This window comes from Manis pentadactyla, chromosome 13 (assembly GCF_030020395.1).
Source record: "Manis pentadactyla isolate mManPen7 chromosome 13, mManPen7.hap1, whole genome shotgun sequence".
NCBI classification, from domain to species: domain Eukaryota; kingdom Metazoa; phylum Chordata; class Mammalia; order Pholidota; family Manidae; genus Manis; species Manis pentadactyla.
Genome location: NC_080031.1, coordinates 31,637,640 through 31,700,276, shown reverse-complemented (window position 1 = coordinate 31,700,276; position 62,637 = coordinate 31,637,640). Strand labels below are relative to the sequence as shown.

At 36.3% G+C, this 62,637-nt stretch overlaps 1 protein-coding gene across 6 annotated transcripts; it reads left to right on the top strand.

Moving 5' to 3' along the window:
• The first annotated feature begins 6,115 nt into the window (after positions 1-6,115).
• Positions 6,116-44,858, top strand: LOC118921137 (caspase-12-like). 6 transcript variants are annotated; one of them, XR_005028214.2, is made up of 14 exons: positions 6,116-6,271; positions 7,214-7,465; positions 8,781-8,843; positions 9,009-9,086; positions 9,244-9,321; positions 12,404-12,498; positions 12,926-13,099; positions 13,992-14,226; positions 14,645-14,791; positions 17,606-17,715; positions 18,093-18,210; positions 32,009-32,100; positions 34,293-34,377; positions 43,416-44,858. XR_005028214.2 is itself a non-coding variant. In XM_036902753.2 (12 exons), the coding sequence occupies exons 1-11, from the start codon at positions 6,244-6,246 to the stop codon at positions 18,189-18,191; spliced, it is 1,359 nt and encodes a 452-aa protein (XP_036758648.2). In that variant the 5' UTR covers positions 6,116-6,243; the 3' UTR covers positions 18,192-18,210; positions 19,288-21,370. The 6 variants fall into 6 exon arrangements, 3 of the variants coding, with proteins under 3 accessions (XP_036758648.2, XP_036758647.2, XP_036758651.2); XR_005028215.2 differs by lacking the exon at positions 32,009-32,100 and adding an exon at positions 30,191-30,225 and having other exon boundaries at positions 43,416-44,857; XR_005028213.2 differs by lacking the exon at positions 32,009-32,100 and having other exon boundaries at positions 43,416-44,856.
• Positions 44,859-62,637: the final 17,779 nt, after the last annotated feature.

Below are 62,637 nucleotides of genomic sequence, written 5' to 3'. Positions count from 1 at the left end.
GTCGGAGTCATTAACCACAGCTCTGCATTGCCTCTCCAAAGCAAGGAGAGACTGGACTGAAAAGCATTCTAAATTATGAGAATTAACTGAATTTTGAATTGCAGGGGTAGCTAATACTACACATATTCATGATATTTATATTTCTGGACTTAGCCTGTCCAGGTGGAAACATGAGACATATCACAAAGATCCCTAAATACATAGTACAGAGATCTCAGTTGCTGACTATTGAGTGACAATAGTAGAAACCCAATAATGTCAACGTTGCCTCACATATTCACATAATCTGAGATGTCAGAAAAATACTAAATCAAGAAGAAAATAGGAGAAAACAAATAAAGAGTAAAAGGAAAAAATGAAGGAGATGTTAATGAAACTAAGGATGGAGGAGATTGCCAAATACAAAAACTGGTCCTTTAAAAACATTAATCAAATAGCCGACTTTCAGTTAGATTGACTAAGAAAAAAATATAATTAGTACAAAATCAATATTAGAGATAAAAAGATATAATAAATACAGATAAATGTACATACAGAAAAAACAAAGGAGAATACCATTCATAATACAGATGAAATATGGACAATTTTTTAAAAACAAAGTAAATTAACAAAATTAATACATGACAAAACAAAAAGCCAAATGTATCTGTAAACATTAAGCAAATTAATTTTTGTCATGTCTACCTGAAAAAAAGGTAACAGATCAAAATGATTGTAAAGAAATGTCTTTCAAAACTTCTAAGAAATCGATGAGCTGCATTTTTATATAAACACTTTATGATAATAAAAAAAGAAGTAAACTCCTTAAATTATTTTACAGGACTTGTACAAAACTGATAAAGAATTAGAGAAACAGAGAAAAAGCTGGAAAAAGACAGGCTGATTTCTCAGGAACACCGATGTAAAGATTCTAAATAAGATGTTAGCAAAGTAAAACAAGCCATATATGAAAAAATAATAATATTTTTATCCAGCTTGTATTTACTCTGGGAATATAATTATAGTATAACAATAAAAATATTTATGATAGCATTCCTTAAAACAAAAGATTAAAGGGGAAATGTGATAATTTTAAGAGGTTTAGAAAGGCATTCAGTAATATTCAAAATTCATTCATAAAAAATAAAAATAAAAACCTTAGAGAAACAGGAAAAAAAGCAATTCCTTAATCTAAAAGCACGTGTCTAATAAAAGCCTAGCCTACCAGTACTATAGGAATAGAGGAAAAATACTTAATATGAGAAAATCTATAGCCTTATTATGCAGAAATATTAAAGTATTACCTTTAAATAAAATACAAGTCAAAAAAGTTTCTGTTCAATTTTACACTAAACCACCAAGTTGGTAAAGCCAATTGTAAAAATGTTTGGAACACAAGAAAAAAAAATCACTATTCCTAGAAAATATGATTTTATCCATTAAAAGTCTCTTGAAATTTATAATAAATTTCCAAGATTTGCAAGAATTCAGACCAATATACAAAATTTAATAGCATTCTTATATTCAAAAGATAATCAGGAAATGTTTGCTTTTTTTAAGGCTTTTTTTTGCAATAGCAATAAACATCATAAAATAATTAAAGATAATTCTAAACAGATAGTTGCATGGTATATATGGAAAAAAGTTTTTTTTAATTGAGTGATATTAATGAAATTTTACACCTTATTTTGGAGGGATAGAGGGATATACTGCCATTACTGATGAGAAGATGAATAAATTTAAAGGATATAATTTTCGACCCAAATTAATCCCAAATCCCAAAGAAAACCCAACAGAGTTGTTTTTTTCACAGGTTATTTGTAATCTTTGTTTGGAAGGTAATGTCATAAGAATAGTTAAGGAAACATTTTTTTAAGGGGTGGAAATTGCATAAACACAAGTGATAACATAAAAAGCTGTGTTAAGTGGCACATGAAAAGACAAATGTATACATAGACAAGAATACAAAGGCTAGAAATGAATAACTTAGAATATGGCATGCTGCAGAGATAAAATAAAAAATGATTCAAGAAATTATTTTGAGTTATGAGGTTCTAAATGTATTTTAACAACTTTTTTTTGTTAAGGAAAAATCCAAGACTGATTTACTTCTGTTATATTGAAGAATAGAATAAAGATGTTACAGTTCTTAAAAAAAAAAAAAGAAATTATTTTGTAGAAAAACACGAGCTCACAATTTTCCTACCTCAAGGCACATACAGAAGAATGTATCAGATGGAGTAAAGACCAAAATGTGAGAAATAAGATGTTTAAGTCATTAGGAGGAGAATATAGGAAAACGACTTTATGAAATGCAGTTGGGAGGAAATTCCCAACAAGATTCAGAAAGCACACTGCATAAAGGAAAAGATTAATAAATTTAATACAACACATTTTAAGAGCACTGTATACAGTGTTAGACCTTGATTGTGGCGACGGCATGACTGGGGAATGCTGCCCAAATTTGTGAAAATGTATACATTAAATAAGTTCAATTTTTTTGTATATAATTATATCTCAATAAAGCTTAAAAATAAAAATGAATGTGAATTCATAGTTGGTGGGGGAAAAAAGACAAGCTGCAAAATCAGGGGAAGGGCTTTTTAAAATGCACAAAATCAACAAAAGAACCATTCCTTCAGTAAAACTACAGATATTGGACACAGACTGTGTGTCAGGCATTGGTCATTATACAGAAAACAAAGCCAAGTTGCTGTCCTCATGGAGCTTGTGGTCTAATGGAGAAGGGAGAGAGAATAATCAGGAACTAACTAGCTAATCTACCAGCAGAAGGGACCTGGAGAAAGAGAGCCAGCCTTGCGATGTGAAGAATGAGCATTCCAGACAAAGGGAAAAGTAAGCAGGAATGACCTGAGATGGGAATATGCTTGGTGTATTTAAGGAGCAGCCAGGAGATTAGTGTGGCTAGAATCCAGGGACAAAGGGGGAAGTTTAGGACACGTGGTTAGAGAGAGGGGCAAGCTCTAGATCATATAAGGTGCTTTGTTATAAAAAAAAACCTTCACTTTTACTCTAAGATAGAAAGCAGTTGGAGAATTTTGAGCAGAAGGATGAACTAAATTAGCAGAGTTGCACTTTATCAGGATCTCTCCAACTACTGGGTTAAGATGAGAATGAGAAGGATGGGACCAAGATAGTCACAGAAAGAGGACTTAGAAGATTATTGGAAAAAACTCAGAGTTGACTGTAGTCCAGATCTGGATGGCAGAAATAAGGGTGGTGAGCAATCTTCATGTTTTGAAGATAAAGCCAACAGAACTGGATAAAGAAAGAAAAAGAGAATGAAATGTTCTACTCTGAATAACAGGAAGGATGAAATTGGCTTGAATAACTGGCAGAATAAAATGGAAAACATTCTCAGAGGTGGTAGGTTTGAGGGGATTGAGATATCTACCAACCATTGAAATAGATGTCCAGTTGACACTGGCTGTGAGGCCTTGGTATTTAGGGGACAGGCATAGGCTGAAGGTTAAAATTTTGAGTTGCCTTTCTATAAATAAATGGTATTTTAAAGCAAGATACTGGATGGGGCTGCTAAATAAGTGAGGATAGATAGAGCAGAGACCTTGAGATATGAATTAACTGACAAAGGTTACTAGAAGAAGCAGCCAGAGAAGTAGCAGGAGAACAAAAGATTGTAATTTGAAAGGCAAATGAATGAAGGGTTTCAGGAAGAGATGCACATATTACTGTGAAATGCTTCTAATAGGTCAAAAAAGTGACGAGGATTAAAAATTTAATTTAGCAATGTGGAATATTGACAAGGGTTGTTTTGATAGAGAGAGACAAAAGAGTGATTGGAGTAGGTTTGAGAAAGAATACAGAATATTTGGAGACAGTAAGGATAGACTATGCTTTTGAGGAGTTGTGGGGAAGAGGGATGAAGAGAGGTTATTGTTTTATAATCACGTCTTTATATTGTGTTTTATGGGTATAGTATTGACATAATTAAGTGAGAAAAAAATACTATAGGAGATAGGAGAGCAAGGGAACTATTGTTGAGCAATGTCCTTGCATGGGTAAGAGTGAGTGAATCAAATGAAAAAGAGACGACTTAGTCTTAGGTAGAGTTATGGGAGAGAAGGCTAAGTGTATGAGGTCAGGTAATGGAAAGTTGGTAGATCTTTAAGCTACATATATTCTTCTCTGAGTGGAAAATTAATGGGGAAATCAGGATCAAAGAGAAGAAAATGTAGTCACAACATATGATTTGTCCAGACAGACAATATATACATAACCAAAAATAATTTAAATGCTTTTCACTGTATTTTAACATTAGAGTTATTGGATGGACAAAGCATAGAAAATGGTTGTGGATAGAGAAGTCAATGAAATCTTAGGAAATCTGACAACATAAGATAAAGTTATAGGTTAAAAATCATGGTCTAATTGAGGGTGAGAAAAGATGGAGGACACTTATGAGGGAAACTTAATAAATTTTGTAACTGAGAAGTTACTGAGCAACATGGAAAGGAAAAGATATGAGGGTTAAAAATATTATTTAATGTTTAAATATTAAGAAAAGAATTGAAAATCATGAAATCAAATATTAGGAATAGGACAGAAGTGAGGCGTGTAAGTGAACCAGATCTCATTTTTTTCATGTGTTAGCGGTACTGCTTGTATTTTATATAACAGAAAGGAGAGGGATAAAATGGGCATGTATTGAGAGTTCTGAAGATTACCACTAGAAAATAAAAACAGAGACAATTCAGGGAAATTTTTGTAGGATGTGGGATTGATGAGGGAGTTGTATTGAATAATATGGTTTTTATTATACACTTTTTCATACCACTGAATTAGTTGACTTATGTATGCATTAATGTGACAAAATATCTAAAAATTTTAATCTATCAACACTTTTAATACTATACAGTCATCAAAACATGAGATAATTCTGAATGTGTTGGCTTTTAGAAATGTTTGCCATACACTGCCAAACTTTAAAGAAGCAAATTATTGATAATATGGGGAAAAAGTTGTAGGTGAAAATGTATTTGTCAGTTATCTATTACTGAGCAATAAACTATTTCAAAACACAGTGGCTTAAAACAATAAGCATTTGCTATTGTTCACAAGTTCCTCAGTCAGCTGGGTGGCTCTTCTTGTCTCTGGGACTATCCATTTGTCTGAGATCATCTGCTCTAGGGTTGCCATCTCTAAAACACGGCTGGGATTTCTAAAATACCTTGCAAATCATCTGGCTTTGAATAGCTTGAAGTTGGTCTAAATGACCTGAGTTGAGAAAACTGGCCTCCCTTCCATATGCCATCTCTTGTCCTCTAGCAATCTAGCCCACGTTCATTCGTATGGGGGTTCAGAGGTCCAAGATGAAGAATTGTCCAATGCTTCTGAAGACCTGGGCTCAGAACTTAACAATGTCCCTTTACTGTATCGTGCTGGCCAAAACTAAGTGACAAGGCTCATCTGTAGTCAGAGCAAAGGGTGTGGACACAGGAAGCCAATGACTGAGGACATCAATAAAATCAGTACTGTGTTATTTTTAAAGACCATAGGAAAAAATTCACAAAGATGTTAAGCTAAACATGTAATTGTCATTCCTTTATAGCGTGAAATTAAAGAAGCTGGATAACCTCACTCCATTTGACAAAATTTTCTATTGTTTAATTTTAACACAAATATCTATTATTTTTAAATCAAATAAGTGTCCACAAATAAAAATATATACATTATCCCAGAACTGACAAACAAGCAGATCAAGAGTAAGAGAAGAAAAGAGATCCTATGGTTGTTTCAAAACAGTGATAGGAGAATCACTGCCTGGCAGGCCTCAGACAGGTTCTCACTTCCTTCAAGGCTCCCAAACTCACACTTCACTTAGAGGGATGAACAATCATTGTTCAAGTGAGACCACCCTGCCATTTAAGTGGCTAAGTGGGGGCACAGAGACAAGAGTCAATTTAAGCATATTAGCTGTGTTAAAAATAGACTGAAAATTAGAACACAGAAATTTGTGTGTGTGTGTGTGTGTGTGTGTGTGTGTGTGTGTATGTATGGTGTATACTTCATCCTAGTGCTTTTATTATAGCAAAGAAAAAGACAGGTTTTGCTTCCTGTTTTCCAAAGGAAAGAAACCGCATGTTAGAGGAGGAATCAGGTTCTGTCCTAGCAAAGAACAAGAGAACTTGAAAAGCTGGTGTTTCCCAACTGGGTAATAACGGCCCAACACCCTCCTTCAGTGAGAGAAAGAAAGAAGGCTGCTTTCAATTTCACTTTTATTGCATGCAGGCAACTGAAGCAGCAATGTCTGGTGAGTGACTCGAGGTTTTCTGTCGTTTGTGGCTGTGTTCTGGGAGAATCTCAGCTCGGGAGGCGCGGGTAGGAGAAGGAGCTGTAAGGGGCAGTCCCTAGACCTGGCTAGTGTACTCTGGGCATTTAGGAGCTGGGAGCTTGAGGCACAATGATGAGTCTGCTGATAGAAAAAGTATTTTAGTTAATATGTAAACAGCTTCTTAGGAAAATGTAAAAAACCTGGACCTATGTTCTAAAAACTTTCCTGTGATTTTAGTCTTTTATTTGGACTTATACTGATCTAGAATTCTCACCCATTTTATAAGTGCTTTTTTTCCGGATGAGAGGCCATGCGGTTGAGCAGAGTAACTCATTTCCTCCGTGTTTCTGCTTTCTGTATGACCTTTCAGTTTACGGCAGCCAGTAAACCAGCAAGTTTGTGCTCTCAATCTATGCGCATAGGGCTGCCCTGCCTGAGGAAACAAAATCCATTCTTTTACAGGTGTAATGCACTTATATTTTACTGCTATACATATTGACTATATATAATGTGTTTTAAAATTAAATTAGATCTTGATAAAAGTGACAAGAAGTAAAGGCATCATGGACGGTAGAAAGACTGAACTGAGTCAGATATCACTAAGCTCCTTAGTGAAGTTGCTTCACTTTTCTGAACCTCAGTTTCTCCATATGTAAAAAAGCAGAGCATTGAGCAAGATGGGTGTTACTCTTAGTGTGAACCTCACACAGCAGCTTTGATATCACCTGAGAAATTGTTAAAAATGAGAATTCATGGGCTCCACCCTAATCTATCAAATCAGAATTTCCAGGAATGGGATTGAGGAAGCTCTGATAACCAAGCTTTCAGGAGACTGTTTTGCCTGTTAATATTTGAAAATTGCTGGCCCAGAATCAGATTTCTAAGGTCCTGTACCTACCGAAGACCCTGTCATTCCCACAGGCAAGAGATCCCCGGATGAAGATCCGTTCAGCACTATGAAGTCAATCGCCATGAACACGATTGGTGGCTTCATTGATGACTTGAGGGAAAGCAATGTGTTAAATAGGGATGAGTTACTAAAATTAGGGGAAGGAATGAAGTTTATTGTGAACACGACTGAAAACCTGGTTAATGATCTCAGTGAAAAAACTCAAACGGTAGGCAAAGTATTTGCGGACCATTTCTTCAACTCCAAGAAACAGCTGAGTTTAAGTAAGTATCCCCAGCCAAAGGGCTAGTAACTTGTTCTTTATGTACGGTCTTTATGCAATTTCTGTCTTCTTATTTCTGTTTGCAAAGAGAGAGTAAATTATTCACATTTCTAGTGCTTGTCTGCTTATCAAACTTAATACCATAAAATATCCTGCTCAACCCCAGCCCGTTTCAGCATCCTCAATCAATTTTCACAGCTGCATATTTTCTTTTCCTTAGTGGTTGTCAAAGTAAGTAATTTTGTAACATTTATTTATTTGTTATATTGTATATCTCTCCCTGCTAAAGGGAAAGCTCATGAAACATGGATCTTTGCCTGCTTTGTTCATGAATATATCCCAAACTCATGGAAATGGCACCTGACACGTAATAGGTGCAGAATAAATATTTGTCAAGTGAATAAATAATCCTGGAGCTGTATTAAATTCAATAATAGTCTTTAGCTAATACATTGTGGCCATACATTATGGACTCTAGAGTCATTCTCTGATATAGAATGTTTAATAGAAAAAAAAATCCACCATCTTCTGCTAAGCTGGGGCTTAGTTCAAGGGCTAAATCCCTGGGAACCTAGATTTCTCCATGTTTAAAGAGGACATAGGGAATTTGAGAGTTAGTGGAGTACAAATGTGTCTTTCTCTGTAGAGCCTGGGTCAGAACACTTTATTTCAAGGGCCAAGAGAGTAAATATTTTAAGCTTTTTGTCTTAAAATATCTTTTTATGTCTCTAGCACATATGTCTCTAGCACAATGACTCAAATTTGCTGTTGTAGCATAAAATCAGTGATAAATAATAAAGACAAAATGAGTTTGGATGTGTTCCAATAAAACTTTATTTACAAAAATAGTTCTTAGGCTGAGTTCAGCCTGCAGGTCTTGGTCTGCTGACCCCTAATCCAGAATAAAATATACATGAGTATACAGCCAATTCTTGGAACACCTTGTGAGATTATTTTGTTGTTGAAAGACCATCTAACTTCTGTGCAGTAATGTAATTTCCTTCATCAGAATGAAAAATGCTATTGCAAAAAAGCCTTGATTAAAGAGTTTGATTGTTCCTTAAATTATAGAAACAGAATCTAATGAGCTCTTTTTTGCTTCATGGAAACTCTGCCTCCTCTTTCACTGGGCAGAGAGCTACAACCCTCTAAAACAAACCTGAAGCTTAGAGAATGAGCCACATCTCCCTGTTTCACAGGGTAGCTCCAGGTTGAACACAGTCATTTTCTTGTCAGTGCAAGGGAAAGAGTTTGACGTGTGTAGATCCTACAAACATAGTTCTGCTGACAAATCTCTTATTTTCATATTATTTCAGAATCTCATCCTGAAAATAAGGATGATGAATCTGAGAGCACAGAGTCATCTTCTTCTTCGACAGGTAACTGCCTCCAAATCTCACAGACCCCTAGACTCTTATTAGACCCCTAATATTGTCAGAAGTGTATCTGTAAAGACCCAGGATGCTTGTATTCTCAGTCAGTTTTCATCTTTGAAAATAACCTTCAAGGTAGAGCACTGATTCTTTTTGTTCATTCCACCTCAGAATCTGAAGATGCAAGTGAAGGAAGTGGAGACGAGGAAAGGCCTGGATCAGTCCAGGCACTGTCGCCCCAGCCAGCAGGTAACCACCAGACCCAGGCAGTTGTAACAGGTGCCCTTTGTGTCAGTGGGGAGACATTTGAATTGAGGATCATGAAATCTGGGTCATTTCTCCCTCTGCCCTGAGAAAAATCCCTCGGCAGTTGTCACTTACATCCCTGTTCTTCAATTCTCTTAAGAATCTACAAGTGAAAGTGAAGATGATGAAACTGAAAAGAATTCTGTATTGTCCCAGACATCAGTTCTACCTATGATAGGTAATGTCATGGACATTTAATGACAATTTTTGAGCTAAGAAAGACAAGTAAAGAAAGGCCCTATGGTGTAGTGGAAATGCAGTGCAACCCAAGAAACCTGTACATTGAGCCCATCACTGCCCCTGACTGTGTTCTCTAGTATAAATATCCCAACCTTTCAAAGACTCATATTTTTGAATGGATTAATAACATCTTTAGAAAGATCCATAAAACATTAAAGACATAAGCAACTAATTGTACAACATAGAATAAAGATATGGTTAAGAAAAGCACTTAAAAAAGTATGAGTCAAACATACTGTTTAGGCAACAAAGAAGCAGATGAATTTTGGGGCTACATTAAAAAATCAGTGTTTAGAAAAGGGTTAGTGATAGTGTTGTTTTCTGAGTACTATAGTTTCAGAAGTTCTGGACAAACTTACAAAGGAATAAAAGCTTTGTAATCTTTATTTACTATTATATCCATTCATAATATAACTATATATATTCATAAATTAACTGCAGACCTACTACATACCTATATACTATTCTAAGTAACATGTTTGTAGCAGTAAACAGAATAAATAAAGATCCTGCTTTCATGGAGTTTACAGTATAGTGAAGATAAATGTATGGTGAGTATGCAATAAATAAATCAATAGCATAATTTCAGGGAGTATAGCAGAATCAAGAGGATTAGGCTATAGAGGAGATGTTGTAGGGGTGGGGAGGAGTGGTAAGGCACAACTGGCCAAGCTGAACAGTTACGAGAGCTCTCGGAGAGATGTTTCAGTGCATACCTAACAACAGAGAGGAGCTGTGACAGAGTCTAAGACAAAAGCATTCTATGGAAAAGGGGAGCAGGAGCGAGGTGCTGGGTCAGGAATGGTCTTGTCCTGTAACAGAGCCATAGGGAAGACCAGTCTGGCTGGAGACGATGAAATTAAGGGGGCCTGGTAGGAGGAGCTGGTCAAAGAGACTGGGCCTACCGTGATGGACCTCTTAAAAGTGGGGAAGAGTTAGGATTTTGTTTGCAGTATAAAGCCTTCAGAAGTTTTCAGGTAAAAGAGTGATTGATAAACAAGTATAAAATTAGAAAGGGTAGTTGTAAGATGTTTCAATTAAAACATAGTTAAGTCAGGGTTATACTAATACAGATGATGGCAAGAAGTTACATTTGGAATCCATTTTGGGGATAGAGTCAACGGAAACTATGAATGCAGAGGATATGGACTGATGAAAGAGATGAAGGAACCAAGGATGGCTTGGCTTGGCACTGGGTGAAGGGTACCAGTGACTGAGATACAGAAAACCTGTGGTTGAGTGAAGACTCAGAAGAAACAGATTTGTAGGAGTGGACAAATATCAGGAGTCCTTCTTTGTATGTGTTTAGTTTGAAACATGTATGACACCCAAGGGTGGATGTTGAGTAAACAGATGTTCAGTTTCTTAGTTCACAGAGAAAACAGGGAAGGGAATGAATCCTGGGAGTTGTCAGCAGGCAGGTAGTATTTAAGATGACAGAACTTTGCAAGGCCACTTGGGAAGAAATGTTGATAGAGAGTACTGGAGGGTGCGATACAGAATGACCCAACTTTTGGTGGTTTGTCAGAAAAGGAAGAGTCAGCAGTGAAGACAAACAGATCTAGAAAGACTGGCTGGAAAATGCAGCATCACTGAAGCCGAGAGAACATTTCCCAAGAAAGAAGGTGTGTTCAGCCCTGCTAAATGCTAAGAAAGCAACAAACTGTCAGTGATGACCTTGACAACAAGTATTTTATTTAAGTGGTGAGGAAACTAATCATTTTATGTTGTATTCAAGAAAAAAAAATGAGAGCTGAAAAAAATTAAAATTAAAATAATGAAAATGGACAATGTGTTTAAAGAATTGTATGGAGAAGTGGATTAGTGAACTGGGACAATACCTAGAGGGATAATAGGGTCAAAGGAAGATGTTTTTAAAAAATAAATTGATTTAATACTGGCATACTGATATGCCAATGGGGCAACACAGTAGCGAGAGAGGGGGAAATTGGAAAAAAGGGAGAGAGCTGAATAAATGCCTGGTGAAGTCTTTGTGGCTGAGAGGGAACAGAACTCAGGGCGTAAGTAGAGGGATCACCCTTATATAAGAGGAAGAACATGCCTTTCTTTGTAGTAGGGGGGAAAGTATATAGGTAAAGATGTAGGTAAATTGATGGGTTTGTTAGTTAAAAACATGAAACCAATCTTCCACAAAAGTATTGGAAGGAAAAGAAGTATTGGTGCCTAAAGGAAAACAAGGAACCTGGGGATGCTTGCAGCTCTTTTCAAGTCTTTGAAGATAATTATTCATCAACAAACAGTTATAAACTTTTAATCTGTGCCAGGTGTCATTCTATATACTTGGAATATAAAGATTAAAGACATCTTTTCTATCCTACATAAGCTTACAGTACAGTGACCACAATTAAGGTAAAGAATAATCGTTGTTTATATGGGGTCATTTACATAAAATAATGGAAAAATGCAAGAGGATATATTGAAGTCATGGAGGAACTCATGGACTTTCACAGAGAAAGACATTAGATGTTTTACTGTATATTGCCAGTGCAGGAAATACATACTTATTTTTTTAAAAAGCTAGATTATAAGGCTGACACTTTATGATACTCAGAACTGCTAAAAAATGCCTCAAAATGTTGGAAGTTCCCTGTTAGTGGAGATACTTGGAGAGTAGTAATAATAAAATGGGGATATTGTAAGTGGAGTTCAAATATCTGAGTAATGAGTAATGGACATTACTGAGTAATGAGTAATGAGGCTAAATGGACATTAGGTTTCCTTCCAAATCTTAGATCCTGTCTAACATGTTTGGTCTGAAAGGTTAGTCAGTGCCATGACCACTAAAAAAAGCAGAAATCTATAGTGGGGTCTATAAGAATCAGTGAGAACAAGGGGAGTACTAAAGATTTTTGCTTTAGTTATTTTTAAGCATAGAATGATTTTCTTATTTCGGCAAGATGACAGTAACCATTTCCAAAGAATCAGAGCTTATCCAAAAGACCTGCATGGTCGCAAGGCCGTGCGTGTTACTGCTTCATGAGTTATTCTTTTCCTTTCAGCTCCTCAGGAAGCCCAGGCTTCCCAACCCAGTGATAAGCTGAAGCTGTGTCCTCATGATCATTTTCACAAACTGAAGACGACAAGGGCAGACGAGGTGACATGCTTTGAAATAGGGACACACAAGCTTGCCCACTCGTTAGTCGGGATACTGGGGACTTGCTGGGAATTAATTTTAGTTCTTGTTACAAATACTTTAGGATCAGGCCAAAAGGCATATGTTATCTAATCACATGACCTAATTAAGTAGTCCTTACATTAGATTTTCTGTGTCTTCCATCCCAGCCTGGAACATATACTAAACTCCTAACCCACCCAACCAAAGTCAGATTCCCAGAGTGTAGACTCAGAACTAGTATGTGTTTTCAGTCTGGGTCCATCTCTTCCCTCATGAGGGCACACAGAGTTCCACTTGCAAGCTCTCAAGCCATCCACTCGATAATTGTAAGGGCCTGTTTTGTGTGGAATTTGGAGGCACAAGGGAGGATGCCAGAGGCAGCTCACTCTGTGCCTGTGAATTGCAGATATACCCAGTGATGGAGAAGGAGGGCCGAACCCGCCTGGCTCTCATCATCTGCAACAAGGAATTTGACTGTCTTTCCAAACGATATGGCTCTGAAAATGACCTGTTTGGAATGAAAGACTTGCTTGAAAACCTTGGATACTCAGTGGTTGTAGAGGAGAATCTCACAGCTCTGGTAATGGCCCAGGAGAATGGGACAAGTCTCTTGCTTTCTTAAATTCCTAAACAGGTTTGAACTTCTTTCTTAGCAGCTGTCAGAACAGACTGAATGTCAGAGGAATTATATTTGCTCCAGAACTGGACGCCCTGGATTACAGCCCCCACTAATGTGCATCTCATAGCCAAGATTTAGAGCAGCTCTCGATAGCAGTATTTCACTAAAAACATTGGCTATTTTTAAATTACTTGATAGTATAGGTGATGTGCAAGCTTTGGAACTTATAATTGCCTGATATCTACAAAAGGAGCTCATGAGACTTTTAAAATTTCAATATCATGTGTCTAAACATAAAACCAGGTAAGCAGGAAAAAAAAGAAATAAGCTGCACGCACACAAAGCTGTGATTCTGTCTCTGACAAAAAATATCCTGGGTGATGTTAGATAACCTGTATTAAACCTAAGGCTCTGCTGTTTCATGATGAAGGAATTTATTAAATGTTTCTAATTTTTGCCAATAGAAAACTCTCTCTTTATCTCTGTCTCTCTCTGTTTTAATGAAAGCTTACAGGAACTCCAACACATACAAATGCTGAAGGGCAAAGTTCCCTTTTGGAGACTTGTCACCACCTCACTTGCCCCTCGTTACACCCCATCTTGCAACATCTTCTTAAGTCTAAGGTTATTTTGGAAACCACTGGGGTGATGCTATATAAAAATCCTGCTAATTTTAATATGCTGTACATCTAATTTTCTAGTTTTATGTCAGAATATAATTCGTCTTATAATTCTGTTTAGTCCAAATTGTTTGACTCCTTAGTGCCTGCTCCTTTTCGGTAACCCCACCTATGGTTTGGGTGCAAACTGTATGTAGAGCATTCCTTGAGAGTAATTCTGCCGTTCCTTTCAGGAAATGGAAGCAGCACTGAGGTGGTTTGCCAACCGCCAAGAGCACAAATTCTCAGACAGTACCTTCCTGGTGTTTATGTCACACGGCCTCTTGGATGGCATCTGTGGGACAAAGCACACAGAGGAGAACCCAGACATTCTTCCCGACGATACTATCTTCCAAATTTTCAACAACCGCAGTTGTCAGAATCTAAAAGACAAACCCAAGGTCATCATTGTGCAAGCCTGCCGAGGCCGTGAGTCCAAGTCGGGGGAACCCAGGAGTGGCTCTGCTCTTTTTTTCTATCATCTTGGTGGCTAGCTCCCATTTTCCCAGGGATGGGTGAGATAAACAGTATTTCAGTACTATTCTTGGGTCCAACCCAGAAAGAAATTGTATTAAGTCATTTTTTTCAGAAATGATAAGTAGCCTAAAATAATGAAGAATGCCCCAGTTATTTGGGAGTAGGGTCTCCACATGGCCATTCTCTACCTAAGTGGGCTCTGTGGGCTTCCCAGTTAGTGAGGCAGTTTTTCTGGTGGTAAGATACTGACACTTTTTATAAATATCTTATTTGAATATACTGAAAAAAAGGTATAACGGTAAAAGAGATTGTGTATATATGCGTGTCAATATCACATCTTCCCTGAGACATGTGTGTCTTTCTTTCCCAGAAGGTGCTGGGAGTGCTTGGGTGACCGACATGGGAGAAGCCTCTGCATATAAATGTGACAGGCTCTTGCAGCAGTGCATCCTGAGTGATGCTGTTAAGAAGACTCATGTGGAGAAGGACTTCATTGCTTTCAAATCTTCGACTCCACGTAAGTGACTTCAGGGAGAACAGTACCTAAATCTGCTGCTAGTTTCTATATCACAGGCTTGACTCTGATCATATCTTGTCATTAATATAAGAATATTTCTTTTTTGAGATACTTTAGGTGGAGAAGAGATTTAAAATATTGAGATCTTCATAAGTAGAAAGCTGTAAGTCTTGATTTTGGGGGAAACTTTCAAACTAAACAGGGCTTTGGTGAAAATCCAGACTTAAAGTAGTTTGTAAGAAAATAAGTTTTTTAAAATATAGCAATGACACAGAAAAATATCATCTTCTCATGGTTGGGCCCCTTGATCATCTATTAGCAATTTAACAGGCCAAACAGTAAAGCTGTAATACTGGCTCTCCACATCCTAGAACCTCTTTACGTATTAACTGAACCGAGTTAGGAAATCAGTTAACATCCAAATGCCTGCCTTCAGGGTAAGGCAGCCAATGAATGAAAAGTTTTATTTGGCAGGTCAGTCATATTAGAAGGTAGAAATAGAAGATATTCTTGATTGTTCATGCTCAAACTTGTGAAAAATCTATTTAACAGTCATCCATGATACTGTTCTATCAATGACTTACATAGAAAGGGCAATTTTAGAATCTAGTTTACACAAGCCACAGTTCTACGTGCTCTAGTGTAGTCATTGCAAACTTGAGTGTGCATAGAAATCACTTGGGAATACCATTAAAATATATATTTCAGTTTCAGCCAGTCTGGGGTGGGGTTGGAGATTCTGCCTTTCTAAAAACTCCATAGCAGTGCCAGTACTCTTGGTCCACGGCCATGTGTAAGGAGCAAGGGACTAGGGATCCTCTGTGTTCTACGTCTCTTTATCTATTGGATTTTGAATAACATTTTATTTGAAGGAAGAACTCTATATTTTTAGTTATTAAAGGATGTTAAAAAGGCCATACAGCTTGATACATACCCTAAGAGACTGTTTAATCCCATTGAGGAAATAATGTCTAATACGTGAAATTCTTGAATCTACTTTCGTACATGTAACTATGTGCTGGGACTGGGCTAGGTGCAGGGCATATGGCACACAACTAAACCAGACATGGCTTCTGAACATTAAGAAGTGTATAGTCAGGCCAGAGAGCCAGAAATTCATTGTGGAGAACGTATATACAACATAACAAATAAATAATGATTGTCAAGTGTGATAAGTGCTTTTAGGAAAAATTTGTGCTCAATTTGAAAGATGAACTTAATCACATCAAGGGTAAGAAAGAAGTATCCCAGACAGATAAAGCAGTGTACATGGAGGACCTGAGAAAGAAAGGGGTTCAGAAAACAGGGCCAGTGTGGATGGAGCACAGAACCAGGGGTGAGTACCAAGAGGGAGATGGGAGAGGTAGGCAGGAGCCACATAATTTGAGGCCTTGTATAGTCGGGAAGGATTTGGTCTTTTATACTAAAATGTTTTATTACTAATATTGCTTTATATTAATAGAAATAGGAAATTTTGGTAAAATTTAAAAATGAAATAAGACTTTCATTTTTAAATGATCACTCTGGGGATTCTGTGGGGAATGGCTTACAGTGGAGCAAGAGCAGATACAGGGAGACAGGTTAAAATGCTATTGCAATATTATAAGTCATGGGTGATCATTATGGTCTTGAGATGAGTTAAGTTGCTTAATCCATGAAATAACTAGTATGCACAATTAATATGACCTGATGATTAAGTGGATATGGCAGATGAACAGGAGGGATGACAGAGGTGACTCAACTTTGCAAGTGGATGATTGTTATGCATTCATTAAAATGGAAATCCTGCAAGAAAGTTCAAGATGCCTTTGCTATATTTCAAGATGAAGAGTAAAGAGTACATAGCTGTATATTTCACAGGAGAGGTCTGCATTAGAATTTTGGGAGATGTTTGCCTAAGGATGATATTTAATATTCTAAAAATGGTTGAAATTATCTAGGAACAGAGAACAGAGTAAGAGATCCTGAAGCTGAGTTTTGAAGAACTCCAGAATTCAAGATCAGATAGAAGTGTTAGTGAGTTAGACTGAGAAGGTGTTGTTAGAGAATAAGAAAGATAACTAGGAACATGTGTTGTCAGTTACCAAAAAAAAGTCTGTTGGAGTTACCAACAGTTTTGAATGAGAATGAGAGATCAGATGAAGGTGAGGACCAATAAATGACCATTAGATCTAATGACCTGGACATTATGGATGGCCTTGGAGAAGCCATTTGGTGAAGTTGGTGAGGGAGGGTGAAGCCAGACAGGAGTAAGCAGGCTAGGAGGAAATGAAAATGGTGAGTAGAGACTAATTCAAGAAATTTAATTATGAAAAGGATGGAGAAATGGGTAGGTAGCTACAGATAAAGTGACAATTAGGAGAATATTAGCTTTTTTTAATGACAGGAGAGATTTGATAACATTACAATGGTAAAGAGAAGTAGTAATTCAAAAGATGCTCACAATAAAACAGTAAGTATTAGACTAAGTAACAGTATGGATGAAAAGAATGGACACCCAGAGTCAAGGAATGTCAAAAGCTGGATAATTCTTTTCTATTGTGTAGCAAGGGCTAAAAGGACTTATGTTTTTTTCTCCCACTTGCAATCTTAGGTGTCATAACTTTGGCCCTGCTTACTAAGCAAGTCAAGCAGATTTATGATGAGTTTTTTCTGGGTCCTCTATGGAAAACCTGAGATCTCAACTTTATTCAGATTTGGCAACCATCTCTCTTCCAAAGCACTGAAATCAAACTTTGTCCAAAAGCTATGGCTCTAATCTTCCACACTTATATAAAGGCCATTCCCCAATATCTTAATACCTTTCGTTTACAGATAATGTTTCTTGGAGACTTGACACAGATGGCTCTCTCTTTATTTCCCAACTAATCTACTACTTCAAAGAATATTCTTGGTGTTATCATTTGGAGGAGATTTTTCGAAAGGTAGGAATCTTATCTTTTCAATGCCCCAGTAAATTTTGTAGAACCATTTGCAAACCTTTTTCAAGAATCCTAAAGCTGTGAAGTTATTCTGATGCTCCTTCCTGTACTCCCTGTTTAATTTAAAGAGGAAGTTTTTTGGTGTACTATCTAGAACGATGTGAGTTTCTTTGATTCTGATAAGCTTGCGTATTCAGGGAACACTTTTGAGAGTACTATTTTATTTGTATATGCACTATATCTAAGGAAAATCTAAAAATTTCTTTTGTTTATGCTATCTGGACACAGCATTGATAGACACTATACATTTTCTCACTCCTGAGAAAGAAGTCCAGATTTCCCTTTTTAAAAATCTCTAAAGGCTTTCTTTACTACTTTAGGTTCAACGTTCGTTTGAAATCCCAAAAGTATTGACCCAGATGCCCACGATTGAAAGAGTGTCCATGACACGCTATTTCTACCTCTTCCCTGGGAATTAAAACTCAAGAAGCATCTCAGGTAAATAAATCCAAGAAGTGGATGTGGGTGCTGCCGGCTTAGAGTCTACCTGACGGCTAGATAGAATGGAGAAAAATGACACAGGACAGTTGCCCAGGAGTCACTGATGCTCATCTTATCTGCCTTTTCTTAATGGTTCTTGGTGAAACCCTGTTTTTGTTTTACTTTGACCATAGTATAATGATTGTGTAAGAAATGATAAGTCCAGTGGTGGCCAGCTAGAAAACCCTTCAGTCCTCATTTCTTTCAAGCACCTACTCAGTGAGTGGAAAATACTTAGTTCTGATCCATGCACAAAACAAAATAATTGGATGTGTTATGGACGGCACAGCAGCTGGTGTTTGGTTTGCTCCCCAGGAAGTCAGTTTTGCTGAGTCACATCCCTTGTCTGTTTGTGATAAGCCTGCCTGTTGCACAGTGTCAACTGACTACAGCTGGATCTATGCTCAGGCAGTTAAGCCCTACTGCAGATCTACCCATTCAGGGATGACAGACCCACAGCCCTTCTGTGAAGATGTGTGACAGTAGAGATTAGCTCTTTGTATACCTTACCTCCAATAGCCCAGTTACTCATGTTCTCTTTTCTTAACTTTTCCAGGAAAATAGAGGAATTATGGTTATTATATTATGAATATACTATTTTAGGTCACATTTTGTGCAAGAATATTTTCATGTCAAACTTCCCAACTGCTCACTCTCCACAAATACCAGGCTAAAGTCACTCTCATACTGTTGCTGAGGTAATGTTTAACTAATTCTTTTAAATTTATAGCTTTCTCATTTTAACATAAAGGAGAGTCATGCTCATTGGAAAACAAATTTTATGTGTAGAAACATGTGAAAAACAACTAAAGAAGAAATAAAGCTTCTTAAGGTTTTTGCAACTCTATTCATAGTAAACTCAATTTTATAAAGTTCATGAATTTTGTATAATCACTTTTGTGTCTTTCCTTTTGTTATTTTGTCATAACCATTACTAACAGCAATAAAACAGGCCCTAAATATGATTTTTGATTTTTTTAATATTCCATCAGGCATGTATAATATGTATTATTTAAACCCTTACCTTACTTTTAGATGCTGCTTTCAATATTTGTCTCCTACACAATATGATGATGAATATTTTCATCTAGTTAAAAGTTTATTTTCTTGGAATGTATTACTAAATGCACAATTCCTATATGAAAGTATAAATATTTTTATACTTTTTATTGTCAAAATTTTGTCAAATCATATACATACAAGAAATCTGAGATAATCACTGGCAGAAAAACAAAGAGAAGTGTCTTTTTCATATTGTTGCCAGTTTAATAGATGAAGAAGTCAGTTTCACTGACATATTTTTTGTTACTATCATTGGCTTTTTAAACATCTTTATTAGCTAGTTTTTTAAATTTTCTTACTTTTTTGAATGAGACTGCTTTTCCTCCATAGTTTCCAACTGATTATTGCCATCAGTGTTAAGTGAATGTGAATTATTAATTCATGTCATTTTTCTATTTTGTTTCAAGTTCTGTGTGTTTTTCTTGTCAACTTGTACAAATACTTTCTCCATAATAACATTAGCTCATGGTCATATGTTAGCAAGAATTTTTTTAGTTAGTTGTTTGATGTTAAATTTTGTGTATGATAATATGTGATATGTAAAACATTCAAATTTCCACTAATGGAATCCATTTATATTACTTTCTGTGTTTGTTTCAAGAAATTTTTAAATTTAGATATGTATTCTACCTACAATTTCTTATAGTTGTTCTTAGGATTCTTTTTATCCTCTAAACTATATGTAAACTATATGCTGTGAACTATGGGATATTATTACTGAGGATATTATTGATATTTATTCAATGGATTACCAAAGATACACTTCTTGAATCATGCCTCATTTTCTTACTAATTATAAAGTTGTCTTTAATATTAATTTAGACTGTTCTCTGAGCTATTTGTTTTGGGAGAATAAAATAAAGATACTAGGCTTTTCTATCTACATTAGGAAATCTTTGACTACAAAGGATTAAAATCCACTCAAACTGGCTTCAAAACAAAACAAAACAGTAGTCTTCACGCAAGTATATACTAGATATTCTGATATTCCTTTGCGTGGGAAAAAAAATAGCCAAGTCTCTGAAAATCTGGTGTAGAAAATAGGAAGTCAGGAAATCATTCTCTGTAATTAGTGTCTCCAACACTGAATTTGAGTCCTTCTTTTAAATCCTGCATTTATAAAATTCTAATTGTGCCATTTAAAATAAATTAGTTAGTGTCTCTGACAGCTGTTTCCAGGTAAGAAGTGAATACGCTCACACTTGACCCATGGAGAGCAGGGTATGTTATGTGTACAAAGTGCCTCCCTAGAGCACTGCCTACCTCATGGTGGGCAGTTATTTATGGTAGAAGTCATTACATGCACTGGTGCATCTTTCAAGACTATGCCCCATCACACTGTGAATCACTATTATTTTATAGTCTACACTAGTCCTCCTTTGTTCACACTTGCCTTAGTTAGTCTTGTATTCTACATGCTTTTGGGTGAAATTTAGAATGATGTTACAACTTTCTGGACAATTAAAATGGGGTTTCAATGAGATTTAAATATGTGCATTTGATTACCTAAAACATGTTTTAGGTAATCATTAACCCACATATTTTTTTTTAATCTTTAAATGAAGGTTTATAGTTTTCTCTGTAGAACCTCCTCAAATTTTTGGATAAGAGTATTCCTAGGCAGATTCTATTTTCTCACTTTTCTGATTGAGACCTCTTTTCCTCCATCATTTCCAACTGATTATTGCCATCAGTGTTAAGAAAATGATAGGCAGTATTGATTCTCAAATATATGTGAACAAGTCAGCAAACTTACTGAACATTCATTTATCTAGAGAATTTTTCACTTAGTTTTTCTTTTGAAAATTCTGCATATAAAACTTTATCAGTGGAAAAATAAGAAATTTATCTCCTCCTTGCATAATTCACAGCTCTTATCTCAAAACTTCATGAAGTTTTATATTTATCATGTACCTCTAGGTAAAATAGAAAATTCGGTGATAGTGAGCATTCTCAGTCATTATTTTAATGAAAATAACTCCAGGATTTCACATTTGATATAATATTTCTTGTTAATTTATGCTAGACTTTCTTGATAATAAAATGTATATTGACATTGGTGTTTTTCAAATGTTTTTTGTCTGCCTTCCAGGGATAAATGTTACCTGGGTCCTTATGTAGAATAGAAGAAATAGAAAGTATGATCTTTCTATTTGAACTACTTATATGAATATATTAATAAGTGTCCTGATATTAAGCAATGATTATATTCTTGGGATGAAATCTTTGTTATAGAGATATTTCATTTACTCTCCACTTGAAATATTATTGCCAATATTTAATTTAGAACTCCCATATTTATATGTATAGATAGGATTCTCATTTGATTTATTTCTAACTTTATCATAGGATGTTTTTAATTGTTTTTCATTGAGCTATGAGTGGTATTTTTATGAGCCTGAAATATCTGAAACTTTTTTTCCCCTAAATTCACTTGTAAGGTACCCAAAAACATATATAAAGACCAGTCTGAATTTATTCCTTAGTAATAACTTAAAATTATCAAGTGTTGTAAAGTTAAAAAAAATTACCCAATATATATCTACATGTGCCTATTCATTATTTTAATTTTCAATCAGTAGATGAAGGCCAATTAGTACAAGTATTAAAAAAAACTTTTGTTTTAATCTTGAGCACATTAAGATTATGTAAAAAGACCCTATTAGAATTGAAAGTTATAAAGACGAAAGTTAAAATGACATCACGTCTTCTGCGGATGGTTTGTGTCCCTCTCCTCCAACTTGCAGTCTTTCTCCCTGCCCCACCCGCATGTACAGACCCACAGATATCTTTAGAAACATAGCATGTAGGCTCACCTATGACCTGTATTTTTTTTAACAATTGTCCAGGATTAAAGTGAATAACAGCAATGTGAAGCATCAGTAATATAAACCACATAAGCTTAGATGTCTGGGGGAAGGCATCTAGGTCTGGGGGTGTCCCTGTGGTGTCCTCACCCCATGCTGTCCTTTCTGTCATGCTTCAGTGAGTGCCTTATATTTCAAAGGTCACTTTTTGGTTTAAGAGGGCTGCTGGAGCTACAGCCTTCACTATGATTAAAAGTGCAACACTCCGGTCTGCAAGAGAGAGGAGGCAAAGCAGCACCTGCCTCTTCCCTTTCAGAGCACAGTTCCTTTCTATGAGCCATTGCCCATGACTTGGTCACTAAACGAATCACAGCAGCAATGGAAGCTGAGACAGGAAGTATTTATTGCATGGTTCCACTTGCCGAGCTAAGCAAACTGGGGCTTCTATTAGGAAAGGGGGGAAAAAAAGACACTGGGTCTCAACTGCTTGCCTCTTCCACATTTAACGGCTGCCTAACATTCTGTCTAATGGGTGTATTAGAGTGTATTTTGCTAATGTAAGTAATTTCCAAGTTCATTCTCTGTAAATATGTCTTAGGTTTCTCTCTGATAATATTATTGGAATAACCTCAGAACTAAAAGGACAGAGTCAAAAGCATTAAAATTTAAATTTTCTATGTGGGGTTTTTTTTGTTTGAGAAATATTGTCCAAGTGTACACTCTCCATTAACTGAATGTGATATAGTTCATTTTCCTATATTTTCACCAACACGACACATAAAACAATATTGTTAATCTGTCAGGCCAAAAACAAAGGTACTTTATTTTTATTTCTTTTCTTTAAAAATGGGTTAAGTATCCTTTCTGTGTTTACTGGTCACTGTATATGACAAGTTAAATGTTAGCTGGTGCCTCTTTTATTTATTTATTTATTTATTTATATCAAAGTATAGTTGATATAGAGTATTATATTGGCCTCAAGAGTACAATACAGTGATTCAACAGTTACCCACATTATTAAATCCTCTCCCCAACTCGTGTAATTACTATCTGTCAACCTAGGAAGATGGTACAGAATCATTGACTATACTTTCTATGCTGTACTCTCATCCCCATGACTAATTCACATTATGATTGAGATTTTGTGCCTCTTTATCCCCTTTACCATTTCATCTCCCACCTCAATCCCTTCCGCATGGTAAGCAGAGTTGGTGTCTCTTGCCCAGAGGTTCCACATAGAGTTGCCTTAAATGTATAGGACTTGCCTCCTGGGCTACCTCTCTGGCTTCAGCCTCTGCCAGGGCTGCTACTCTTACCTGACAAGCACGTTCTCACGTTACAGTTTGCTGACCACACTGCCTGGAGCAGTCCCCCTCTCATCCTTATGTCTACATGATTTGCTACTGCCTTTCTTTGGGCCTCCACTAAATTAGCACCTTATCACTGAGGTTTTCCTGCCCCACTCTAAATAAAACAGCGTGCACTGCCCAGCCGCTGACACTCCCTGCATCTTCACCCTGCTTAATTATTTTTTTCCAAGCACGGTTCACCTTATGACACACTACACAATTATTTGTTTACTATTTATATGTGCATCTCATCCCATGAGAATATAAGCTCTATGAGGGCTGTGACTTTATTTTGTTATGGTATTCACAGAGCTTACAACAGTGCCTGGCACAGAACAGACACTCAATTTTTGGCTAGATGAATGGACCCATCTAGAAAACATTATACTGTAGAGCTATAGAGATAGAATATGTAATATATTTTTCAAATGACTTTGCTATTCAAACATTTTTATTCACTACAAAACTTTGATTTTGTTAGTTGAGGATTTTTTTTTTCTATTTTATCAAGCCTACTCCATTTTTTTCTAGATTCTTCTTTGAGAACATCTATTATGAATGTTTGACAGATAATACACAGTGAAAAAGATAGATATGTTCACTATATATATGATTTAACCTTAGATTCCTAAAACAGATTGCTGTCATCTGAATGTCAGCGTCCCCTCAACATTCATATGCTGAAACCCTAAGGCCCAACGTGAAGATATCAGAAGGTGAGGCCTTAGGGAGGTGTTTGGGTTTAGGTCACGGGACTGGGACCCTCATGAATGGGATCAGTGCCCTATGAAAGAGGATCCATAGAGACATGTGGCCCCTTGCCCCACGTGAGGAGGCTCCAGGGAGAAGTCTGTGAGGCCCTCACCTGGCCATGCTGGCACCTTTCAAACTTCCAGCCCCCAGAACTGTGAGCAACGAGTCTCTGCTGTTTGTAAGCAACCCTTGCTGTGATATTTTGTTGTAACAGCCCAAATGGACTAAAACATGTGCATCCATCTCTCCTCCTCTTTCCAGAGCCATTGTGTTGATTGCTGGCATTTCCATCCACATGCTTGGCTTTGCCAGGCACCTAGCTTTGCAAGTTAATTCCTTCTTCTTTTACTCTCTCTGCACCAAATCAATCACCAAAGTACCAATGCTGCTTCCTAACTTCCAAATCCATTCTGTTCTCCCCATACCCACTCCCACCAGTCCAGGTCAAACCACCTTTCTCTCTCATCTGAAACAGTGTAGAGACTCATCCTTGGTCAACCTAAACCCGTGTGTCTTCCCCGATACATGACTAGACCACCACCAGAGAGGCTGCTCCACAGTGCACATCAGCCCTCAGTGAACTAGCTCCCTACCCTTCTCAGAACAAAATACAAGCACATTCTCAAAGCCTACAAACTGTACTCTGTCCTTACACCCTTTAACTTCTCCTCCTCTATTTTGAAGCCCAGCTATACTGAACTACTTGTAATTTTCTACGTTACGCTCTATGTACCTCGATAAGCTCTATAAGCCTTTCTGTGTACTAATCTTGCTTCCCTAGAATGATCACATTCTGCACTCCCTAAAAGATGGGGCACTTTTAGCTGTTTAATCCCTGATTATTACTCATAATAATAACAACAGTAACAAAAATAAGAACAACAGTGGCCACACAAGCAAACATGAGAAAACATATTCATTTTGAATGTTCGTGTTAATGCCAGGAGCTTCACATGACATTCAACAAGAATTCTCTCATTGAAGATTCAGCCCAGACACCAGCTTCTACTGGAAATTTTCCTTTATAATTTTCCTCCAAATGCTGGTACTCCTCCAACAGTTTTTACATGTTCTTGAGAGGCAGTATTTATCAGACTGGGTCTATGCAGGAAAAAAGATACCACTCTATATAGAAAAAGAGATGAAACTTGATGTAGAGGTTTTCTTAACTGGTGTTCAAACGCTAAAAAAGAAAAACAAGAAATATTGAGAAAACCTTGAGGTGATATCAGTAGGAAGCATCAACCAATCAATCCTAGGCTAAGGGACACGAAAACAAGTAGTTAAGGATATGAGAACCTAAATGTTGGCAGGGGAAGCCTGCAAAACTAGGACTCAGGCCTCTGAGGAAGGGGCCCAGGGGAGCAGGTGTTGGTATTTTAAAGTCCGATCTTGGGAGTCCCTGGAGGTTCTAGTCTTCTGAAGAAAGGCCTCCCCCAACTGCCGTGATTCTCCCAGGGGTGTGCTGAGGCTGGCTTCATGGTGCTGGGAAAAGCCCAGGTAGGAAACCCACCCCCACATCTGGAGCAAAGGATCATTGCTCGCCCAATGCTGATAGGAATCGAGAAGTGAGTAGGTCCCTGTCTTGCCTTTGTTTTCTTACCTCCTTCTTGGTGGCAGAACCTAGAGGGGGGCTAGCTGACTGGAGAAAAATATAGTTTGCCGAATTCCAGCCCCAAAATCAGAGAAGAGAGTATGGAAGGGTGAATTTGAAACTTGCAAATGACAGAGTAATGCTGGAACAGTACCCTACAATGTCCCTAGTTTGTCAACTTACTTCTGCTCTTCTTTTCCTAGTGCTACAGTAATATTACCACACATACGCACACACACATGCACACACACACACACACACACACACTCAGGTTGTTTGTACCTCTGTTATTCATGCTTCAGTCAGAGAAGGAGAACCACTTGGAAGCTGATTAAATGGCCTGAGTGAAGTTGATGCTTCTGTGTCTATGGCTGGAGGCTGAACACGTGATTGAAGATGGGTTTGAAGTAAAGGAAGCAAGACAAGCTGAAACCTGTGGGATTAGATGGAAGCCAAGATAACGGTCATCCGTCTCTCACTGTTTCCAAGCCTCTAGCCTCAGAGGTGGAAGTGAAGATAAACATCTGGAGCTAAACATTCCTCTTACATAAAAGTTGCAAAAGCTGAAGGTGAAAAGCTGGCTAGACCTAGAGGAGTTGTGGGCTGGATGTTTTCCCAAGTTAAGCAGGTGAATCACAACATACCTGAGTTGCAAAGTGGTTCTTGTCCTTCACTGACCTTCTGTGTTCAAGAAGAACATAGCTATTGCTTCATTTCCATCTTCATAATCTCATGAGAAATATATCTTGTGGCTGAAGCTAACCTGGAACTTTACAGGGAAGGAAATTCTGAGAAACCTCATCCCAGCTTAGCTAAATTGACATAATTAAAAACATGACTTCATATAGATGCTTATAATATTGATTCTCATTGAGTCTCTCTTTCCATTTACATTCTTTTCATAAATGATATCATTCAATTAAATAATATTTAATTATCATCTTTATGTTGAGACATTCTCATTGTATATGCTTGATATATTTGTCTTCCATGTTTCACATTAATAAATAACTAATCACCAACTGGATATCTCCCTTTGAGCATAATTCCAAAATTGAATTTACATTCATTACTCCCCAGCCTCCACTCCTCAATTTACTTCTCTTCCATTTTTCCCACATGTTCTTAGTAAGTGATGTATATATATATAATATATATATATATATATAAGGAAACTCAGGAATTTTCCTTGATATCCATCTCTCCTGCAAACTTGACTTACATTTGGTCACCTAGATCTGCTGATTCCCCTTCAATTTCATCCATTTCTCGACATCCCTACTTTCAGTCTGGACTGAGACACCATCATATCTCATCTGAACTACCTCAGGTGTTTCTTAATGTCATTAAAACATGCAAATTCTCCTTTTTATCAGGGGAAATATTGGAAAGTAGAAAGACTAGATTTTGTGATATATGACACTAATCAAATTAGATGGCTCAGCTAATGGCATTCTGTAATGGACACTTTCCATACTGTTATAACTACTGAATTCTGCTCTAGAAGACAAGAAAACAAACAGGATGGATGGAATTCATAAATGTTAAGCACAGATAGTAATATGCTAGTAATAAAATATCATAATAAGCATATGAAATATAAGTACAACTTAGTGGATAGGTTTAGTACATGTAATGAATAAGAAATAACTTGGCAGACATAGGCTGAATTTCAAATGATTTGGTAACTATAGATAGTAAGTTAGTCATATGTAAGATATGCCAGAGATAGAATGAGCAGAAAATGTAACGGAACAAAATGATGTTCCTTGAAAAAAAAGCGGAGGAAAGACACGCATATGATCATGCCACCTTGAGACAAGAACTTTTTCACATCTGAAATGGCCACCACCTGCTGTCATTCATTATGGTTCCATTCTGATCCTGCATACATGCTCTGTCCTAGAAATGCAAAGGCTGCTCAACAAGCCAAGTGGCAGGCACTCTCGCATCAGGTACAGCCCCCCTGTAACGCTCTGGTAGAGAAAGTGTGTGTGTCATTAGCGCAAGACATTTTCCTCTGAGGAGCCCCCTTTTCCTGAACTCAGCTCTGGTCCTTATCACCAAACCGTCAGCTGGGAGGGCTGACGCAGCACAAGAGGAAGCAGGACCCGGAAAGCCCTTTACCCTGCTTGCATCCCTCTGAGGGAGTTAACTTACCCCATTCTGTTCTTCTTGCTTTCTGCTCAGTGTTTTAATTTAATAAGCCATAGTATTTGGTCATTTTAATTTAGTCTGAAAGCATATTTGTTCTGTGACATCTGGGATGACCTTTTGGTCAGTGCACTTGAATGGTACCACTGCATCCAGGTGATTTTCCACATGACAAATTCTCAGTTAATGTAGCAGCCTCTTGTCTTGGAAGAAGATGTGGGAAGGAAGCAAATGCTTCTCAACACAATAATGCCAAGGCTAGTATTTTTCAAGTGAGGCCAAAAGTCAAATTAATAAGATAAATTTACATTCCTTAATGAGACTAGACTATGTATTTTTCTGGAGAAAATTTAATACACTTGGACCTGGTGTTCCCGGTTCCCCCTCTGCCCCCCACACCCTGATGTGAGAGAAGGCAGACTCACCTCTCACCTCCCACCGCCTTGCTTTGGGAGGCATTTACACCTTTTCTGACTCAGAACAACTCGACCCTCTACTGGAATTTAGTGTATCTTTGACCTGATACAATTCTCAGGAAGAAATACCCTCATTTTCTAATACCTTTAGAACTGGGAAAGGAGGATATTGATGGTTTTTTATCTGAAAAAAACTGTAGAAGAATTGTTCCCTGAGCATGAGAAACCAGGAGAACAATTTTCCTGATCTTTCTTCATTAGGCAGCTCATGATATCTTCACAGGCTAGCAAGTGACAGGAAGGAGAGAGCCTGCTAAACTCAATGCATCTTAAAGTTTATGTCACTGTTTCTGCATCCTCCCCACTCCCGTTTCGGCTCCTTGTTCATTCTTCAAACAACAGTCTGAGTGATCTTCGACTAAAACACAAAATCCTTAACAAGCCTCCTGGCCTCTCTAACTTCTCTTTACACCATTTGTGTTCTCTGAACCACACTTGGCCAAACTATTTCTCACCTCGGAGCCTCACACTCGCATGTGGTTTGCTCTGCTTGAAATGATATTCCTTTCACTGGCTATGGGGTTGACTTGATTGCCTCTTTCAACCATCATCTTAAGAGGTACTTAAGAGTCTCACTGAGACTTCTCTGACCCCCAATATAAACTAGATGTCCTCTGTATTTATTTGCATAAAATGTTTTCTTCTCGTTTAATGCATTTGTCAAAATTTGTATGATATGTTTTCCAGTGTATGTTTGTTTAATGGATGTCTTCTAATTCTGTAAGCTCCATTAGGGTCAGGACCTTGCCTATTTTATTCCCATATGCACAGCACCTACCAGAATATATGAAATAGAATTGGTGCTCAGAAATATTTATGAGATGGGGAAAATCTTCAGTTAAGATATATGTTTCCCAAAAGTAAGCGGATTTACCAGTGCTGGATATACTGGAGATTAGGCTAAATAGGAAGGAAATAAAGTCACTTATACATAAGAATTTTAAGTACCCTTATAACTCAAATTCAAAGTGTTTCATTTTCACACCAAGACACAAGAAGCACAGCCTTAGATGCTTGATTCTTTTAAGAGTCTTAACTGTTAATAAGGACTCCTAGAATATTAAAGAGCTGTGGTTTGAGAGATTTATTCCACCTCTGGTCCATTCTATTCGAACACAAGAAAATCTTAACAATGAGATTTGTCTACTCCAGAAAGAATTTCCAAAGCAAAGCTCAAAACATTAATTTCCATTCAAATCACTAGATGAACCTTCAGTTCAACCTTGTACTGGCAGGGAGATATCCTGAAATAACATGTAGAAGCTTTCCTAACTCTTGACTTACACAATAATTTCATATAAGCTATGCCTGTCTTCAGGGGTATGTAAAACTTGCCATCTTGAAGATGGCAGCTATAATGTTACCTCATGAGAAACTTAGAACTATTGTCAAGTTCTGATTCTTTGAGTATAGTGGAACCAGTTATAATGATTTTAATTTCATCATATTGCACCTGGCTTCAGAAATAGAACAAATCAATCCATGACCCTAGATCACAACCCATTATTCCCAAGGTGAAAAACGTCTCTTGCAAAAACTAGTGCTGTTTGTATCATTTAAGCACATCTTTTTGTTAAACTCAAAGCTAATAAAGTGATACCACGCATATTTAAAACTTTTAGGTTTAGTTTATCAGCTATGACAGAGTATAGATCTACCTAAGTATAAATTAAGGTAAGGCACCTTGATTACTGTTGGGATTTGTGTATGACAGTTAATTACATTCTTCTCCCTTCCCTTTAGTTCTGAACCAACTAAGAAGAGCACACAGTATTCGGGTACACAGAAATTTTTTTAAATAGCTGTTTTGTTACTGATAAAATTGGTGTCCTAAAAGGATTTTGAATAATTTTAGCCTGAAAGTCAGGTACACTCCCATAACAACAGCACAGACCCTGCTTTGGTAAATTTATTTTGTGGAAGAGAAGAGATTGTGTGCTTTCTAAGGACATGCCAATCCAAAAAAGCAGCAAGGAAGAGGCCAGACTGAGTATTCTAATCCCACAAATTAAATAAATTGCTTTGCTTCTCATTGTAAGAGGTAACTAGCAAGATGGAAAGAAGGTTTAAAATTCTATTGTGTTACTCCTTCCTGATTGGTGGAACATATTTTTTGTAGGCTAAGAGTGAAATTCAAAAGAAGGAGACCATGGTCCCAGTTAACAACTTTCTTGCTTTTCCTAGCTATCTCTAACTCTTTTACAGTTTACAGTTTAAACAACTGTTTCTATTACAAGCTTCCCTGACCGCATAGTTATTTAGCCACATGAGCCTAAACCTTTCTACTTCTGAAGCTGCTAATTTTCTGCCCAGGTACATGCCCAAAAAGCTTCAGCTGGTTGACTTTTATTAGTCAAAACAAATATAACCAAAGGAAAACATTCTCACTTGAGGAAGATACAATGTAGAACTTAAACGGAAGTTTTTGTTCTGTTTCCTTTCCCCCTTCAGCTGTGTTGAGTTTAACAAACGCTTACTACTGTAGCAGAAAAAGCTTGGCATTTTTGCCTCCGTGCTGTATTTGTCTCCTTTGCTGCTTTAACCTTTAGGCCAAAGACAAAAGAAAAAATTAAAAAACAAGAAGATGAAAAAGACTTTTGTTCAGCCCTGCAGCTATGCATGTAAGCTTGTTAATAATCATCAAAAGGAATTTTGTGTACAGTTTGAGATACCTGCAAATAGCTCCTTTCCCAAAGCCTGCCTCCCCCGAGGAAATAAGGAAATATATGCCAAGTAATAATTGTCCTGTCAAAGAGTTTTAGGAGCATCCTGGCCAGAATTATGCCAGGAGAGTCAGCTAACCAAGGACACAGAGTTTCTCAGCACTCCTAGGACCCTCACTGGTGCCCAGGTTTCACAGCATTTATTATGATCTACAGTTACATTTAAAACATATTTGTTTACCTGTTTTTGCCTTTCTTCCTACTAAAATGCAAATGTTTTTGTTCAAGTAACATTTATCTTTAACATTCTATTGGCCTTCAATTTCATGGAATAATGTCCACCCAAACCTGAACTTCCTTGGGTGTTTACCCCAGAGAAATGAAAACTTATGTTCACTCAAAAACCTCTTTATGAATGTTTATATAGAAGGTTTATTCATAGCCCCAAACTGGAAAAAATGGAAGTACTTTGATGAATAAATGATTAAATAAATGGTGGTATATCTATGCCATGGAATGCTACACAGCAATATGAAGGAATCATTGGCTATTGATATAGCAACTTGGATGGATCTCAAGGAAATTGGGCTGAATGAAAAAAGACCAATCACAAAGACTACATACTATTTGATCCCATTTCTATAACATTCTTGAAATGAGAAAAAGATTTAGAGGTGGAGAACAGACTGGTGCCAGAGGATAGAGATTGGAGTTTGATGTGGCTACAAGAGGATAACAGTCCACTTATCCTAGTTGTAGTACTTGTAGAAATCAACACATATATTAAAATTGCATAGAGCTATCTATGCACAATAAGTGCCTGTAAGAATAGTGAAATCTGTGTAAGATATATGAATTTAATCAAGATCCATTTTTTCATTTTGATATTGTACTACAGTTACAGAAGATGTTACTATTGGGGGAAACTGGATGAAGGGTACACAGGATCTCTGTGCATTTCCCCCCTCCTATTGTATATTCCTTTATTTGGTGAGTACTTATTGAGAACCTGACATGTGAATTCAGTGTCCACAGCTTGAATCAGATTTCTATGTAGTAGATAAAAACAGATAAAATAACCACATTAATCATGCGAAATCGCACACTGTAATAAAAGCAAAAAATGACAAGTTATGGGGTAGGGGCTTTGCATATTGGTACAGATTTAGGGGAAGATCTAGGGAATCCTAGTGTCCCTACTACCCTGGAACACAGCAGGGAACTCATGGCCTGAACAACCTATGGCTCCACTCATGACCCAGAGCCACTTGTGTGTGTGGGTATGTTTGTGTGTGTATGTGTGAGTATGTGTATGTGATAAAATTCAAATGACATAAAGTTCACTCTAAACCATTTTAAAGTGTACAGTTCAGTTACTCTTAGTATATTCACAGAGTTGGGCAACCATTGCTATTATCTAACTTTAGAATACTGTAGTTACCCTTAGAGGAAATCTTATGCCTGTTTAATTGTATGTGTCTTAAGCCCATTTGCCCCTTCCCCACTTCTAGCTACTCATCTTCTTTTTGTCTTTATGGAGTTGCCTATTCTAGATACCTTGTCTAAGTGCAATCATATCATTGGTGGCTTTTCGTGTTTGGGTCTTTCACTTAGTGTAAAGTTTTCAAGATCCATCAATGCTATAGCAGGTATCAGTGCTTCATTCTGTTTTTTATGATCAAATAATATTTCATTGTATGAATATACCACTTTTGTTTATCCAATCAGATAATGAACATTTGGATTATTTCCACTATTTCACTATTATTAATAAAGCTGGTATAAATATGCACGTACAAGTGTTTATTTTGTTTAACATATGTTTTCAAATCTCTTAGAAATGCTAGAGTGGAAATGCTGGGTAATTCTGTGTTCAACTTTCTGATTAGTCTATCGCTTGTTCCAGCTGTTATCCTTCGCCCAAGCAGCAGCAACTACCACATTTGCCTTTAGGTAATTCTGACAAATGCTACAGGGCAGGCTCCTCAGCCCTGGGAGAGTTCTGGGTCAGACAAAATAGAGACATGCCCTTTGGGCCAGGCTTTCAAGGAGCCACCAGACAAGTCAAAATGAGCAACAATTCTTTGAAATTAAGGGCCACTCTATTCCACCTGGTATTAAAGACTTGGGCAGGAAATGCAGGCTGCTGTCTTTGAGACCACCACCCAACTGGGGTCAGGGGACAGGCTCAAGGAAGGTTAAGAAGCTCCAGAACTATATCTCACTGTGTTTCAGCTATGCTTCTCCTCGACCGAGCATTCACCGGGCTGCTATAAGCTTTTGAGTAGTATTCAGAATTCCAAAAAAGTTAATTCTGACTGTTTTGTCAGTTAATTCACAATTTTTATTGGTGAGAGAGAATTTTGGAGTTCCCTACTAGGCCATTTTCATTAACATCTATTCTTTGTATGTATTTTTGTAACTTCTTATGAATCTATAATTATTTCAAAATAAAAATTAAAAAGAAAAAAATGACCTTTCATATATATATTTGATGAATTTAACAAAACATAATAAGAAATAAAATACCAACAGATAATAGAGTACTGTTTAAAACTTATTTTTGCACCCTTCTAAAAGTCAAATGTTAAACCACATTTTCCATTCTTACTTAAAAAAAATTGGTGAAGAGTATAGTAACACAGATACATTAATTATGTTAAAATTATTATTGCTTTAATGTGGATTTATTCTATTTTTACCCCAATATTATGAGACATTAAGTATCTTTTACTATCTTCAAAGTAGGTGAGCAAAGCTTTGATGCAGAATGCAAAAAATAGATATTTTTCTATCTTTGTAGATAGGAATAAAAAAGTAGGGCATATTTTTTACATGTAAAAATAGACAAGAGAACTTGAACACAGCAATTACTTAAGCTGCCTATCAGTATGTTTCTATTTTATTTCCTTTGAGACAGTGTTGCTTTCTATATTTGTATGAGAAATATTTAAATTGTAGTTTTCTTTAAAGAGGCATTTATTTCAAGTGATAGTAAGTGCTGATTCTGCAATTATTGCTAATTTGAGAATTTCCAACTTCCTTGCTGTGTTGAAAGCCTCATGATTCTGTCATTATTCCTTTCTCTTTTGTACTTCAATTTTGTGTAATACAAAATACACTGAACTAAAATTACACTTTCAAATACATAATATAACTCAACTATTTTCTATGCTTCACAGATGATGGAAACTCAGCAGTGACAGATGCTGCATACCAATGACTCCTCCATGCCAGTTGGTCAGAATCATGTAAAGGTCATTTGTGGTAATGAATTTTATTTTACTAAAATAATAAAGTAGGTTTCAGTTTAAGTATGAATTTACAACATACATTTGAAAAGGAAATCATGATACATCATTCAATTTTTATTAAAAATAAAAAACCCACACTTAAGATGTACAACATGATAATTTCATATACATATATATATTGTGAAATGATTAGTACAGTCAAGCTAATTAACATTATTTCCTCACATAGTTACCTTTGTGTGCATTGAAAGGACTTGAAATCTACTCTTAATATATTGAATCCAGAATTCAGTACATATTATTAACTATAAGCATCATGCTATATATTAGATCTCTAGATTTCTTTATCCTACATAACTAAATGCAACTTTGTACCCTCTAACTAATATCTCTCCATTTCCCCCACCTACCCACTATTCTACTCTCTGCTTCTGACTATTCAGCTTATTTAGATTCCACATATAGGTGAGACCACTCAGTATTTTTCTTTCTGTGTCTGACTTATTTCACTTAGCATAATGTGCAATTTCATTTATGTTGTCACAAATGTAAAGATCTTCTTTTCTAAGGCTGAATAGTATATACATACAAATAACTCCCAAGGTCTTTATCCATTCATCTATCAACAGACACTTAAGTTGTTTCCGTATCTTGGTTATTGTGAATAAGGCTGCAATGAACATGGAGCACAGATATCTCTTTGAGGTCCTGCTTTCATTTCCTCTGGGTATATACCCAGAAGAAGCATTGATAGATCATGTAATATTTCTATCTGTACTTTTTTGAGGAACCTCTATGATGTTTTCTATAATGGCTTTCCCATGGAAGTATACAAGGGTTCCCTTTTCTCCACATCCTTAACATGTTATCTTTTATTTTTTTATAACTACCCTATTAACTGTGAGGTGAGATGTCCTTGTGGTTATGATTTCCACTTACCTGATGATCAGTTATATTGGACACCTTTTCATACATCTGTTGGCTATTTTTGTCTTCTTTGGAAAATATCTACTCAGGTCCTCTGCCCATTTTTATTGGAATTGCTTATCTGTTTGTTTCCTATTGGGTTCACTTATTTAGTCACCAATTTGTTGCAGAAGTAAATGCAGTAGTAATTAAATGGGCTGCTTTAATATTAATTTCATTCGTTCACAGAACTATTAGATACTGTGTTAGACATTGGGAAAAGGGGAAAAAAATGGTGTATTTCATCACTTAACTTGGAATTTATTTATTTTTTAAATTTTATTTTGGTATCATTAATCTACAATTACATGAAGGACATTATGTTTACTAGGCTCCCCCTTTCACCAAGTCCCCCCAACATCCCCATTCACAGTCACTGTCCATCAACATAGTAAGATGCTATAAAATCACTACTTGTCTTCTCTGTGTTGCACAGCCCTCCCCGTGCCACCCCAACACTATACATGCTAATCGTAATGCCCCCTTTCTTTATGTCCCGCCCTCATCCCTCCCTTCCCACCCATTCTCCCCAGTCCCTTTCCCTTTGGTAACTATTAGTCCATTCTTGGGTTCTGTGCTTCTGCTGCTATTTTGTTCCTTCAGTTTTCTTTTGTTCTTATACTCCACATATGAGTGAAATCATTTGGTACTTGTTTTTCTCCGCCTGGCTTATTTCACTGAGCATAATACCCTCTAGCTCCATCCATGTTGTTGCAAATGGTAGGATTTATTTGTTTTTTTCTTATGGCTGAGTAATATTCCATTGTGTATATGTACCAAATCTTCTTTATCCATTCATCTACTGATGGACATTTAGGTTGCTTCCATATCTTGGCTATTGTAAATAGTGCAGCGATAAACATAGGGGTGCATCTGTCTTTTTCAAACTGGAGTGCTGCATTCTTAGGGTAAATTCCTAGGAGTGGAATTCCTGGGTCAAATGGTAAGTCTATTTTGAGCATTTTGAGGACCCTCCATACTGCTTCCCACAATGGTTGAACTGATTTACATTCCCACCAGCAGTGCAGGAGGGTTCCCCTTTCTCCACAACCTCGCCAACATTTGTTGTTGATGTCTTTTGGATGGTAGCCATCCTTACTGGTGTGAGATGATATCTCATTGTGGTTTTAATTTGCATTTCTCTGATGACAAGTGATGTGGAGCATCTTTTCATGTATCTGTTGGCCAACTGAATTTCTTCTTTAGAGAACTGTCTATTCAGCTCCTCTGCCCATTTTTTAATTGGATTATTTGCTTTTTGTTTGTTGAGGTGTGTGAGCTCTTTATATATTTTGGATGTCAACCCTTTATCGGAGCTGTCATTTATGAATATATTCTCCCATACTGTAGGATACCTTTTTGTTCTATTGATGGTGTCCTATGCTGTACAGAAGCTTCTCAGCTTGATATAGTCCCATTTGTTCATTTTTGCATTTGTTTCCTGGGCCTGGGGAGATATGTTCAAGAAGAGGTCACTCATGTTTATGTCCAAGAGATTTTTGCCTATGTTTTTTCTAAGAGTTTTATGGTTTCATGACTTACATTCAAGTCTTTGATCCATTTCGAATTTACTTTTGTGTATGGGGTTAGACAGTGATCCAGTTTCATTCTCCTACATGTAGCTGTCCAATTTTGCCAGCACCATCTGTTGAAGAGACTGTCATTTCCCCATTGTATGTCCATGGCCCCTTTATTGAATATTAGTTGACTGTGTATGTTTGGGTTAATGTTTGGAGTCTCTATTCTGTTAAATTGGTCTGTGGCTCTGTTCTTGTGCCAGTACCAAATTGTCTTGATTACTGTGGCTTTCTAATAGAGCTTGAAGTTGGGGAGTGAGATCCCCCCCACTTTATTCTTCCTTCTCAGGATTGCTTTAGCTATTTGGGGTCTTTGGTGTTTCCATTTGAATTTTTGAACTACTTGTTCCAGTTCATTGAAGAATGCTGCTGGTAGTTTGATAGGGATTGCTTCGAATCTGTATATTGCTTTGGGCAGGATGGCCATTTTGACGATATTAATTCTTCCTAGCCAGGAGCATGGGATGAGTTTCCATTTGTTAGTGACCTCTTTAATTTCTCTTAAGAGTGTCTTATAGTTTTCAGGGTATAGGTCTTTCACTTCCTTGGTTAGGTTTATTCCTAGGTATTTTATTCTTTTTGATGCTATTGTGAATGGAATTGTCTTCCTGATTTCTCTTTCTATTAGTTTATAGTTAGTGTATAGGAAAGCCACAGATTTCTGTGTGTTAATTTTGTATCCTGCAACTTTGCTGAATTCCGATATTAGCTCTAGTAGTTTCAGAGTGGAGTCTTTAGGGTTTTTTATGTACAATATCATGTCATCTGCAAATAGTGACAGTTTAACTTCTTCTTTACCAATCTGGATTCCTTGTATTTCTTTGTTTTGTCTAATTGCCATGGCTAGGACCTCCAGTATTATGTTGAATAACAGTGAGGAGAGTGGGCATCCCTGTCTTATTCCCGATCTCAGACGAAAAGCTTTCAGCTTCTCGCTGTTCAGTATGATGTTGGCCTTGGGTTTTTCATAGATGGCCTTTATTATGTTGAGGTACTTGCCTCCTATACCCATTTTGCTGAGAGTTTTTATCATGAATCGATGTTGAATTTTGTTGAATGCTTTTTCAGCATCTATGGAGATGATCATGTGGTTTTTGTCTTTCTTTTTGTTGATGTGGTGGATGATGTTGATGGATTTTCGAATGTTGTACCATCCTTGCATCCGTGGGATGATTCCCACTTGGTCATGGTGTATGATCCTTTTGATGTATTTTTGAATTCGGTTTGCTAATGTTTTGTTGAGTATTTTTGCATCTACGTTCATCAGGGATATTCGTCTGTAGTTTTCTTTTTTGGTGGGGTCTTTGCCTGGTTTTGCTATTAGGGTGATGTTGGCTTCATAGAATGAGTTTGGGACTATTCCCTCCTCTTCTATTTTTTGGAAAACTTTAAGGAGAATGGGTACTATGTCTTCTCTGTATGTCTGATAAAATTCCGAGGTAAATCCATCTGGCCTGGGGGTTTTGTTCTTTGGTAGTTTTTTGATTACCGCTTCAATTTCGTTGCTGGTAATTGGTCTGTTTAGATTTTCTGTTTCTTTCTGGGTCAGTCTTGGAAGGTTGTATTTTTCTAGGAAGTTGTCCATTTCTCCTAGGTTTCCCAGCTTATTAGCATATAGGCTTACATAGTACTCTCTAATAATTCTTTGTATTTCTGTGGAGTCTGTCGTGATTTTTCCTTTCTCGTTTCTGATTCTGTTGATGTGTGTTGACTCTCTTTTCCTCTTAATAAGTCTAGCTAGATGCTTATCTATTTTGTTTATTTTCTCAAAGAACCAGCTCTTGGTTTCATTGATTTTTGCTATTGTTTTATTCTTCTCAATTTTATTTATTTCTTCTCTGATCTTTATTATGTCCCTCCTTCTGCAGACCTTAGGCCTCATTTATTCTTCTTTTTCTAATTTCGATAATTGTGACATTAGACCATTAATTTGGGATTGTTCTTCCTTCTTTAAATATGCCTGGATTGCTATATACTTTCCTCTTAAGACTGCTTTTGCTGTATCCCACAGAAGTTGGGGCTTTGTGTTGTTGTAGTTTGTTTCCATATATTACTGGATCTCCATTTTGATTTGTTCCTTGATCCATTGATTATTTAGGAGAGTGTGGTTAAGCCTCCATGTGTTTGTGAGCCTTTTTGCTTTCTTTATACAATTTATTTCTAGTTTTATGCTTTTGTGGTCAAAAAGTTGGTTGGTAGGATTTCATCTTTTGGAATTTACCGAGGCTCTTTTTGTGACCTTGTATATGGTCTATTCTGGAGAATGTTCCATGTGCACTTGAGAAGAATGTGTATCCTGTTGCTTTTGGATGTAGAGTTCTGTAGATGTCTATTAGGTCCGTCTGTTCTGGTGTGTTGTTCAGTGACTCTCTGTCCTTACTTATTTTCTGTCTGGTGGATCTGTCCTTTGGAGTGAGTGGTGTGTTGAAGTCTCCCAGAATGAATGCATTGCATTCTATTTCCTCCTTTAGTTCTGTTAGTATTTGTTTCAGATATGTTGGTGCTCCTCTGTTGGGTGCATATATATTTAAAATAGTTATATCCTCTTGTTGGACTGGGCCCTTTATCATTATGTAATGTCCTTCTTTATCTTTTGTTACTTTCTTTATTTTGAGGTCTATTTTCTCTGATACTAGTATTGCAACACCTGCTTTTTTCTCTCTGTTGTTTGCATGAAATATCTTTTTCCATCCCTAGACTTTAAGTCTGTGCATGTCTTTGGGTTTAAGGTGAGTCTCTTGTAAGCAGCATATGGATGGGTCTTGCTTTTTTATCCATTCTATTACTCTGTGTCTTTTGATTGGTGCATTCAGTCCATTTACATTTAGGGTGATTACTTAAAGGTATGTACTTATTGCCATTGCAGGCTTTAAGTTTGTGGTTACCAAAGGTTCAAGGTTAGGTTCTTCACTATCTTACTGTCTAACTTAACTCGCTTATTGAGCTATTATAAACACGGTCTGATGATTCTTTATTTCTCTCCCTTCTTATTCCTCCTCCTCCCTTCTTCATATGTTGGGTGTTTTGTTCTGTGCTCTTTTTAGGAGTGCTCCCATCCAGAGCAGTCCTTGTAAGATGCCCTGTAGAGGTGGTTTGTAGGAGGCAAATTCCCTCAAGTTTTGCTTGTCTGGGAATTGTTTAATCCCTCCTTCATATTTAAATGATAATCGTGCTGGATACAGTATTCTTGGTTCTAGGCCCTTCTGTTTCATTGCATTAAGTATATCATGCCATTCTCTTCTGGCCTTTAGGGCTTCTGTTGAGAAGTCTGATGATAGCCTGGTGGGTTTTCCTTTGTAGGTGGACTTTTTTTCTCTCTGGCTGCCTGTAATACTTTGTCCTTGTCTTTGATCTTTGCCATTTTTATTATTATGTGTCTTGGTGTTGCCCTCCTTGGATCCCTTGTCATGGGAGTTCTGTGTACCTCTGTGGTCTGAGAGGTCATTTCCTCCCTTAGTTTGGGGAAGTTTTCAGCAATTATTTCTTCAAAGACACTTTCTATCCCTTTTTCTCTTCTTCTACTGGTACCCCTATAATGCAGATATTGTTCCATTTCAATTGGTCACACAGTTCTCTTAAAATTCTTTCATTCCTGGAGATCCTTTTATCTCTCTTTGCATCAACTTCTCTGCTTTCCTATTCTCTATTTTCTAGTCCATTAATGGTCTCTTGCGTCTTGTCCATTCTGTTTTGAAGTCCTTCCAGTGCTTGTTTTATTTCTGTATTCTCCCTCCTTAGTTCTTGCATATTTCTCTGCAAGTCCATCAGCATGATTATTACTTTTGTTTTGAATTCTTTTTCAGGAAGACTGGTTAAATCTATCTCCCCGGGTTCCTCTTCAGGGGAAGATGTAGCAGATTTCGAAGCTGTCTGGGTTAGTCTTGTCTGGATCAAATTTTTTTGCCTTTACATGTCGATAGGTGCAATGGTGAGCTATTGACTCATCTGTCAGCTGGGAGAGCCAAGCCTTTCCACTTGCTCCTGGCCTTTCTTTACTGGGACAACTGCAACCCCTAGTGGCTTGTGTTGGGCAATTGCGTGTAGACTGGGTCTCTGTATCTTGCCCGGCGGGTATGGAGGAAGCTCCCTTGCTGAGAGCGTGGCCAGCCTCAGGCTGCTACTCTGCAATGGCGGGGCCCTGGAAGGGTAATGGACAGGAGGCTGTTTGGCTGTTTACCTCCATGAGGGGTCTCAGAGCTGTTGCCCAGGGGATTAGTGCGCCTGGAGTTCCCTGGAATTTCCAGCTGCTGGACTGTGACCCGGGATGCTTCCGTCCAGCTGTGGGGTCCCTGTCCCTTTAAGACTTTCAAAAAGCACTTGCTTTTCTTTGTCACAGGGGCGCCGGCTTCAGGACCTGCTCAAAGGTCTTACTGTCCTGTTTCCCTAGTATCCAGGACTCCACGCATACACTGTGTCTGCGCTCCGGTGTGGATGGCTGGGGCTGGGTGTTTAGCAGTCCTGGGCTCCCTCTCCCTCCCTGCTCCTACTCCTCTCCTCCTGCCGGGAGCTGGGGGGGAGGGGCCTCGGGTCCCGCCGGGCCGGGGCTTGTATCTTACCCCCTGCGCCAGGTACTGGGTTCTCTCAGGTGTGGATGTGGTCTGGATGTTGTCCTGTGTCTTCGGGTCTCTCTTTTAGGATTAGTTGTAGTTGTTGTATTTTCAAAAATATGTATGTTTTTGGGAGGAGATTCCCACTGTCCTACTCATGCCGCCATCTTGGCTCTGCCTCTTAACTTGGAATTTAATGGAATATTTACACATAAAAATACATGAAAATAAAGTTACTGCAAGACAAAAATAAAATTTCATAAGTAAGCTCTTTAGGTCAACACTATGAGGCAGGGCTTTGTTTTTGTTATTGTAAATAAATATATATATAATTTTTAAATTTCAAGCTTATTGAGCTGTAACTGACAAATAAAATTGTCAATTTTTTCCTTTCCTCCACATGCTCACCAACACTTGTTCTCTGTCATTTTGACAGTTGCCATTTGAATAGATGTGATATAATATCTCATGGTTTTGATTTGCACTTCTCTGATGACTAGTGATAGTGAACACCTTTTCATGAACCTGTTGACCATTTGGATGTCTTCTTTGGAAAAATGTCTATTTGATCCCCCTTTTAATCAGGTTTTTTTTTTTTTAGTTTTTTGCTATTGAGTTGAATGAGTTATTTAAATATTTTGAATATTTACTCCTTAATTCACAAGAAACTACAGAAAACCCTGAATAGTCAAAGAAATCTTGATAAAAAAGGACAAATATGGAGGCATCACACTTCCTGAAAAGAATTTGTATTCTGCTGCTGTCAGATGGAATGTTTTATAAATGTCTGTAAAGTGCATCTGTCCTAATGTATAGTTTAAGTGTACTATTTCCTAGCAAAAGCCTCTTCTAATTTTCCTAATTCATCTACACATTTGGGTACCAACACCTGTGTATCTCTTATCATAGCACTTGCCAGTCTGTATTTTAATTTTTGCTTAAGGATATATTTATTTGTTAGATTAAACATACAAGGAAGATATTATCTATTCCTGATTACTAGTAAAATGCCTAAAATAGAATATAGGTTCAATAAACATTTGTTGAACAGATGGATGCATTAATAGCAACTAAATGAATGAAGTATATTTTGTTTTCTTTAACTCATATAGAATGAAAAACATATGTGTATATATGTGCAATTACACAGGGTAAATGTACAATTATATTGATTTATTCATTAACACAAGTGGAAACATATATCTGAGGTATTTTGTCCTCTGTACTACAGATAAAACAATAAGAGATAGAGGTAGTAATTTCCTTCCCAGAATACAAAGTCCAGTTATGAAATGTTGCTCAACAATGTCCTTATGAGATTGTGCCATTCATTCTTTCATATATAAGTATAGCGAAATCTCTGTAGTGGCAGTACTGTTTTTGTTTAAAGTTAGGCTTGAAGCAGGAAAAAGCGCTTATTGGTATTCTCTAAGAAAATATATACCATTAGTATTAGTGTGCAGTAAAAATATTAATAAATCTCTTTATTTTCTTAAAAGAGACAAAAGAAGGGTTTATTTTATACATCACAAAGAATTTCACTCCAAACATTACCACTGGATATTTCTTGACTAATTTATCTTCTAGGTTTGATCTTTTTTTTTTTCTAGAGGGGGGTGCGTTTAATATTCTTCCTCCCCTTTCTTATCAGAAAAATTTGACTCTGTGTCAGCTCAGAAATAAATCTCCTGATTTTCAGTGCATGCCTACTAAAGTATGAAGCAAAAATTGTTGATCAAATATTGATATATTTAATACTGCTGCCACTGTCAAATGTTCAATCTGTCAGAAATAAACACCAGTGTTGAGCCCTTGAAACAGCACTATCCTCAGAGGAGAATGCCAAAGCTCTTGCTGGAATGTTGATTACATTGAATCCCTTCTACTCTGGAAGAGACAGTTATCATGACTGCAATAAATAGATATTCTTGGTTGAATTTACATTTATTTCCTATCCACAGGATCAAAACAAGTACATTACCCAAGAGAATGTATACACCCACCTACTTATGCTTCCCACATATTATTGCATTAACCACAGAACCCACTTTAAGGAAAGAAGGTGTGGGAATGGACATATGATAACAAAAATCTAAAATTTCTAACATATACTGCAGTACATAAAGGCTGCCTGTCTAAAAGAATGCTGAAAGGTCCTTTTGAAGGTGCAGCAGAGGTGCCAGTTTGGATATCATGCTCTGTATAAATGGCTCACCGATCTCCAGGATATAAGTACATTTTAAACCAATAACCATTTCCTGGTGCTATGTCCCTAATAGATAATATACATGAGTCTTGGCATTATGATTACAAATAGGAGAAACTCCATTTCCCACACTCCTAATGACTCAGTAGGACAGTTTATGCTCCCTGTTCTTATGACTCAAAGATCTTTGGTTTTAGAAGTCTCCAGAAAAGAAATGCTTCTCCCAGAGCACCTAGAAAAGAATCTCATTAAATTTTAGCTATGACTGCTGCCTTTTGGGGGCACTTGTGCCAAGACACTATCAGACAAGAAATGGAGTCACCTTCCAGGTATGGGTAAATGACTCTGATCTTCATAAGATAAGGCTGATATTATTCATTTGGTGGTGGGGGGAGGTGCGGTGGGTGGGGGCAGTGAAAATACACTTGTTATCCAGGGAATCCACTGAGGTATATCTTGATATTCCTTCCTTAATTTCGATAAACATAAAAATGTACAGCTGCCAGAACCATAAAAGGATATTGGTGAACAGGATCTTGGACCCCTTAGTGATGTGGATCTGGGTCATGCCACCAGATAACCCTCCCACTAGCAGGATGCACGACGAAGGTGGAAGGAAGATAGAAAGAAGAACGGGAGGATGAATGTCAATTGTAGCCATTGGAGCAGTTGCTACAGCTGGAAGTTTTACCTCCTCCCACTTTTATGTAAGTTTCCCCATGAAGAGATCATTTAAAATCCTGAAGGAGCTGTTCCTAGATAGGGAAAACTTATTTTACAAAGCAAGTGTATCGATGCAATAAGACATCAAAAAAATATCGATGCAAATGGTAAGGGAGTAGGAAAACAGAGACATAATATATTTCTTCTAGATTGATAGTTGAAGGTGCTGAAAACTTTAAAATAGTTTTATAGAGTTCATGAGCAATTTATCATACAAAAGAAGAATAATGAATATGCATGCTCACACACAAAGAGAAAATATACTATCTTAACCCAGTGTAATATAAATTCCATTTGGCTTTTGCTGGCTGAACTACATTTAAGTCTGAGAAGTCCAATGAGTTGACTAAGTTCATTTTTTGTTGGGGAGAAGGGCTGGTTTCTAAAGGCAGATCTATTAAAACTAGCAGATTAATTTGTGGATGTAGAGACAATCCCAAAATAAAAATCTTGTTTGAGGGTATGGCAAGATAATTTTTAAGTTAATTTTTTCTTACCTTTTTCTCCCATTTCTTCTGTTCTAGCAAGTAGGATGGAAATGGCATATCTTTGTCAAAAACATGATATTAGATGTAGAAAAACCTAAAAATGTAGGTCTGGGACTTCCAGCCTCATCAAACATCCCTGTGTCCCCATATGACACAGCAGCAGAAAAGTGGTAACTCAGGTGTGACTAAGCAGGTCAGGACAGTAAGATTCCTTGCAGTGGTGGTATGCCACCATAGACCAGTCTCCAGGCACAGCCAGTGCACCAGCACCAAGAAAGACCCCAGGATGTGAGTGTACCTAAGGAGCTGGGACAGAGGAGTACAGTCCAAAGTGTGACTGAAGTTAGGTCTCTCTCCAGGTTTGGGGATTGTGCTTAGAATAGAAATTAAGTTGATTTACAAAAATAATAATAATGTGGAAATACATGTTCACCTGAGTTCATAGATCAGAACTCATGCCTGCTACAGGTACATAAAAGTAACTGAACAATGATTGATGCTTTTCCACTTCTAAATCAAAGATTAAATATTAAAGTCATTTATAAATTTCATGTTTTATATGTCAAACTGCATTTGATAGCATTTTTATAAAATTCACACAACGTGAATCCTTCTCAAAATGGGAAAAATCCCTCTAGTTATATCAATTGCAAGTGATTTTCAGTGCACATTTTTCCAGTCTACTATGGTATATATTTTCTGCAAGTAAGCTTTAAGTGAATTAAATGTGAAGCTCCAATTCCCATTCATAAAATCTGTTCTCTTACATATAAATTATTTTCCTGGATAAGATCTTAATGCCCAAAATATCATTCTTGATCCTGAACTAACAATGTAGGTATGAGTTTCTCTGTTTAAAGGTAGAGTGATTGCAAATGAAAAAAAAAACCTCCCATTTTTTCTCCCACTTAAGTTGATATAATGCTTTATTTAGATCAGCTTACTTAGGGGTAACACATGTCAGGGGGATGATATTTAGTATGTTGTGTTTTTTGTTCATTTCCACAAAGCTGAGTTTACAATGCATAGATATCTTCTTCAGAGAAGAATTTTAAAATTCTGAAAATTAAAAAATGTGAGTTACTTTAAAAAGGATGTAAAATATGATATGATCATTAGTAAAGTATTGAATAACAAGTTTTTAAAACTTTTTTCTGCAAAATAATAAAAGTACTAATCCTCGAAGAAAGGATATTTATGCATCTCAACATTTTTGTGATAATGCATTCCTAATATTGTCAACAAATTATAACATTGCCTAGTATCTCTAGAGAAGGATGATGCCCCTAAGTAATTCTATGGTCCTTTGAAAGAATTATCTTCCTATTGTCTTTTGAAAGAAAAAAATATATTTTTTCATATGTAAGTAGGATAGGAGGACTTCCTTGAAATCAATTTAGAATTCAATGTTAAAGTAGGATAATGGCTGCACTCAGTTCAGAGCAGATCCTTTTCTTTTTTTTTTTTTAACTGAAGTATAGCTGATATACAATCTTATATTAGTTTCAAGTATACAATACAGTGATTCAACAGTTACCCATATTATTAAATCCTCACCCTCTCTAGTTTAGTTGCTGTTAACATACGAAGATGTTACAGAATTATTGGCTATATTTTCTGTGCTGTAGTATCATCCTTGTGACCAACTTATAATTGAGAATTTTTGTGCCTCTTTATCCCCCTGTCCCTCCCACCCACCTAACCCAACCCTTCTTCCATGGTAACCACTAGTCACTTCTCAGGGTCTATGAGTCTACTGCTATTTTGTTCATTTTATTTTGTTTTGTTTCTAGATTCCACAAATAAGTGAAATCATATGGTATTTGTCTTTCTCTGCCCAGCTTATTTCACTTAGCATAATACCTCTTTGTCACTCATGTTGTCACAAATGGCAGGATTTCTTTCTTTTTTTATGCCTTAAGAATATTCCACTGTATATATATATATATATATATATATATATATATATATATATATATATATATACCACTTCTTTATCCATTCATCTATCAATGGATATTTTGGTAGCTTCCATATTTTGGCTATTGTAAATAATGTGGAACCTCCATACTGCTTTCCATAGTGGCTATACTATTTACATTCCCACCAACAGTGTAGGAGGAACGAAACAAACACTCAAAAAAAGAAAATTATAGACCAGTATCCCTGATGAACATTGATACAAAAATCCTCAACAAAATATTAGCAAACTGAATTCAGAGCAGACCCTTTCATTTCTCTGGAGTTCTCTTCCATTTCCACGCTTCCATAAGTGAAGTCTCTCTGTCTTTCTGTTACCAGCCACTGACTCTTCACTTCCTGAGCAGAGTCAGCCAACTTCTGTGGTGTGCTAATTAATTTCTCCAATCTTTGTAACAAGTCAGATTTTGATGCATCCTCTTCTCTCTACCATTGTAAAGATCGCTGAAATTGCCTGAGCTCACAGAATATTTCAGCTTCAAAGAGTTTTTCTTTAATAATAGACAATTTTTCTCAGTAAGAACCAAAAGCATGAATCTTCAAAATTGAAGAAGATGACATGCATACCTTAATAGTGTTTTGGTAAAACTCTGTAACTCATATTCATTGTGTCTACATGACAGACTTACCTTGAAAAGAAGCCCACAGACTTGCACATTTCATTTTGCTCTTCTTGTTCACTAAAATTGAGTGAAGTCTTGGAATCAAAATTTTTCTTTATACACAAGTCCGTTTCTCAAGAAGAGCTCTCTAACAAAGGCATTAATCTATTAATCATCAGACTGTCTGAGGTGGATTGTTTTTTTTTCTTTTTCTCCCAGTCATGACACACTTATTCTATTGTGATCTGCACCCCAAATCTTATCCTCAAGTAAGAAATGACTATTATCCCTTACTTTGTTCAGGCCTTTCCTAGAGGAATTCTCAAAGTGATTCTCGTACTGACTTATAAAGCCTTTCTCATTAAACTTTGAATTTGCAGAAAGGAGAGAAGAAACCATTTTCTACTCATTTTTATGCTCATCGTTTCTGCCATATTGTTGAATGAATGATTTGAATAACACATGGTTTATCTGTATATGCAAACATAAAAGTCGCCACTTAGTTTTGTGAGCTTTTGACAAAATATTTAATCATATTAAATCTCAATTTACTCATTGTAAATAAAGACGATAATGCTTCATCAGTCTACCCCAAAGAGTTTGAGAGTTCAATAAATTACAAATAAATTTTTGTATTTAAGTAAAGTATAAAATAGACATTTTGTAAATTGCAAAATATTATATAAATGTGAGTGGTATAAGAATTAAACCATCATGGAGATAGACTCAAATCACCTATTTTATTATTTATTTGCTATATTTTTTACTTGCTGCTTTATTTTTTACTTGCTATTTTCTTTGCCAGAAGGACATTTTTTTCAACATAGGCACTGAAAATAAAAAGTTCAGCTGAGGTGATCTACTAATATATGATGTTAAAAGATTACGTTAGAGACCTAACAGCAGGGAGAAATATTGTAATTCTATTTATTTTAAATTGTGTGTATTTAGAAGAACATATAGAAAGATGTTCAAAAGTGTCAGTGTGATTTTAGGTGGAGTTTGCATTAATTTGTTTAATGTTTATGGATTATTTATTTTTTGACAGAGGGCATTTATTATTTTTACAGTTCTAGATGAGTAAGATTCAAAAGAAAAAAATGTAAGAAAAAGAACATCTCCCTTTACTGCTTTCCTTTCTCACATTTTATTAATTCCTCAACATTCTGCATTACATTTGATAATCCCACTGCTTTGTGAAAATACTCTTGCAGAGATACCAGTGGTTATTTGGTTGCCAAATGCAATGGACACTTTTAAACTCTCAGTTTACCAGATAGCCCACAGCTATGTGACTACTCCCTTCCTCCCAAAACGTTTTCCTCCCTTGATCTCAGGTACATATCTTAATTCTTGTGTCCTTTCACTTCTCTGAATGACCATTCAGTTGCCTTCTTTTTAGCCAACTTTTCCTCTTTGGTCTTTTTAAAAGATAATTTTCAGTAAAGCATAAAATCATGACTTTCATACAAATATAAAAGTGAACATTGTTTTAAAGATCTAATTTGCTGAGGGAATCAGACAGATGTTATAACTTGTTCAAAAGAGAATTTAAAAACAGGTACATTTACAGATCAAGAATATGGAATGAATATGTAAATGGTGGCAAAATTGGTTTTTCCACAGGGTAGGAGGGAAGATAATGGAACCTTTACTAGACAGAACAAAATGTGCATATCTATTAGTGACCTACAATTGAAAAAGAGTTGTAAAATAGATCAAAGTCAATCAAAGGTTATTAAGCAATTCCTGGAGGGCTACACTATGTGCAGACAATGCAGAGTATTCTATTGAAACTTACTTTTTTATTCTACTGTCTTCCATTAAGGTCATTGCTTCTCTATAAGTTCTGATCTTCTATTTTCTCATTCTATACACCCTGACTGCTTCCATACTGAATTTAGATATGCTGACAAAGAGCCCAGATTTTGTTTGTTTGTTTGGTTTTTAGAAGCATTAAGGACTAGTTTGTTGATCATTCAACTTATTGTGTTAATTTTAATTACAATAAATCCCACCTGATCATGTGTATGATCCTTTTTATTATTGTTGAATTTGATTTTCTAATAATGGAATTGTGATAGGGATTGAATTGAATCTGTATATCACTTTGGGTAGTGGGGACATTTAACAATTCTTCCAATCCATGTACACAGATTTTCTTTCCATTCATTTGTATCTTCTTCACTTTCCTGAATCATCATCATAGGTTTCAGTGTACAGATATTTTGCCCCATTATTTAAATTTATTGCTGTGTATTTTATTCTTTTTGATACAATTGTAAATGAGATAATTTTCTGAATTTCTCTTTCTCATAGTTTATTGCTGGTGTCTAGAATTGCAATTGAATTTTATAAATAGGTTTGGTACCCTGTAACTTTACTGAATTAGTTTATTAGTTCTAACAGTCTTCTGGTGGCAGATTTAGGGTTTTCTATATCTAATATCATATCATTGGCAAAGAGAGGTAATTTTACTTCCTTTCCTACTTGGATGCCTCTTATTTCTTTTTCTTGCCTAATTTCTCTGGCTAATATTTCCAGTACTGTTTTGAGTAAAAGTGATAAGAGTAAGCATCCTTGTCTTAGTTTTTCAGTTTTTTACCTTTGGGTATGATGTTAGCTGTGGGCTTGTCATATATGGGCTTTATTATATTGAGGTACAGTCCCACTATATCTTATTTAAAAGATATATATTTGTATTCCCATGTTCACTGCAGCATTATTTATAATAACGAAGGATAGAAACAACCTAAGTGTCAATCTACAGGGAAATGGATAAAGAAAATGATGTATATATAATATGGAATATTATTCAGCCTTGAAAAGAGAAAAGAGAAATCCTGCTGTGTTGTAACATATGGGATAGCCTGGAGAACATAATGCTAAGTGCAATCAGCCTGATTGAAATGAAAAATACTTCACTGTATCACTTATATTTGGAATCTTAAAAAAAATAAATAAAAAGCTGAACTAATTGAGTACAAAAGTGATTGCCAAGACCTGGAGAATGGAGAAAATAGGAAGAGGCAGTAAGCAGGTACACACTCTCAGCTGTAATATTAATATGGTCTAACAGTCTAATGTAAAAAATGTTCACTGTACTTAATAACACTGTATTATATAATTGGAATTTGCTAAGAGAGTAGAACTTAAATGTTCTCACCAAGAAAGACCTCAAAAAGCAAAAAGCAGGTAAATTACATGGTGACAGATGTGTTAATTAATTTGATGTGCTAATCTTTTCAAAACATATATTTGTATATAATCATCACATTGTATACTCTAAATATCTTAAGATTTTATTTGCTAATTATATTTCAATAAATTAAAAAATACTGATGGATACAACACTACAGAACTGAACTGTACTCTTCAAAATGACTAAGATGGTAAAAAGTCAATAAAAAAGAAAATATTTATAGAGTGAAACATTTTTTTAAATTACAATAATAAAACTTTACACTTGTGTGGCATTTTCTGCATTTTGAAACCCTATCACAGCCATTATCTCATTTAATGCTCACAAAAACCCAAACCCACAACCCCATAAGAATTTAGTATTTTGCAAATGAGGAAACACAATTATTGATGAATATGTGTACTGAAAATATTAAATCACTCACCTAAGATATCAGTTACTGGTATATTAAGGTCTGGAAACCAGATATTTCTTTTTGTGTATTTTGTTTTCTAATATTTCAGGAAATGAAAGTTAAGTGGAGTTAGACTACAGATGTTTGAAAAAATCTTTCCAGATTATTCTAATGTGGTTGGCAGCTATGGTTGAAAGATACTTATTATAAAGTCTCCAGTATAGAAAGGTCAGAATGGTCTGTTGAGCACATTATTTTATAATAATTCATTTATTCATAACAATCATTTACAGTATTACATACAGATGCCTGTAGAAATGTACTGTAATTCAAAAGACAACTTTGCAGCTATTTCACTGGAAAACTTGAATAGCCAAAACTTGTCCTAGCCAGAACTACCCTACCATTTTATTTAAATTCCTACAGTGATATCAGTATTTTCTTTATTCAAGGATATATGCCCTTGTACTTGAGAAAAAACACCACTGCTATTTTGTGTCTGATTTGTTATGTTCTAAGGCATGTATGTGTGTATACCTGCTTGTCTGTATACTACAAGGCAATACAAAGCTATACACATATCAAATTGATACTACTTAATTCTTTTGGACCATTTGTATTCTTATTAACTTCTATTAATAAAATGGTGTATAGATACTAGCCCTTAGTCCTAAAGATTTATTTACACAAATAGCATTTAATCAAGAAAAATCAATGCCAGAAAAAGAAAACTTTCATGTGTAGAGCAAAACTGAAAATAATCTTCACTTGGTCTTGTCTCTCTGAATAACAAGCATAAACAGGATATGTGTACTTTCCTTCATCATTTCAATTGTTCAGCATGTTAATCTTGGAAATTCTAATACCATCTTTTATATGTGAATACACAAATAATGGACACGAGTCCAGTTATTATTAGTAAATGTGTTGTGTGCACACATAGAGGCATATTTTATTTCATTTTTCAGAAATGTAAAAATTTCTCAATTTTTAGAACAACAATAGCATGCCCCTATCCCATTTCCTAGGCATGTAAAACCATAATCTCTCTTTTTTATAAAATGTTGGTTTCAGAATATGATTTTCTCCTTCTGAGAAATCATAGAAGCCTAAAACTGCAGGAGTACAGTTTTTAAAAACCCACAGCCCTGGATTTTCCATAGCCTCTTGTTCTTTCATCTGAACACAGTGCGCTCTCTGTTCACCTCAGGCCAGAACTGTCATTTGCACTATCTGGGCCACCACATTTCCTCTGGCTAGCAGTCCACCATATGTGTTGTAGGGGCCCTGTAAATGCTGGTGTGTGCATTTATTCTGCTGAATTGGAATTTTGACATTTATTAGGGGATTTAATGTACTACGTCTAATTATTTTTATCTTTGTCATCATGTCATTCTAAATCTGAACTGAAAAACCTCATCACTGTTGAGGGTGAGGCTCAATTAGATATGAATATTCATATTTATATGAATATTGTAAAGTCCAGGAAACTTTAATTCCAGGTCACAAATTAATACATCCCTGAGAATTCAAGGTTGGTAAGAGGTTCACAACTATATTAATAAAGCAGATTCATTTTGCTTTGTGTTGCCACAATCGTACCTATGGGCTTGGTGATTATGCAATGGCTGGAGTGAGTTAGATGAAGCGCCATGCATTTGGCAAAGCACAGTCATCGAGGCCTTGTCCCACGTTGCTGTGAGCACTTACTCCAGGAGCAAGCACATGGGAGTGCGTCTGGTGGGCAAGCACCTGCTAAGGCCCAGCATTCCCATTCCAGACTCTCCTCAAAGAGAAAGGGAAAGGAAGAGTTTAATTAAAGAGTCTGAATGAAGACAATTTCTTCAAGTGTAAAATATGAATTTTGAACTCAATGACAATAAAAGCCCTGTTCAGCTTTGCGAGTCTGTTTCCAAGATTATCTCAAGAATCATTAAAAGTGAACTGTGATGGATTACAATTAATCAATAGCCATCTGCAACACTAAACCCTCTTCTTCATTAGGGCTGGTTGAGTTGCAAAAGGCATTTGTTTTAGGAAAGAAGAGAGGTGCAGAATAACTTGAAAACTTCTTTATCTTCTCCAGACATATTTTTCAAACTTCACTTGCAATTTGAGAAATGAGACCAGATTTCCCTTAGGTCTGGGTGTTTGGGTGTTTGGGTGTTTGGTGCAACACTGGCTAACTAGTCTTCTTGAGGTCTGAATAAAGTAAGAGACCTACTAATTGCCTGACTTGTTGATATTTAATAACCAAGTTATTAGGAGGTAATTTTTCCTGTGGGGGGAGAGTAAAAGCTAGTTCTATTTGCTATTACTTAATGAGTGCTTATATAAACTGCCACTGTTTAAATATTTTATAGGGATTAACTCAATTTAATCTTCAGAACAACCTAGTGAGATAGAGACTATCATTATTACCATTTTACATATGAGAAAAAGGTAACTTTCCCAAGATGACATAGGTAGAAGTGGGGAAGGAGCCAGACATTACTTACAGGTTCATTGCTTGAGATTTAACCATAAGTTCTGACAGAGGATCTGCTATCTTTTCTATGGTCCAGTATCTGGTAAAGTACAGATCATTTCAGTGAATGCAGTCTTCTGCCTAGTTATCGTCTGTAGTATTCAGCAGAAGACAAACTTGCCTGGTGGTTTTTTTCCAGAAACAGTAATAATTTCTCATCTACAAATAAGAAGCACTGGTGTACTCCTGGCCATGGAGATAAGAAAATGTGCATCTTAGCCTCCATCACTGACAGTAAAAGATAAACCAATGGTCAAAGATGTAAGAAGAATAACTTTGAGGATTTTCAGTAATGGACATTCCACTGCCTTTAGTTTGGAACTTTTTAAGATGCTGGTGTATTGTCCACACTCTTCTGACTCTACTTCCCTCACCCTTTGTGGAACTTGACTATCTGTATTCCTGGAGAAAAAAAATCAAACTTTAACAGCAGGTGGAATAGCAGACCTCAGACTTTCCCATCAACTTCCAGAGGCGCTGAGTCATTATTGGCTCACTCCCAGACACACTTCATTTGTTCTGGCCATGAATTAATTGACTACCTCCTCTTCTTCACTGATCTAAAATCCCTGCCATCTGAAAGCATATACAATGGGGAAAAGACAGTCTCTACACTAAACGGTTTTGGGAAAACTGGACAGCTACATGCAAAAAAATGAAACTGGATTACTGTCTTATACCACATGCAAAAAAAAGAAACTCAGAAAGGATCCAGACCTAAATATGATACCTGAAACCACAAAACTCCAAGAAGAAAATGTACGCAGTGAACTCTTGAACATCAGCATTGGTGTTGTTTCTGGATATGTGTCCCCTGGTGAGGAAACAAAAGCAAAAGTAAACAAGTGCGACTACATCAAACTAAAAGCTTCTGCACAGCAAAGGATAACCATCCACAATACAAAAAGGCAACCTACTGAATGGGAGAAGATATTTGAAAATTATATATCCTTTAGGGGGCTAATATATAAAATATATAAAGAAAGCTATGCTCATACAATTCAACACCAAATAAAAGCAAATAATCTTATTAAAAATGGGCAGAGGAACTAAATAGACATTTTTCCAAAGAAGACATACAGAGGGCCAACAGATCCTGGAAAAGATGCTCAATATCAGTAATCATCAGGGAAATGCAAATCAAAACCACAATGAGATATCACCTCACACTAGTCAAAAGGCTAATATCAATAAGACAGGAAATAACAGGGGTTGGTGAGGATGCAGAGAAAGGGGACCCTCATGGCACTGTTAGTGGGAATGTGAGTTGATGTAGCCACAATGGAAAGCAGTATGAAGGTTTCACTCAAAAAAGTGAAAAATAGAAATACCATATGACTTAGTAATTCCACTTCTGGGAATTTACCCAAAGAAAACAAAATTACTAATTTGAAAAGATACATATGGCTCCTGTGTTTATCACAGCATTGTTTATAATAGCCTGGATATAGAAGCAACCTAAGTGTTCAGTGACAGGTGAATGGATAATAAAGATGTGGTACATATATACAATGGACTATTACTCAGCCACAAAAAGAATGAAATCTTGCCATTTGCAACAACATGGATGGACCTAGGGTATGATGCTAAGTCATATAGAGAAAGACAAATAACATATGATTTCACTATATGGAACCTAAAAAAAAACTGAAGAAACAAACAAAACAGAAATAAGCTCACAAACAGAGAGAACAGACTTTTGGTTGCTGTACAGTGGAGGGTAAGGGGATGGGTGAAATAGCTGAGGAAGATAAGATGGTATAAACATCCAGCTATAAAACAGATTAGTCATGGGATGAAAGTATAAATAGGGAATATAGTCAATAATACTGTGATAACTTTGTATACTGACTACATATAATGTACATGTGACTATACCTATTATGATGAGTATTTAGTAATTATATAATTGTCAAATCACTATATCATACACTAATACCCATATAATATTGTGTATCAACTATATTTAATTAAAAATTTGAAAAAGAAAAAATTTGCCTGCCATCTTACTTATATTTTAGGTCAACAGTAAACTTTCATTCTGTTAAAAAGAATACTTATTGAGAACCCCCTGTGTATTCAAGCACTGCTACAGATGGAGAGAAGAATAACTAGACTCAGGTCCTTGGTAAGTTTACAGCGCAAGGCCTTATGGTTCAACCTGCCATTGGTCACACGCCCCCACTATTTGGGGACAATGACAATAGCAACTACAACAAAACCACAGTAACTGCTAAATATTATGTTTTCTATAGAATAGATACCATTAAAATGTGTCAAGTTTATCTTGATGAATCTTCATAGTAGCCTAGTGAAAACATTGTATTACCTTTACTTTACAAATGAAGAAATTTGAGAGCACAAAGACTGGATAATTTAGCCAAGATAATGCTGCTGAAACTTCTAGCCACTAAGGAAAATAATCAGAGATAGGGGAGGGGGAGATCCTTTTTTAATCTTCTAATAACTTAGAAACCAAGGCTAAGTTCTTAAATAAGTTAGTTCTCACTCTGGAAATGACAAGGGACTGGTGTGGAGGATTTAGATACAGCATAGCCATGTTTTGGCCGAGTAAAGGGGTCCTTGAGCCTGGAGCACCCGGGCAGGAGTGAACTGGGAGCACACTGCAGACTTCTCTGCACGGATGAACCGAATGAGCACCTCTAGTTTTCTGGGCAATTTAAGGTATCTTAGGGGAAATTGACAGGGATATTTTTTCATGCACACCCTTATAATTTAGCTACTTTGGAATGCCTTATTGTTTTAAACTAGAATACTTGCGATTACTTTCAAAATTTAGGTAATAAAATAAATCACTATTCACAGTCAACTGGCGTATGTCATCACTCTTTTATTTCCCATTTTCCTCTGTTTTTTCTTTCCTTCTTTCAGGAAACTCATGTGGCTACATTTGACTTTGAGGTTGGGCCTATGGATGTACCGTGTATACACTGCAAATATCTTTAGACAAAAAACAATTTCAGCTCTGCTAAGTGGTGCTGTTCTTGGTGCTTTTATCTTTCTATGCAGAAAACAAGTAAATGTGCATTTACCAGTTATGTCAGGAATCACTTGTGGGAATTTGAGATAAATGGCACCATAGCTTTGACTTCCTTTCAGTGGCAGTTTGAACAACTTCGTAGTCCCTGTCTGCACCCTGCTTTTTACACTTTGGGTTCCTCATGAACACTGAGGCCTCATTTTAAAAAGGTTTCACATGCTTGTCTCTATACAACATACATGGAAAATAGTTGTCTGTTCACTCTTCAAGTACATTGCTAGTTTTGAGTAGACAGAATTAAGAAAGAAATGTGTCAATCATGGAGAACTTGTCATGTGATTTATTAGTAAGTCAATGAGTTTTGTTGACTTACTGAATCTTTTTAGGGTATTTCATTGACTTCTAGCAAAAGTAATGTTCCCATTTTTCACTGTAATAAACACCTGATATCTCCTAAGAAAATATTTTTTAAATAAGTATAAACAATTAACTACCATTTTATGTCACCTCTGACTCACTATTTCTTGAATTTTCCAGTATTCACTGGAAATGCGACCATGGAATCAGAAAATTTACTAGAGGAAGTATTTTTTTGCTTAAAAATATTTTCCAGAATTCAGGGCAGATGTAATTTTAGGTTTAAAATCAGAATGATGCTGAAGACAGCATTCTTCCTTCTTGACCTTCTTCTGAAAGCAGATTGCTTCAGGGGTTTAAAAAAGAAAACGTGATGTGTCAGTTTCCACAAGACAAGCAAGGATGTTAAATGTGGCCTTATTTGAGGGACATCATTTTCATACTCTTATCAAAATGCATCCTCTTCTTACAATTCTTGGAGTTTTGTTTTAGTCATTTCTTAAGCCTACTTCTTATAATGTATGAATTGAGAATGTTGAAATCTCCAAGCAGTCCCCTGAAAATATACATTTAAAATAGCTCTAAAATATTTGGATTGCAATTGAAATATCCCATGGTAATTGAACTATTCTTAGATCTTCACATTGCTCTAAGTAAAAGAAATTTAAATAATAGAACTTGATTATGGTGATAGACAAGTCTTGGAACAAAACTTAAAAAGCAGTGAGGTCAAGAACTAATCCACCCCAAATCTGTATATCTGTAGAAAAACTCAGAATTTGCTAAATCACAGAGATGAAGTCAAACTGAGTCAGAGACAAATATCATGCTTTATGAATAACCATGATGTACAGGAAAATATCATTAGAAAGTCTGGTAAGAATGAACTTCAAAAATTTTGTTATTTGTACTGTTTTCTGTGAACTAAGATTCCAAGGTATGGTGTTTCTAATCAGATACCCATCTCAGGATTTGGGAACAAGGAATTAGAATTCTTAGAAATTCTTGGAAATTGCCAAAATCATGCCATTCTTAAAAATAATCTCACCATTCCTCATACCCTTTAGTAATTATTAAGGATATCTTTAGAAAATTGTTCAATATAAATGAAACTTTAAGATTAGTAGTATTTGCAAGGAACTGCAGTGTACAGTGAATATTCAAATACTGGAAACCACTTTGGATCATTACTGGACAGTATTTGAATACTATATTATTATGCTCACCTAGCAAGGTTAATAGCGACACATAGAATCACATGTAGAAGTTGACATTTTAAGGGCTTATTGTGTTTCCTACACTTGTTGTTTCTTGGATACCTTATTTGCAAAAATGATTCACCATTAGCCAAAGAGGACCATAGATGGATGCTCATAACTACAGATACAGACAAGACTGACTGATGAGGTCACGGGCATTTCTCTCCTGCCTGTGAAACGGCAGCCTTACCCTTGGCCTCTGCACGTCAGCTTGTCTTCCTTCAGTGATGTCTCTACGTGGACTGTTCAGCTTTAAACCTTGCAGAACAATCCCTTTCTTGATTTCTCAAAAAATTTTTCTTGAGTTCCAATTATAAGAACAAAATACAAATATCCTGAAAAATACCAGCAAGGGAGTTTACATGGAAACACTGGAAGTAAATTTCTTAAGTATAAATATGATGATGTAGTGGGATTGTGAGTTCTGTTATTATTTAATTTATGTTTGATATTACATCAACCTATCAATAGTAAAGTATCCTTTTTATGGAGATACCCTTAAGGATTATAAAAAAATGCTGGTGATGCTATTTACTTATAAAGAAAATTGTAAATGTTAATATATACTGTATAAATTGAGGTTCAGAACAAAATTTAAATGAATGGTTACAGTGCTTTAAACATAAGTTTGAGCTTTTACATTGAAGATCTAGCTGATTGATAGCTCCTATCCTCCTTCCTACACAAATTCAACATATTCTTTAAGAAATGGCTTAAAGTCCATATTTCTGAAGCCTCTCTCTGTTTCTTGCTGCCACCAACCTATGGTGGGTTTTCACCCTGAATCCTTTATCCCTTTGAGACATGTATATATAAACACTGAAAACACCTTATATTGAGCCCACCTAAGCCTTATGAAATGGCAGGGATCTGAATTAATTTCTGGCATGTCTTCAGCATTTACCACAATACCTAGCATAAATTTAGAATAAGGATTAACTGGTAGAGTGACTCCTCTAACAAATAGAGTTTTCTTTTTTCTTTTTTTTTTTTTTTTGTAGATAATTATTTTTTATTGAAGGGTATTTGACACACAGTATTACATTACATTAGTTTCAGGTGTACAACATAGTGATTCAACATTTATATACATGACAATTCTAGGTACCAGCTATCACCATACCAAGCTGTTACTTATTATTTTACCATTGGAAGTGTGTACTTTTTTTTTTTTTTTGAGGGCATCTCTCATATTTATTGATCAAATGGTTGTTAACAACAATAAAATTCTGTATAGGGGAGTCAATGCTCAATGCACAATCATTAATCCACCCCAAGCCTAATTTTCGTCAGTCTCCAGTCTTCTGAGGCATAACAAACAAGTTCTTACATGGAGAACAAATTCTTACATAGTGAATAAGTTACATAGTGAACAGTACAAGGGCAGCCATCACAGAAACCTTCGGTTTTGCTCATGCATTATGAACTATAAACAGTCAGTTCAAATATGAATACTCATTTGATTTTTATCCTTGATTTATATGTGGATAACACATTTCTCTCTTTATTATTATTATTTTTAATAAAATGCTGAAGTGGTAGGTAGATACAAGATAAAGGTAGAAAACATAGTTTAGTGTTGTAAGGGAGCAAATGTAGATGATCAGGTGTGTGCCTGTAGACTATGTGTTAATCCAAGCTAGACAAGGGCAATAAAACATCCACGTATGCAGAAGATTTCTCTCAGAACAGGGAGGGTGAGGTTCTAAGCCTCACCTCTGTTGATCCCCAATTTCTCACCTGATGACCCCCCTGCGACTGTGCCTGTCTTAGGTTGTTCCTCCCTTGAGGAATCTTACCCGTCTCTGGCTAACCAGTCATCTTCCGGGGCCATACAGGGAAATGTAAAGTTGGTAAGTGAGAGAGAAGCCTTATTGTTTGAAATGGTTAGCTTTTTATTTCTTTGCATATTTATGCCCTGTAGCTTCTATGCCCAGCATTTGTCTTGAGGTATCTTTACCACTTGGAAGAATTATGATACTCGGTAAATTTGATATGAGGCACGAATTCTATTTAAGGGTTGTAATTAGGAAGGAAGAAGAAAAGCTATAGAAGTAGCAGGCGGAAGAAAACATGGGAAGATTGATTATTTCTTTGACATATCTTCTTGTAGAGTAACTTCAGCATGTATAGGTTTTAAGCTACTACTTAAATTGTGGACACACATTAACATAATAGGAGTATAGTTACATAACCAAAGCATATCTGTAATTACCAGCCATCTGCAGTGAAACCAAGAAAACCAGTTAGGCACCTTAGGCATTTGTGAAAACTTATGATATGGTGGATATTGTCCAACTAAACTTGAACAGTCTGAGAGAAATCAGACAAATTAAAACAACCCATTCCTGGGGACTGTTCACATCCCTTATGTTCTTTTAACAGTAAATAGTCTGTAGTTGTAAGATTTTGGAGCGCTACAATTTGCACTTCTCCTAATTCTTGATTGAGTTCCAACAGTATAGATCCAGTCAAATTTGTTGTTTTACTGTATGCACAGGCCAGCTTAGATATCTCCTTCCTCATTCCCATGGCAAGTCCAGGAGCTGGTGGGATGAGTGCATCTACAGCTGTAGCAGTGCATGGATCTTTGTTGGGGTTTTTTGATGATCATCTTCTGGCATGAGTCTTCCAGAGAGTGCTGATGTTTGAAGTTCTTTTTCATATCGTATCTTAGTTCATTTTCGGGGTAGCCCAATTAGGCTTTGATCCTCTGTATAAACACAAACAGACCCTTTGCCTACACTTTTATATGCCCTTTATACTCTTCTGTAGAACTCATTGGAGGTTACAACACAGGAACTGCCCTTTTTTTTTTTCTTTGGTATCACTAATCTACACTTACATGACGAATATTATGTTTACTAGGCTCTCCCCATACCAGGTCCCCCCAACAAACCCCTTTACAGACACTGTCCATCAGCATAGCAAAATGTTGTAGAATCACTACTTGCCTTCTCTGTGTTGTACAGCCCTCCCTTTTCTCCTACCCCCCCATGCATGCTAATCTTAATACCCCCCTACTTCTCCCCCCCTTATCCCTCCCTACCCACCCATCCTCCCCAGTCCCTTTCCCTTTGGTACCTGTTAGTCCATTCTTGAGTTCTGTGATTCTGCTGCTGTTTTGTTCCTTCAGTTTTTCCTTTGTTCTTATATTCCACAGATAAGTGAAATCATTTGGTATTTCTCTTTCTCCTCTTGCTTGTTTCACTGAGCATAATACCCTCCAGCTCCATCCATGTTGCTGCAAATGGTTGGATTTGCCCTTTTCTTATGGCTGAGTAGGAGTTTTCTTTATATATTCTAACCTTTAAGTCTTTTTAATGATTTTGCTTAATTTTGACAAAAACTTAGTGAAAAATATAAACTCTATTATTGAATCAGAAATAATTTCAATTTAATTGGCTGTCCATTCTCCTCATCCTCTTTCTTCTAAGATAGAAGATACATTAATGTTTTCTTGAATGTGTTTTTTTCCCCTAAAATCTGTATGCCTCTACCTTTAAATTGTATACTTCGAAAAGGTCCTTCTTTCCCCATTCTTATAATTTTATAAAAATTTTGAAGTGCCTGGATTGCCTTTATATTAAAGTAAAATATAAATTTTATGAAATAGGGCTATTCAAAACTGACAGCCATATAGTTGTTTGTAAGCTCTGTTGTCGGCTTATGAGGAGTTGGTTCTCACTGTGTCTCAAGGACTTACATGGGCTTCACTTTTATTATGTATGATTGACTGTGGGGCTTCACACTGTATAAAGTTGCTGCCACAGCTGCTCAAAATAGGTATAAATCAAGAGTGTTCACTCTTGGTGGCATGTAGCAGTGGGAGAATCTAATTTACACTGGAAGGCAGAATGTCCTTGCAGAGAAAGAGTCGCCCCAGGTGAAAAGCGGGAAGCAGCCCCAAGGGATCTACAGCACACTCTAGCCATGAGCGGTTCTCTCCTTTTCTTTGGCATTGGGGCCCGTCAGGATTTAAAGTAAGTGAATTTTCAATATATGTTCTCTACACTAATGTGTTACTCCTCCTCATATTCACTTAAAGAGTTACTCAAAGACATAATGGTCAGGCTTTTTTTTTAAACAATATGATAGAAATACAATTTACGCATATAAAATCACCCATTGTAAGTGTACAACATACATAATTTTATAGAGAGAGATGGAAGAACATTTTGGTAAAAGAGAGATCTTGGAGCGAAGTCAAGATAATGCTCCTCAGTGACGCCACCAACCCGATCTACTCATAGGGGAAGCTTTCACTGCATCCTTTGCTCAACTGTGTACCCCAACCTAGATTTTTGAAACTCTCTAAACTGAATAGCTACTATAATATTTATACTATTTATGTCACATTGTTGTCAGAATCAAATCATTTAATAAACACAGAGGTTCTTTAAGAATAGTGCTATCCAAATGCATTATTACAGCAAATAATTCT

Excerpts from the sequence above, each read along its gene's own strand:
- LOC118921137 (XM_036902753.2), top strand. The coding sequence starts at position 6,244 with ATGCAGGCAACTGAAGCAGCAATGTCTG. Across the intron at positions 12,499-12,925 it reads AGACGACAAGGGCAGACGAG|ATATACCCAGTGATGGAGAA; the intron begins GTGACATGCTTT and ends TGTGAATTGCAG. Across the intron at positions 14,227-14,644 it reads TGTGCAAGCCTGCCGAGGCC|AAGGTGCTGGGAGTGCTTGG; the intron begins GTGAGTCCAAGT and ends TTTCTTTCCCAG.